This window comes from Schistocerca piceifrons, chromosome 2 (genome assembly GCF_021461385.2).
Source record: "Schistocerca piceifrons isolate TAMUIC-IGC-003096 chromosome 2, iqSchPice1.1, whole genome shotgun sequence".
Classification (NCBI taxonomy): Eukaryota; Metazoa; Arthropoda; class Insecta; order Orthoptera; family Acrididae; genus Schistocerca; species Schistocerca piceifrons.
Window position 1 is genome coordinate 922,515,643 of NC_060139.1, and position 72,089 is coordinate 922,587,731.

A 72,089-nucleotide genomic window follows, 5' to 3' on the forward strand; every position below is an offset into this window, starting at 1 on the left:
TACTGTACCTCAATTAATGTTAGGGATAAATCCAATGTGAAATCAAGATGTAATTAATGATTTCACGATAGGTATTGTTACTGTAACGTGATAACCAAATTTCCAAACAAAAGTCAAAAGAAAAATATTTAGAAATGTATTCGGAATGAATCATCATTTTTTGTCTTTAAAACTATTCAAACAAATCAGTAAATGTAATTGTTTTTGACAACAGGCTAAAGAACACACGTTGTTAGGATAAAGGTATATATTGAGTGGTGCATTTGAAGTCAGTTGCAGTTTAGCCAGTGTAATGACGCATAGTCTGTAATTGTTGCTGTTTTATCAGTTATATTGGTAGAAAACGGTTTATATGTGAACATCTTTCTAAATATTTTCGGAAGGTATATCTGATGTTAAAAATATCATCAGTGTGTTGGAAAATATGTCTTTAACATCCAAGTTTTCATCACGTCCGAAATCCAAGGTAATCTGGAATATACATTCCGTAATGGACGTTATTGATGGAGCAGAATCGATGGTTCAAAGCTAAGTATTCCATTGCAAAAATTATATCACTTCCATGCTACAATGGATCCCTCGTAAAGAGAGGTATTTTAAGTAGAACTGCAGTTGGAGTAAGATCAGAAGGTGCATTTGTTTACATCAATCTTTTTTGTGATGTTTGCACGTGTGATTTTATGCTTCCCTTGCACTTTCGATGTCTTTTTGAAGTTATACAGTATTCTGCCTCCTTCATTTCACAGAATGTCACACACATACAAACATAAGAGACGTTATTACCTACGCAAATACACTTGAAAATGAAATAAATTCTGAAAACCTGTTGTGCTAAGCGTGAAAAATAAATAACCGGCGCAATTTTAAGTTATTTAGATAATGAAAGACACAGTTGCCGGCTTTCTAAAAACATCGATTATAATGAACGAAATTAAATTATTTGTGATTTAGTATTTACTATCTCTGGAAGGTTTTTGGAATATCTTCCGTGTAATATTTGTATATTCTGGAATTTCTTACATTTGTGTATATACCAGTGTACTGTAAGATTAGATGTTTCTACAAGTAGCTGCACTCCCTCTCCAGGAGGTCAGTTCGGTTCTAGCTGTACACTCGTGTTCGTAAGGAACTTGATTTCAATGCGAAGTCTTCTATTTGAATGAGGACCCAACTTTCAGATTTGGGCATCAGTGTAGTTAGTATGTATGTGTATTTAATCATGCATTTAAGTAGTCCTTAAGTGCTCTTAGATTACATCATTGGTTATAAAACATTATAGTTCTTAATTAAACTAAAGCAACCCCTACTTATTGGAAGACTTCTCAGAAACAGAAACAATTTCATGCTAGACGTTTCTTTACCGAAGCAATTACCACACTATTGGTTTGAAAGTTGTTTCTATTTGTCATTTAAACGCTGTAAAAACGACAGGTTGTTGTCAACATACTTTCTGCATATAGAGAATACGGTAGAATTGCCAGTGCTGGTTGGGTGATTCATACAGCCTTATTCTTATTCTCATTTAACAGACAAAATAGTTCTAGTGACCTATATTTTCAAACGACAATTTATAGTCTTCTGTAACTGCTCTCTCGTTCATGGCATAAGATAAGAAATTCGAGATAAACAAAGAATCTGAATTATCACTAGTTGTAAACCACAGTTAATATTTAATTCATTTAGCTTTGCATGAAAATGGTTTTCAAAAACTGCCAATGCTATATTCTAGGAATGGGATTCCAGCTTACAATGTAGAGTTTGATAGTAAGAGCTAAGTTGTAAACAATATTTTACATTAGCATAATTCTCGCAAGCTGAGTGATAAATTGGGGGACTGTTACATTAGCATGCTCATAGAATCGCTCTCACAATGTAAAATTCATTAAAATGTTTGTATATGCCTGTGTTAAATCGAAATTATGAAACTCAGTATTTTCTCGATTTAGCACACAAAACGTTTTGTACTAGATTATCCAGCATTCATTAATGTGTTCTGTTTGTTCAAAAATAACCGTTCGTTAAGAAGTTACTTACATTTTGCCAAGAAAAAATAAACATAAAACTCAAAACAGCATTTTCTATCAAGGAATAAAACTATACAATAAATTACCGAAAGAGATAAAAGATATTGCAAAAATATACTTATTTAAAAAGGCAGCTAAAACGTAAATGTTATCAATACATTTTATACACTGAAGGTTTACTTAGATAAAACAGCGCAGGGCTTTGGTAAAAAAGAAATGTTATACAAATACATCCAACATTCCACATAACACCTTCACACTACGTTTTTTTTCCTTTTCTAGAAAAACCCCAAGCTATGCATTGCACAATACTAACACCTCTTCCTCTTTCTGAACTCAACGTCTCACTCATTATAGACGTATGCTGACTCAGTTTTTCAGGATAGCAAATGTGAAGCTGTGGTACAGAAAATGGCCCAGAGAGCACCAGTGTGTGTGTGTGTGTATGTGTATGTGTGTGTGTGTGTGTGTGTGTGTGTGTGTGTGTGTGTGTGTGTGTTTAGTGAGTGCAGTGTTATGAAACAATGTGTGTATAGGGTGTGCAGTGACTGATAGAGAGACATGAGTGAACAGTGTGGCATTACATTATTTAATAAGTTATTTGTAAAAAAAATTATTGCATACCAAAAGTAAATCTAATGATTGTTTCTAACTAGAAGTCTGTGAATGTATGTGTATACGAATTAGCTCAATTTAAATTGGACTGTACTTTTAAATACTTTGACATGTCCTATATCCTTGTAAAAAGAGCTCTATGGATGAATAAAGCTACTACTAAGGAAAACTTCCAGAATTTCAATATATATATGGTAACAAAAAGAACTTCACGAAGTTTTCACTGACATTTTCAGTGGCACCAATTATGCCAGAAATATTCAATAAGGAACTGAAGCTGGTCCTCTAAATCACGTCCTTTTAACCATTTTACAAGTCGTTATGAATAAAACCTATTATTTGAGTGTTTATAGAAATGTTATTGAGCAATGCTAAAAGTGATACTATGAAAGCTGCAAGGAGACTAAATGAATGCCAGTTGTGGCTTAATTAAATGACATTGATGATTTAAATGGCAAAGTAGTGTTTTATGGTGGATGAATTATACCGGTAATAATGGTGTTATGTTCAGAATAAGAGTAATTGATGTGACTGTAGGTCTGAAATAATGAAAACATTCTTCATGTGTAACTTTATTCGAACTACAAAATATACTGTCTATTTAAACAATGTTATAGAACAACTCTGAACTATTTTTTATGAAATCTAATGTTAACAGTTTTTAGTGGAGCAAAATGGAAAGTGGCTAGGCTCAAAGCACTAAACAAACGAATCCCATCTCAAAACACAATTGAATAAGGTAACAGTTAAACATCTTCTTGATATTATGGTGACTCAAGGTTTAGCACACATTAAGTTACATAAGGACAGGGAAGAAAGTCAGCTGTGACCTGTTTAAGTATATAAATTCAGCTTTTTTCAAATTTATTTACAGAATGTTCATGACTGACCAACTAGCTAAAGAAATGATGAGGCGGTTTTCATTAATGAATTGGAATTCTATAGATGTAAATGAAATACGTTTCGTCAAAGTTTTCAGTGTTATAATGTCATTTTAATTTTAGAAATTCAGCTCATAGACGTCAGAGTGGCCAACGCAAGACACTCTGCTGCCATGTTTATTTCCCGTCTTGCAGCGTGTGATTCATCCTGTCATCCCGTCTTGCAGTGAGCTCTGGTTGAGGTTGTTAGACTGGCTTACGATCGTCACAGAGTCAGCTACAAGTTGGACCAAACGTTCTGCATATCGCTGGGTGCTTTGTGAAGGATGTTCAGTTAGCATTTTGGTTGTGCCATTCTTCCTGCTCCACTTGGTCAACTGGAGACCTATGGCCATGTGACTCAGTTGCTGTCCAGTTGCCTCAGCAACGTGTAGTACGAGTAGGAGGCTTTCATCAGCTGCAACACAACAGCACAGGTCATACACCAAAGTAAGTTTTTTATTCCAGGTCCGTTTTCGTTTGTTGATCACATCACTATAGTACAACACAACGTTGACACAGCTCTATCTGTTTATACAGCTTGTAAAACTACTATCGCTGTACTAATAATAAAACTGTAAAACCGTTGTGTCTGTCTGTCTGTTTCAACAAGCTAATCTCCAAAATCACTAGACGAATTTTTATGAGTTTTTCACGGTTAACGTGAGCGTGGCTTGGGTCGACGTATTGGCTTTATTTAATCAAAATCTCAACACGGAAAAAAAGATATCTTAATTTAAAATTTTGTCTAACTCCATCTGCTCAGCTTAGTATTTCAGATGCTTAAGGATTACAAATCACGGCATAGTACATCAAAGAACTAATAGATGACGTTGTTGGTTTAGTATTGCACCGAAGAACCACTAGATTACGCTGTTAATTTTTTTTTTTTTTTTAACGTAGCGACAGGAGTATTTGCGGAAATTTACGCCAGTGACAGAATTAAATGCCGCAGTCTTATCTTAACGAATACACACTAACAGAAAATTTACTTGGCTAGGATATATGGATTTACTGATTTCTTTTTGTGTGTTGAAAACTTAACGAAATTGTTTTGTTTCTTTCCCTAGACTTTGTAAATATTATTTGCTAGAAAACCTAATTTATTAAGTTTGCTTCGTGATTTGGGTGCCTACTCATCATATTTTGATTTCGTTTTGTTTACAAATAAAAGCGTCTAGAAAATGGTCGAGTTTTTCTGAACACACCAGAATGGCTAAAAGACTGAGGACTATGCATTCTCAAGAATCCAATGAAAACTGTGAGCCGAGAGTTGGTGTAGCTCGAGAACATTAGGCTTTAAGGGGAGCCGGAGGTGGTCAAATCCAAAAAATTACGATTTTTTTTGCTACCAAAAATTAATTGGAACATTCCTCTTTAATGTAAACTTTAAATTATTGTTCTACTCGCCCTAGAAGTGGAGTTATTACCATTTTTCCCCACGCCTGCAGAGGAAATGGGCGGCCGCTGAATGCATCTAATACCCTCTCGTGACTTCCTGGCGAACTGCTTGGGATTTTTCTCGGCCTGTTACACATACAGCGCCTTATGTTACGCATACAGCTTGTGTGCAAGGGTTGGCTACATTGTTTTCTGTGACAAATGAAGCGCTAAGAGCGCGGAACATCGTCTCTTTGCTGTTTACCGTTTCGAATTAGTTCAGTGTTGCGCCTGTTGTTGGTAGTATACTTCTTGTGTAAAGTGTTGTTCTGGTTACGATGCCACGTTTTAGTAACCATGTATATAAGAAGAGGAAGAACGTAGGGAAAAGAAAATTAACACTAATACCAAGTTGCGATACTACAATTACGGAAACAGTGCGTTCTTCTGCTAAGCAACACATGGCCGGCCATAGCCCTGTGACATCTTCTAGCAAGAAGCTGACTGTTGGAAGTGACAGATTTCGTGAATATGTTAGTGACAGTGATGATATTAACGAAGTACTGAATATTGGATTATTATCTTCTGTGCTGAAAGAAAGTGTTCTGTGCAAAATGTGTTCAAGTGTAGGAGTGGGACTATAGATAACAAAGCACTTTGGTTTAGCTTGTGAGATGAAGATAATCTGTGCATGTTGCAAGTATCAAGTGACTTTCTACAATTCTCATGCCAGTCTCTTTGGTGAAAATGGACGATCTAGAGTGTTTGATGTGAATGTTCGACTTGTGTATGGTCTTCGATCCATTGGAAAAGGGTCTGCTGCTGGTAAACTGTTTTGTGGTATTATGAACTTGCCATCGCCTCCAAGCAAATTTGGGTACTACTGTGAACTGGTAGGATCCTCTGTTGAAGATGTGGTTTTGAAAACCATGAAGGAAGCAGTGGAGGAATCTGTAGAAATGAACAGTGGTTCTAGGGATTTGGTAGTGGCATTAGATGGTTCCTGGCAAAAGAGGGGTCATAAATCCCTGAATGTGGTTGTAACTGCTACTTGTGGTGATAGTGCAAAAGTGATAGATGTTGCAATATTATCAAAACATTGTAGGTGCAAAAATAAAATCAAAGGAGGGCACAGTGGAACCTGTGAGGCAAATTTTAGTGGATCAAGTGGAGCAATGGAAGTGGATGAAGTGAAACAAATTTTTGAACATTCAGTTCCCAGATACAAAGTTAGGTACAAATACTGCCTTGGGGATGGTGACTCCAAAGGTTTCAAGACTATAGAGGAACTGAAACCATATGGAAATGAATTTGTAGTTGAAAAGTTGGAATGCATTGGGCATGTGCAAAAGCGTATGGGCGCATGGCTTCGAAGGCTCAAACAAACTTTGGGTTGAAGTAAGCTCAGTGCTGGAAAGACAATAGGAGGGAGAGGCAGGCTTACTGATGAGGTGATTGAATGTCTACAGAGATACTATGGGTATGCTATAAGGCAAAATACTAGTAATGTTAGTGACATGTGAAAAGCAGTGTGGGCATTGTTCCTTCATACTGCCACTTCCAATGAGTACCCTCAACACAGCCTGAGCCCAAAAGATTCCTGGTGCAAATATAATGCAAAAAAGGCCTATGATCACAAACATGATTTGCCAGCAGCTGTGATAAATGCAATAAAACCAATTTTTCATGACTTAGCACAGCCAGAATTGTTACACAAATGTCTACACGGAAAGACGCAGAATTCTAATGAGAGCGTAAACAATTTGATTTGGAAAGTGATTCCTAAAAGGGTGTTTGTAAGCATAAAAACACTGCACTTTGGCATTTATGATGCAATAGCAACCTACAACCAAGAGAACAGTGTGAAGTGTGAGGTTCTGAAGGCATTAGGATTTACAGCTGGGGTGAACACTGTACTAAGAAATATTGACGGAGAAAGGATAAGAGGAGCAGAAAGAAGAGAAAGGCATATGAAGTATGATGGAACAACAGGCCAGAAAAGAAGACAGAAGAGGAAGCTTTTGGAAGATGAAGAAGAAGACCCTGATAATCCATCCTACAGCGCAGGAATGTATTGAGAAACTTTGATAGCCATTTCCCGTAAATTAGAATTTTTCGAATATAAGGAACATTTTCTCAAAATCCACTCAAGCTAGAGAGATGAAATTTTTATACAGCACTCCTAGTGGTCAAACTTACATTGTTGGCAATATGTTCAGTAGTTTCATTTCAGTTTAATTATAAAGCAATTATTTGTAAAAAAATTTGGGTCATTAATAAAAAAAATAATTGGAAGGAAACTAGAAAAGATACTCCAAAATCCCTCTGTCATAACTGCAGTACTAAACCACTCTATACGTAAAAAAAATTCAAATTTTTCTATTTGGTAGTTTATTCATAAATCTTCCTCAAACTTAGTGATTTTAACATGGGCAGCATAGGCACCTCCGGCTCCCCTTAACTCGATCTTTGGAAACTCCTTCGAAAGGTGAGGCACAACATTATTTCGCGCCTCAGAAGCCTTCATTCAGAGAAGTTTTAAGCTATTTGTGTGTGATGTAACATCATAGAAGCGAAATTTTGACAGGAAATGGCGCAAACGATCGTGTTTTTATACCCCGATTCCCACATATGCCCGGTGACTTGACGTTGTGCCATAACTATAAACAAAGCACAAGGCCAGACGCAGCATGTTGTGGGTATGGACTGAAGTGTCAGTTGCTCTTCGCATGGCTATCTCCTCATGCTGTCTCCCACGTCAGTGAAGCAAACAAACTCTTCATTCATTTCCCCAATTACACTACTCCAAAACTTAAGTTAAAAGTAAATTTCTCTCATATGAAGCCTCAGGCACAGTTATAAATAAATACCTGGGCAATTCCATGTTCCTCAGCTGGTATACAATATTACGGATTGTTTGGAGGAGGTAAAGAATAATGTCACAAGTGCAACGTTTCCCCTCTAGGAATCTATTGGGTTTTGACGCTAGTGGTGAGGTGGTTTTCAAACTGTTGCGTGATAAATATTGTTTTAGAGATGTTGCTAAAAATATTATCCATCACCATTAATGCACAAATGGCATCTGCAAGCTAATAATTGTATAACACTGCTGGATATTATGCACGACCACCTGAGTGGTCCATATCTTCTGCCTAATACGCTCAACAGAGTATATTACCATACTGTGAAGTACTACTAGAACTACAACTGGAAATACTGGAGAATTTACCACCAGTAGTTAGGCAATGATTATGGTTCCAACATGGGACTAGTCACACTAAGCTGCTGACGTAACAGAATATTTAGGCAATGTAATACGCAGTTGTCATATTGGGAGCAGTGGTTCAGTGCTGTGGCCACCATGTTCTCCTGACCTCACTTCTATAAATTTATTTTTTTGAGGTGTATCATTATTAGTGTTTTAGGGCGCACAACAACGAGGTTATCAGCGCCCGATTTTGAGGTGGAGGTGAAGAGTTTGGTGTACGAGACACCAAAAGACATCCCAAAATATTTGCTCGTTTTACTGAAGCCTCAGCCATTGTTTGTGATACACTATGTTGTTTTGATTGTGTTAGACAATCATTAGCACACAGATGCCAGTTGTCACTAAAGTAATGGGCGACATTCTCAGCAATATCTCTTAAACAATATTCATCATAAAGATGTTTCAACACTGTGTCTGAATATCAACACTACCACAAAATTCATAGATCAGTTGTGGAGAAACGCTACAGCTGTGGCATTTTGTCACACATAAGTTTCTATTTACATCTCCTCTAAATATTTGGAACACATAGTTTTTTTACATCTTGTTTAATCAATACGATCTGCAGTTATACAAAGAAACAATATTATACACAGAGCCATAAAGTCATTTTACGTTCCAAGAACCAGTATTCAGTCTTTCTATGAAACAACTTTTTGCATAGGCTTTAATTGTATTTGAAATAAACAATTACTTCACACGAGTGGCCATTTTCAACGCCGATCTAATTTTTCAGTCCACGTAGGTAACACATCAACAAAAATGAAAGCTAGGAGACATGGAACAAAAATATTATGTAATACCAAAGAGTTGATCACCTCATCATGTCTAATTTGGTCTTTCACCTGTAATTTTAATACACAATTTACGTAAAACGTTATGTGACACATGCACTAACATTCTAGGTGAAATATTGCATTACGTGATGATCCAGTTTTTGGAAGAAAGCTGCCTTAAGTAGAAGATGTGCCATGGTGGTGCTCAACAGTTTTCACTGCTTTGAGAGGGATAAACTGATGCTACAACGTTCATCTTCCGCACTCTAGCGTACCAAAACATGGGTGTGGCAGGATACATTGTGTATTGTAAAAAGTTTGTGAGAGCTGCGTGAAATGCCTTTGTACCATTTAGACAGCAACGTACTTCATTTCTGCTTTCCAGAAATTTTGGCGATAATATTCTCGTTCAAACAATCGGTCCCGCCAAATGTCAGTGAATATCTGATTGATGAAATGTATATTTTTGGAAACTTTCTGATGCTTACAAGAGCCATAAAGAACAAAATGGTTCAAATGGCTCTGAGCACTATGGGAATTAACTTCTGAGGTCATCAGTCCCCTAGAATTTAGAACTACTTAAACCTAACTAACCTAAGGACATCACACACATCCATGCCCGAGGCAGGATTCGAACCTGCGACCGTAGCGGTCGCGCGGTTCCAGACTGAAGCGCCTAGATCCGCTCGGCCACAGCGGCCGGCCATAAAGAACATATTCGTAGCAAACTGATTGCTGTGTGTTACAGTTTCGCACCATAGAAGTTTTAGTAGTAAATTTCTTTCTCCTTTGATTATAGTGTAAGTACTTCCGCGATTTGTGCATTGTTTCTATATTCTTCCGTTCATTGACCTTCTCCTTACATTCGCCAAACCTCAGGTACTGACTGCAGTAACTTTTGCTTACAAGGACCTGCTCGACTATTTACTCCATTCTTTCTATCTGCGCACAGTCATTCTGCTAGCTGGACTGTTGGTAGTACTTTGAAACTTACAAGTGATATCTTCCATCAGTTTCAAGCTATTTTCTACAACCATCGTCCACAGTGCCCGACGGTCCCTGCCCATCAGTATATAAGGTCTGCCTGGCCTCTATGTCCACAATAACATTACCAATAGTCGACTTGGGTAACTTTAGAAAGGCTGCATTGTCCCCGATGGATTTATTACTCCGGTAACATCCACTGCCCAGTCCACATTTTAAGTCACCGAGGTCTCTGGCCAACGTAATCTGCTGTTTCTACTTCTCCACTGGCAATACAATACCCCTCACATTCCTTCAGAGTGGCGCGTCCTTTGTCGTCGTGACATCTAGTGGTGAAATCGGCATTAAACAGGTTTGTCCGGATACTTTTGATCAGATAGTGTTATGAGCGGAGCATATACAGAAAGTGAATCATTTTGGCAACGACAAGGAACAAAAAAGGGAAAATCCATTGACATAAGCGACTCTGACAACAGGCAGATTGTTTTGGCCTGGCACCTGGGAACGAACATCTAAGAAGCGACGAAATTGGTCGGTTGTCCTCGTGCTACTGTCGTGGGCACTTATGGAAAGTAGTTGAAGGACAGTGAAACCACGTGTGGCAGACAATGTGATTGACATCAACATCCACCGAGATTGAACCGCGGCTCAATTAAAATGTGTCGCATGATCGTAAGAATCGCATTTCTTTTTACACTAGGCTGACGATCATTCCGGGACAGGCCGTCATCCAGATGAATAATTACTCGAAACACGCACCACTCCACGCAAGCGGGCTGGTGGTGGCTGTATTATGCTACGGGAGACATCCATCTGGTCTTGCACATGTGACAGAAGTCTGAAATATGTTCGAAGAGAAAATGGTGAGTTACAAACGCCACACAATTAAGATGCTGTAACGACGCAAAAAAGGTGTCTGAGTGACAAACAGAAGCACGCTAGAGAAGAGGAAAATACGAAGGAGAACTCAAGATCGCGACCTAATTTCCCACTGCTTTCACATCTGTCAACTTCTCATAGGCACTGGAGTCGGGAAGTTCTGGTGTTAACCCCAAGAATGTTTCATTTCCCTAAAAATATCAAATGTTTTCCGTGAATTTCGACAACACATATAAACCACGTTTAAAAAATTACCGAGACACCCCCACATCCATAGCCGACGCCTACGGTAAACAATTTCGAGTTTCAAACGCTAGTAGAGTTCTCACTTCAAACAATTCAGTGATGACAAGTCACCTATATTTATTTCTCAGCCCTCCGCTTTAAAAACAATTGTTGTTGTTGTTGTTGTGGTCTTCAGTCCTGAGACTGGTTTGATGCAGCTCTCCATGCTACTCTATACTGTGCAAGCTTCTTCATCTCCCAGTACCTACTGCAACCTACATCCTTCTGAATCTGCTTAGTGTATTCATCTCTTGGTCTCCCTCTACGATTTTTACCCTCCACGCTGCCCTCTAATACTAAATTGGTGATCCCTTGATGCCTCAGAACATGTCCTACCAACCGATCCCTTCTTCTGGTCAAGTTGTGCCACAAACTTCTCCCCAATCCAATACTTCCTCATTAGTTATGTTACCTACCCATCTAATCTTCAGCGTTCTCCTGTAGCACCGCATTTCGAAAGCTTCTATTATCTTCTTGTCCAAACTATTTATCGTCCATGTTTCACTTCCATACATGGCTACACTCCATACAAACACTTTCAGAAATGACTTCCTGACACTTAAATCTATACTCGATGTTAACAAATTTCTCTTCTTCAGAAACGCTTTCCTTGCCATTGCCAGTCTACATTTTATATCCTCTCTACTTCGACCATCATCAGTTATTTTGCTCCCCAAATAGCAAAACTCCTTTATTACTTTAAGTGTCTAATTTACTAATCTAATTCCCGCAGCATCACCCGACTTATTTCGACTACATTCCATTATCCTCGTTTTGCTTTTGTTGATGTTCATCTTATATCCTCCTTTCAAGACATTGTCCATTCCATTCAACTGCTCTTCCAAGTTCTTTGCTGCCTCTGACAGAATTACAATGTCATCGGCGAACCTCAAAGTTTTTATTTCTTCTCCATTGATTTTAATACCTACTCCTAATTTTTCTTTTGTTTCCTTTACTGCTTGCTCAATATACATCGGGGAGAGGCTACAACCCTGTCTTACTCCCTTCTCAACCACAGCTTCCCTTCATGTCCCTCGACTTTTATAACTGCCATCTGGTTTCTGTACAAATTGTAAATAGCCTTTCACTCCCTGTATTTTACCCCTGCCACCTTTAGAATTTGAAAGAGAGTATTTCAGTCAACATTGTCAAAAGCTTTCTCTAAGTCTACAAATGCTAGAAACGTAGGTTTGCCATTCCTTAATCTTTCTTCTAAGATAAGTCGTAAGGTTAGTATTGCCTCACGTGTTGCAGTGTTTCTATGGAATCCAAACTGATCTTCCCCGAGGTCGGCTTCTACTAGTTTTTCCATTCGTCTGTAAACAATTCGTTTTAGTATTTTGCAGCTGTGGCTTATTAAACTGATTGTTCAGTAATTTTCACATCTGTCAACACCTGCTTTCTTTGGGATTGGAATTATTATATTCTTCTTGAAGTCTGAGGGAATTTCGCCAGTCTCATACATCTTGCTCATCAGATGGTAGAGTTTTGTCAGGACTGGCTCTCCCAAGGCCGTCAGTAGTTCCAATGGAATGTTGTCTACTCCGGGGCCTTGTTTCGACTCAGGTCTTTCAGTGCTCCGTCAAACTCTTCACACAATATCGTATCTCCCATTTCATCTTCATCTACATCCTCTTCCATTTCCATAATATTGTCCTCAAGTACATTGCCCTTGTATAGACCCTCTATATACTCCTTCCACCTTTCTGCTTTCCCTTCTTTGCTTTGAACTGGGTTTCCATCTGAGCTCATGGTGTTCATACAAGTGGTTCCCCTATCTCCAAAGGTCTCTTTAATTTTCCTGTAGGCAGTATCTATCTTACCCCTAGTGAGATAAGCCTCTACATCCTTACATTTGTCCTCTAGCCATCCCTGCTTAGCCATTTTGCACTTCCTGTCGATCTCATTTTTGAGACGTTTGTATTCTTTTTTGCCTGCTTCATTTGCTGCATTTTTATATTTTCTCCTTTCACCAATTAAATTCAATATTTCTTCTGTTTCCCAAGGATTTCTACTAGCCCTCGTCTTTTTACCTACTTGATACTCTGCTGCCTTCACTACTGCATCTCTCAAAGCTACCCATTCTTCTTCTACTGTATTTCTTTCCCCCATTCCTGTCAATTGTTCCATAACGCTCTCCCTGAAACTCTGTAAAGCCTCTGGTTCTTTCAGTTTAACCAGGTCCCATCTCCTTAAATTCCCACATTTTTGCAGTTTCTTCAGTTTTAATCTACAGGTCATAACCAACAGATTGTCGTCAGAGTCCACATCTGCCCCTGGAAATGTCTTACAATTTAAAACCTGGTTCCTAAATCTCTGTCTTACCATTATATAATCTATTTGAAACCATTACAACGTAATGCTTAATAAATTGTAATGCCATCCTGTAGAGAGATAAGAGGTGTTTACTATAGAAAGTTTCGGTGATGAGTATTTTTTGCTGCTTAGTGAATTTTGTATTGTCTTATATTTATGTTATTGTGGTATGCTTATGCAATAATATTTTTTTTATCAGATCGTTTGTTAATTTAGTTTGACAGTGCATGATACAGAATTTCTTGAGGTGTTACTTATTTCATTTCCTTGTTTATATGATGCGCACAATTTCTAAACTAAAGTGAGGGTTCTCAGAGTCCCAGATCCTCACATTGTTTCCTTCGTCGACACACGAAAGCGAGCTTCGTTCGCGAACATCGCCTTTCTAAGATAGTCTGGGTCATCGTCGGTGCGAGTCAGAATCTCAATTGAAAATGCTTTGAGCTTTGGCCTGGCATCAGATGTGGTCTCTGACAACCATTCTACACACTGTACCATTTGCTGGGGAGAGCCATTTTCGTCACTAGTTAAGCAGCAAAATCAAGCAAAGCTTCAAGTCTGTGAGAACAATGCCGCAAACCACGCTTTTCTACCCATGCCCGTTCCTGAAATATACGTGATCATAGACGTAAAGTTCATATGGAACACTCTGTGCTTTGACGGTGTGCAGTCTGAGCACATTCATAGCATGAATTTGTTATTCATTCAGAGATATGTTGGTTACGAGTAAATATTTTCCTCGTTCGCATCATAAAGTTGGAGGTAAAGAACTTCACTGAAACTTGGGTGGAAAGGAGTAGTATCTTCCTGGGGGGGGATCTGTCCTTTGTACTTTGGTGAGGAGAGTAGGCTACGATACTTGGCACAGAACCTTTTAGTATCTCCAGGGTTCTTCCATGTCTACAACCTTCTTTCATGATTCTTAAACCAAGTGTTAGCTATGATTATGTTGTGCTCTGTGCAAAATTCTACCAGGCGGCTTCCTCTTTCATTTCTTAGCCCCAATCCATATTCACCTACTACGTTTTCTTCTCTCCCTTTTCCTACACTCGAATTCCAGTCACCCATGACTATTAAATTTTCGTCTCCCTTCAATATCTGAATAATTTCTTTAATTTCATCATACATCAATTTCTTCGTCATCTGCAGAGCTAGTTGGCATATAAACTTGTACTACTGTAGGAGGTGTGGGGTTCGTATCTATCTTGGCCACAATAATGCGTTCACTATGCTGTTTGTAGCAGCTTACCCGCATTCCTATTTTCCTATTCATTATTAAACCTACTCCTGCATTACCCCTATTTGATTTTGTGTTTATAACCCTGTAGTCACCTGACCAGAAGTCTTGTTCCTCCTGCCACCGAACTTCACTAATTCCCACTATATCTAACTTTAACCTATCCATTTCCCTTTTTTAAATTTTCTAACCTACCTGCCCGACTAAGGGATCTGACATTCCACGCTCCGATCCGTAGAACGCCAGTTTTCTTTCTCCTGATAACGACATCCTCTTGAGTAGTCCCCGCCCGGAGATCCGAATGGGGGACTATTTTACCTCCGGAATATTTTACCAAGAGGACGCCATCATCATTTAACCATACAGTAAAGCTGCATGCCCTCGGGAAAAATTACGGCTGTAGTTTCCCCTTGCTTTCAGCCGTTCGCAGTACCAATACAGCAAGGCCGTTTTGGTTATTGTTACAAGGCCAGATCAATCAATCATCCAGACTGTTGCCCTTGCAACTACTGAAAAGGCTGCTGCCCCTCTTCAGGAACCACACGTTTGTCTGGCCTCTCAACAGATACCCCTCCGTTGTGGTTGCACCTACGGTACGGCTATCTGTATCGCTGAGGCACGCAAGCCTCCCCACCAACGGCAAGGTCCATGGTTCATGGGGGGGTTAAAACAATTGACACAGCATAGTCGATAGTGGATGGCTAATTGTGTATGGTAACCCATCATTTAACAAGTACACTTTAAACGGCAGAAAGCACGGTTCGCGCTGTAGCAATTGCCATACAGGCTTGGAAATTACCCAGATTATCCTCCAGTCACCACAATGATTTAAAGAATTCCACAATTCTATTGAAACATTGCACATAGGTATAGACAATTGAAATTGTATTGTAATAGTGCAACTTTCCTATTGCAATAATGCTGAGAATTAGGTTAGCAGTTGTTTCACTTCATTTAAACAATTCATTCGTTTTTCCGCATATATACCTCAACCAATTTACAAAGCGAAATTGGACTAGCAACAGTGTGACGTCATGTTTATTTTGTACTTTATTTAAACTAAGCATTGTGCATAGTCATGTCACAGGCATATACTTCACGACACAACAGTTCTAGAATTGAAGCAATTGGAGTGGCAGTGCATGATGGTTAACAGTGAAGCACATGCAGGTGCTACAGACGCACCACATGCACACGGTAAGTGTAGCACCGACCAAGGTAACAAGAGTAAATATAATACATTGCAGCCTCAGAGCCACTATTGCAGCCAATAAGCTTTCACGTGCATCTTCTATGCATGTACTTCCTGACATGACAGTTCTAGAATTTAAAAGAATTGTGGCAGATCTAGTCTTACACAACATGCATCGAAGTAATTAGGAAGCCTGTCACCAAAAAGTATTGACGTACAAAATTTTACACACTTACTGCATCCACACTAATATACAAAATTAGTAACATTTAATAAGAAATTTTTTAAATCACACAGTTACTGGCATTTACCAACAGCTGTGACACTGCGTTTCAAGAATTATTTAAGCTAGTCATTTGGTGTGTACCATCAACGACAAGACCTGCCAGTGCAATGGACTCATGAGTCAGTTGAAGCCACTACATTAACAGGAATAGACTTAATGACTGTTACCATTGTGGTACTCACGTGCGTACTCTTTCACATGAACATAAATATATGACTTTGAAAAGAGACAGTACTGAACGTATTAAAGCAAAATTAATTTAGGGTCGTTTTCATGGGTGAGGTCATTATTAATTTTGTAAATCGTTCACAAACACCATTCTCTGTACCATAGTAAAGAACCTTACATGGGTTGAGAACTTCAGTACTGTTTTTTTTACTATAAAGGTAAATCATTTTATGCTTGCCAGGCAGGCAGTACGTGAGAATTTCTAATGTCTGAGTGGCAATTACTACACAGTTCCACTAACATTTGTAAATAAGTACAGCGATGCGAAAATTAAATTTTTTAGATTTAACAGGGGCAAATGAGATATTCGGAATACGCATGTGTCACGCTCGCTGGTTATAACATAGCAGAAGCTCTTAGGGATGAATACTACACCTTTCAGAATCGAATTAAAGCATACTGGAAAGCAATAATCCACAGCAGATTCATACATGTAAGATCACACTTCAGTAATCTCGTGTTAAAAAAAAGAAGACTCAAGGGAACACAATTTAATATGATTTTTGCCAGGAAAATACACAATTCTGTTACCAGATTGCCTGTATGTGGGTAGTGGACACTAGTTTTCGTATCGTAACAATCAGAATTCGTTACCTCTTGAAGAATGACGCATCATATGTGAGACTTCTGTTGTGTACACCCAAATGTCATAATCCATCACAGTTGTCACTTTATTAATCATGCCCTGATTTATATGTATAGTAAATATACTTAGGATAAATAATATACCAAAATTAATCAAAATTTTGCAATGGCAGCTATGGGGATTTTTCATAGCTATCACTTTACTGCACAAGAGTCCAGTCACAACAAAGAAATGAGTTCTGTGTATAATAAGACTAAGTTCTATGCAGACTTTTATCATTAAGGATGGAGTAACACTGATCAGCCAGAACACTGCGCCAACCGACCTACTATCTATAGAAACCCTTCCAGGCGATAGCAGCGTCATCTGGCGAGGAATGCTGCTGGTCAGAAACACACATGGTGGAGGAAGTAACAGTGAGCATGCTGACCACGTGTAGAATTGGGAAGGCGCGCGATCTATCTGTGTTTGACCGAGGGAAGATTGTGTTGGCCTGGATTCTCGGCACGAGCATTTTGGAAACTGCACGATTTGTTGGGTGTTCGAGGACTGCTGTGTTGAGTGTCTTCAATACTTGGCGAAACCAAGGTGAAACCACATCCAGACGTTATGGGGTTGGGCATTGTAATGGTTCTTTATTTACGTGACCATTACGGTACTCCAACCCCATTTCTCGATACCACTAATATCGTACTACTTTTCTGCGAAGTAACAGACATAATTTTGTGACAATATTCACATTTGGTTTTATTAATGTATAGGTACTCCGATGTATCGATGTATTACAGTGATATCGTTCTTGTGTATATTCATTTCTGTGAGACTGTCATAATCTTTGACTTACTTGTAACCGTTTTGGCGCGAATGCGCACAGAGCAGTCTTTGTTTCACTTTGCAGAGGTTAAGTGGTTATTTCGATTTGTAAAAAAACAGTCAAGTCTTGTGTTTGGTTAAAGTGAAAATTAAATATATGAAGATTGATACAAAACTGTTTTCTTGATGATGTGACAATTAAGAAGGAGTATATGTGAATGTACAAGAAGTTTAATAAAAATGTGGATCGTGAACACAAAGCCAAAAATTATTTCTACCATTCCATTGTTCTGATCTGGGTTTGTTTGATCATTGAGGATTTCTTGAAAAACGCATTTGTTAGGTCTTCAAATATTGGTAAAATACAGATCTGGACTTCCTAGCAGTCAAAGTGGAATCACTCTAGAATCAACAAGATGAGCCATAACAACTTCGACGAAATCTACGTGGGAATCCATTCAAGATAAGTGCCAAAATTAATGACTTTTTTACAGTGACTTCATTATTTCCATTCTGACGATACCATCCACAGTCAATAACTTTGTTGTTGCCCGATAAAGCGAACATATGCTGCGTGAGCAACATTATTAATCTGATTTCTAACCTACTTTGCAAGTGGTGGTATTGTTAGAGCATCCACCCCTCATTACAGATGTCGGACATCGTGGGCTGGGGGGCAGAGAGGTAAAACAGGACAGGTGGCGAACTGTGGCAGAGCTAACGTCAGACTTTAATGCTGGGTGGAGTACAAGTGCGTCTGAACACACAGTGCATCGAACACTCCTAACAATGGGCCTCTGCAGCAGACAACCCATGCAGGTGCCAATGTTAGCACCATGACATCAGCAATTATGACGGAAGTGGATACGTAACCATCGACACTAACCTTTGGTTCAGTTGCAGAACATTACATAGTCCGATGAATCCTGTTACCATCTTCATCATGCCCATGGGATTGTGTGAATCTGTTGTCTTTCAGGGTAACAGCTCATTGACACCTGTACTGTGGGATAGGGACAAGCTGGCGGCGGCTCCATCATGCTCTAGGTAACATTCACATCGGCATTCATGGGTCCAGTGGAGCTCATGCAAGGCACCGAGACAGCCAGGGAGTATTGTACACTGGGTACATATCACGAACAGCCCTTCAAGACAATTATGTTACAAGGGCTGGCGTGTGATGGAGTAGTTCGAGGAACACAGAGGCGAGTTCCAGTTGATGTGTTGGCCCCCCAACTCGCCAGATCTGAACACAGTCGAACACATATGCGATGTGGTTGAATGTGGCGTCAGACCTCAACACCCCCTCCCCAGAATTAGTGGGAATTTTGTGACTTGTGTGTACAGATGTGGTGCCAGCTCCCTCCAGCTACTTGTCTAGGCCCCACTGCTTCCATGCCATGATGTGTCGCCGCTGTTATCCATGCCAAAGGTGGACGTAACGATTATTCGGTAGGTGCTGACAGTGCTTTGGTTGATCAGTGTTCATAAATTCACGATTATCAGAGAAGCTTGTGTAGACCTGAGAGGAATAAAACTCATGCATAAAGACAACATTATACCCCATAACATAACACATCAGTACCACTTATTGCAGAATGCTAGGCAATGGCTACCACATTCACAATGTGAAAAAGTGACCAATACTCTTGAACAAACGCACAAGGTGTGCTATAGCTTCCAATCTCAGACAGTATCCAAATTACGAAGTTCATGGGTTGAATAAATGATATAAACACTAGCTGTAAAGCTACAATAATGTGGTATATGATGTCACATATCTGAACCATAAGTAATAAACAACACCAAATTTCACCCATAAGCAGACGTTCTGGAGGAGAGAGTAATAGTATACGCGAGAACCTGGTAGTGACGAACTATTAGGTCACCTGAATCATGCGTTATAAGTGTGTATTATCAGGTCATATTCCTAAGCATAGAAACTGGTGTTGTGTAACATCAGTTGCTAACATCAGTGTACAGAATGTAACTTGAACTATTGTTTTTTTTTTATTGTTGAGCGAATCACCGGTGCCGGCCGCAGTGGCCGAGCGGTTCTAGGCGCCTCAGTCTGGAACCGCGTGACCGCTACGGTCGCAGGTTCGAATCCTGCCTCGGGCATGGATGTGTGTGATGTCCTTAGGTTAGTTAGGTTTAAGTAGTTCTAAGTTCTAGGGGACTGATGACCTAAGATGTTAAGTCCCATAGTGCTCAGAGCTATCTGAACCATTTTGAATCACCGGTTTGTGGGCTATTTACCTCGTTGTATAGACATGTGTGTCCTTTCTGTCACCCACTACACATGCTCACATGACATGTCTGAACGCGCAGAGCACAGTCCAGAGACGTACCTCACACTCACACATAAGATTTTAAGTAAGTGATCTGCTTCATCCATACTTCATTGAATCAATGAACAGTGGATGAAGCCCGACCAACAGGCATTATATGCATTGATCAAAAATGATAGTGCACTGAAATGGCTAGTTTCTAGCTGAAATCTAGATCTGCCAATAAAATTTCAAAAAGACGACTGATAGCTGAAATCTATTAGTTACAATTCCGGTGAATGGTCTGTCTACCCGTTTGCTCGACTTAAATCCCGTAAAACACGTGTGGGAGGCGTTGGAGGTGCATTGCAACACGTCCATACGAACCAGCAACCTAGCTGTTGTCAACCGCGGTGCAACGCCTTACCATAAGAACTGCTTACCAACATTGCGACCAGCATGGTAGCACGTAACAGAGCATGCACTCCCGTCCGCTCGCTGTGATCACATACACTCTTAAGAACCAAGTCCCACATTTTGTAATATCCCTGGGACCTTCATGAATCGCAATGACTTCATTGAGATGATTGCCTTTCAACAAAAGTGTCATTTCTGTTCGTCTATAATAATTTCCACAACGAAACCTTGTCTTGAAACCTGGCAGAAAATTCAAAGAGATTCCGGTCATATATAAAGTATGGTAGCTGCAAGATACAATCAATGCCTTCTCTTCACGACAGCAATGGAAATACAATCGACGATAGTGCTGCTAAAGCAGAATTACTAAACACAGCCTTCCGAAATTCCTTCACCAAAGACGACGAATGAAGAACAGCTGCCAAAGTAATTTAGAAGAAGATAGTCGAGGAGCAGGACATCAACTCTAAATCACTTAATAAAAGCAAGTCTCCCGGTGTTGACGGTATACCAATTAGGTTCCTTCCAGAGTATGCTGACGCAATAGCTTCATACTTAACAAACACATACAACAGCTCGCTTGACGAAAAATCCATACCCAAATACTTGAAAGTTGTCCAGGTCACGTCAATATTCAAGAAAGACCATAGCAGTAATCCACTAAATTACAGGCCCATATTATTAACGTCGATATGCAGCAGGATTCAGGTACATGTATTGTGTTCGAAGATTATGAATTACATCGAAGAGGAAGGTGTACTGACACATAGTCATTACGAAATTAGAAAATATCTTTCTTGTGAAACACAACTAGCTCTTTACTCACACGAAGGGTTGAGTGCTGTTGACAAGGAATTTCAAAACTGATTCAGTATTTCTAGATTTCCAGAAGGCTTTCGACCCCCTGCCCCACAAGCGCCTTGTAATAAAATTGCATGCTTATGGAATATCGTCTCAATTATGTGAATGGATTCGTGATTTCCTGTCAGAGTGGTCACAGTCAGTAATAACTGACGGGAAGTCATCGAGTTAAACAAAAGTGATTTCTGGCGTTCCACAAGGAAGTGTTATAGGCCTTCTGCTGTTCCTCATCTACATGAACGGTTTAGGAGGCAGTCTGAGCAGCAGTTTTAGACTGTTTGCAGATGACGCTGTCGTTTACCGCCTCGTAAAGTCATCAGAACATCAAAACAAATTGAAAAACGAATTAGAAAAGATATCTATGAGGTGCGAAAATTAGCTGTTGACCCTAAATGATGAAAAGTGTGAAGTCATCCCCATGAGTGCTGGAAGAAGTCCGTTAAACTTCGGTTACACGAATAATAAATCAAATCTAAAGGCCGTAAATTCAACAAAATACCTAGGAATTACAATTATGAACAATTTATATTGGAAAGGACACACAGAAAATAATGTGGGGAAGACAAACCAAATACTGCGTTTTATTGGTGTAACACTTAGATGATGCAATATATCTACTAAAGAGAATGTCTACACTGCGCTTCTCTGTCCTCTTTCGGAGTACTGCTACGCAGCGTCGGATCCTTACGAGATAGAGCTAACGGAGCAGATCGAGAAAGTTCAAAGAAGGGCAGCACGTTTTGTACTATCGAGAAATAGGGGAGAGAGTGCCATGGACATGATACACGATTTGAGGTGGACATCATTAAAGTAGAGGTGGTTCTCGTTGCGGTGGGATCTCCTCACGAAATTTCTATCACCAACTTTCTTCTCCGAATGCGAAAATAGGTTGTTGACGCCGATCGTCATAATAAAATAAGGGAATTGTAAAGATGATTCGATGAACTCTCTGCTAAGTGAGCTGTAGATGTATTTCTTTTAGTTACCTTCTGTACTGTAGCATTCTTTCTATGTGTGATTCAAGTTTCATCGAGCTATGCTACTTGCCAATGACGCATCATTTGAAAGTTATTTTCCTCCTTAGGTTTCCCATACCATTGTACATGCCTATCACACGAGCATACACAATGAATTGTTCTAGTAAAGTGAAAAATAAACATAATGCCATGCTGTTGCTAGTCCAGTTGTTTGACGTATATGTGTGTAACGATCTATGAAGTGTTTAAATAAAATGAAACAATTGCTAACCACATTCTATTCCTACCTACAACATTATTGCAGTGGTCAGATTGTGCTGTTACAATAAACTGCAATTGTTTACATCAATGATCTGTGTTTAAATAAAATGGTGCAACTGTTTAAATGACTGTGGTCGCTGAGTGGTAATCTGTAATACCAAAGCTTGTGTGGCAAGAGCTATGGAGTATGTTGTGTGTACAACCGTGTAAGTAAAGTGTAATTGTTTAAATGAGGTGTAGCTATTCACTATTGTGTATGCTGCGTTAATTGTTTAAATAAAATTATGGGTTGTGAAGTGAATATATGGTTTTTCGGCAACCAGTTGCTTAAATTAAGAACTCTACCAGAGAATGCAGCACAAAATTGTTCAAAGTAGGCACGGTGTTAGTGGTGTTTGTGGTGGTTTGGCGATTGTTTGAAATGTAGTAGACATGCTGCATATTAAGTGTGTCGTCTTTGTGAAAAACAGATGAATTTTATGAAATTAAAAATGCTGGGGTTAAAAAACAGAACCTTTCGATTCCAATACCTATGACAAGTGGCCAGAGGGAAAGCATGGTGAAAGGAGGTCAAGGCTCTCTCTGAGGGCTCCTCGTAAGCTACTGAGAAGTAGCGACACTAAAGTAGGTCTGGATCCAGTTTCTATGCGAGAAACTAGTCGAAATAACAAAAAAATTGGCAAAATCGGTGAAATGGTTTTTTAAAATGATTTGTCTAAAACTGAGAAATAAAACAAATTAGAGAAACATTATGCGCACCTAATTTGCTGTACGTAACTTCGACCATCATTCAAAAACGCTCGTCAAACGTTTCTACAATCTGTTTCATTTACCACTTTCGGACAAATCACTACACAAAACGTTTGACAGATTTTTCCAGTATTTCATTTTCAAGTTTTTATGAGAAATCATGATCGTATTGAGGTATCTGTGTTCCCAGAATCTTCTATTTTTGAAATGTCCTGAATTTAGTATTTGATTCGAGGATAACTATTTTAAACATAAAATATTACACCAATGGAACGTCTTTTACGCAAAATAACTACGTCTTGAAGAGACGAATTTATTGACACCTCGTTTGCACATCTCGTTATGCCTTCCTACTGTATTCTGCTCTCTAAATGTCATAAATTCAGAAACTGATTCGGGGGGGGGGGGGAAATCTTTTTGCCACTTAAATAGGACACCAATGTAACTTTTTATGCAGAAAATAGCCAGGGGTTGAATGGATGCTCTTCTTGACACTCCTTTCACGTACATAGCAGCAATTCTTCTTAAAACATGCCAATTTTCCATCAAATCATTAATTAAATTTTTCCTAATTAGCCTAATTACTTTTTTCATCAAACCTAGACCTCACGCTAGTCAGTTGGATACACTATTTGTCCATTACCCACTCCTCATTTGGCTATGAAAATCCGGAAAAAACCCATTGGGTGATTTACAGGCAGTCTTGTTTCCGCTCCGCTCAAATATATGACACGTGCGAGAATTGGTAGTTTACTGAAAAATGCTTATTACAGTGCGTGAGTAGATACAGAAAGATTTTATGCGATTTTTGTCATCGCCCCACGATATGAAACCAAAGTTTTTGAAAGTAGGCCGAAGTGTTTTGGATAAAAGAGTGAAAATTGTAATGTGTAAGTAGTAAATGAGTTTTACTATTTGGGGAGCAAAATAACTGATGATGGTCGAAGTAGAGAGGTTATAAAATGTAGACTGGCAATGGGAAGGAAAGAAATTTGTTAACATCGAGTATAGATTTAAGTGTCAGGAAGTCGTTTCTGAAAGTATTTGTATGGAGTGTAGCCATGTATGGAAGTGAAACGTAGACGATAAATAGTTTAGACAAGAAAAGAGTAGAAGTTTTCGAAATGTGGTGCTACAGAAGACTGCTGAAGATTAGATGGGTAGATCACATAACTAATGAGGAGGTATTGAATAGAAATGGAGAGAAGAGAAATTTGTGGCACAAGTTGACTAGAAGAAGGGATCGGTTGGTAGGGTATATTCTGAGGCATCAAGGGATCACCAATTTGGTATTGGAAGGCAGCGTGGAGGGTAAAAATCGTAGAGGGGGACCAAGAGATGAATACACTAAACAGATTCAGAAGGATGTAGGTTGCAGTAGGTATTGGGAGATGAAGAAGCTTGCACAGGATAGAGTAGCATGGAGAGCTGCATCAAACCAGTCTCTGGACTGAAGACCACAACAACAACAACAAGGTTTTTAAATAAAGTGGGCACTTAAGAAGAATTTTGTAAAAAATTTCCGTAATGTTTGACTTGTTTAGTTCGTAGAGCTGCTGATTATGGATGATAGAATTTTTTTCCTTATTATTGTAAACCGAAAAATTATAATTCTGTTCGCGATTTTGTGTAATTAATTCGACTTACTGAAAAATTTAAGAATCATAACGGGTTGCTAGTCACACAGTATACGAGTACTTTGCCAGTAGTGAATTTAATACAATCTTTCTTGCCGCACGCAATGACCCGTTGCCCTACAGAGGACTTTCGCATGCTGAGAGTGATGTAACTTACTCATGAATAAGACGGTTTCTCAAGCGAAGCTGGACAGGCGTACTTTACAGATCGAATGTTGTATGCGTCGCTATGAATTATTTAAACATTTCTGGTCACCCAGCTATTATAAAACTTTGTGTAGGCGTTTCATAATGATATTAGTTAATGATTGTTTGAATTTCAATATAATATTGAAGGTAAGATTTGAAATAAACAAAATTTCTTAAAATCAATGCCACAAATTTCCAGCCAACCGGTTGCAAATAGAATTTAAAATTCTTTAACTAGTTTTCAACGCCACTAAGGGCACCTTCTTCAGAAGAAACTGTTACCTTACATGTGGTTAAAAGGAAATTTGAGCGACATCGCTCTAGTCAAAACATTAAAACCACAATTAAAACGTCTTTCACCTGAATATATAACAGATATAGTCAAAAATTTTAAACAATATGTAAATATGCCACTAAGGGCATAACAGTGGTTTAGGACACGAGTGAGTGACAGCGTTTTGACTTTCCACTTTCACGCATATGCAGGGAAGTTAGCCATCTAGATTTGCTATGAGGTGAATTGGATTGTATGGTTAAACAGTAGGGGGCCCAGGTCTCAGGACGCAGCGTGGTTGGCTCAGCCCAAAATGCCGTTGCTGACCCAGTCGCAGTGACTACCGCTGGCGAGCCTATGTGTGGGTACAAAGACTAATGTGTAATTTGACGGTGGCTGGTCACTTAGAGGACGAGAAATTCTGGAATAAAACACAGTTACATAATAAAGCAAATCTGAATACATCTACGATCTCAGAAAAACGAGGCGCATCCAGTGACACAACGATATTTTAAATATCTGTAAACTTACAAAAGTTAATATTTTATGATAACTAAATATTTTCACAATGAGCCTCAGAATCAACAATATTTAAACGCTTCATGCGATTTCAACAAGCGATGTGTCAGGTGATGGCGTTGGACTATAGCTATCATCCGTGAAAGCTGCCTATGTATCTATTTTATTTTTTATTTTTTTTTACATTTTTTTGTTATGCAAGTGTTCGTTAGAACATCGTAATCTCCACACTAACACAGCAAATTTATGCACCGTGAATGCCCCATATCTTGTCATGCTTGAGTTTTTCATTAACGATTATGTTGCCATTTTTGCCATATTCTTACTTAAGTAATGATTATAATTGCTAATACATAACAAGGCAATTTAAGAAGTGCTCAATCACACGTGTTAGCTGACACCACTGCTAAAGAAAGTGCAAAAGACGATTATCTTTAGCATGCTTAAGTAATTGTTTAAACAACATTTTACAATAATCTGTTGTTATTTAATGTGGGCGCACTTGTGCGAGACTGCCAGCTTATTTAATTTTGAACAAAGCTTTATTTGTAATCACTGTGAACGGTCTCAGTGTGACTGAAGGTTTATAATATTAATCTACTTGAATAATGTCATAACATGTTAGTTTAATGTCAGAAATGTTCAAGTTGAGTCAAATCATGTCTGTAAAACAAAAGAACAACGAATTTTTGGTGGGAGTGATGACCATTATGCAATGGAAATGTAGGCAGTGGCGGAACACCATTGGAGTCAAGTGGAGACAGACACTTTTTCGAGCGGTGTACTCACGGGAGCGATTTGGGGCTTGTACGCGAGTTAGTAAAGATTATAGACATACATGTGTAACAAGAGTGAATCCGTCAAGTAGATTAGTGATTCTGCCCAGTAAACGGCCACTAAAATACTCTTTCTTCTGACTGCATTAACAGAATCGAGAACACACATAATAAGAGTTTTCTGATTGTATTAACAGAATTGAGAACACACATAATAAGAGTTACTACTTTTTTTATTTCGTATGTTTTGTAAATGGTAATGCTGAACTGTGAATTACTTGAGCTGCCAAGTATTTCGTGTTTTGTGATCAAGAAATCGGCTTAGTTTGCGCGCGTCTTGGATGACTATTTAGCTTGGGGAGTCTGCTACCATTCTCATAACACTCTCACTGCAACTTTATTGCAATTGACAAGATTATTGTCTGTCTGTATTTTAACTGGAAATCGTAGGACCACTTCCCATTTATTTGAGACGTACTCTCTCGAAAAAAAATTATTCAACGTAATTCTCCATCATCTACATCAATTAGAGATGTTGGAATAGGACCCTTTTTATTAAATTACTTATTTATCTTTTATTTTATATGTTTGTGTATTTTATGCATTCGCAAGCCTAACTAATGCATAGACAATGTGACGACACGATCACAGCTACAGTGAGTTAGCTGCTGGGCAAGAAAGCAGACATGTGTGGCTCGACCCTATGACTACATCAAGCTACACTTTTTTAACAGAGCCGTGCATAGCCAAATTATCTAAGGTGCGAGCAACATCAGTCAAAATAACAACTGGTTTCGCATGAGGAATGTTGTTTAGAGAGCTACCACTCAGCAAGAAAACCGTTAGTTTACGTCACACTGAAATGCTGATATATTTTGTGGTAAAGTGAGTGTGGCGATTTGTTTCGTGGTTCTAGGGAATGTGGTGATACCAGGATACGAGCTGTTAGCTGTGGTGTATGTCTGCAACCATGGTTAGAGGAAATGGTTCTCGCTGTGTTCAGATCAGCCTTTCTAGCACAGACAGATGACTTTCGCTTTGTCAGTGTGAACTGTCGAAGAGGTCATATTGGATTTGTGGAAAGGCTGCTGTAGCGCCTAATGTGCTAAATCCTGAGAATTAGCTTTTATTGTCTATTGTATTCAGATAAATTTGATCTGTCTTTACGGCTGGAGTTGATTGAGTTAATTTTCTCATTTATTATGGGCTGTGGTCTGCATTAGGTAAGCTGGGTTGGTATGTTCTATTATTTATGTTTTGTTCTCTTGTTAACTGAGTGTAAAATATTAGTTTAGGAGGTCGGCATTTCACGGTGTACATGTTGGGATATTGTGTTCTGGGCTAAGATTTGAACTGTGTGTCTTTACTGTCACATTATTGTCATAATTTGACAGTTTTGTTGTTATTAATAGTATATTATTTTGTGACCACTTACTTAGTGCTGAAGATGTTCAAAGGAGCAGATGATTTTACCATGTGATCTATTGTGTTAGCTCTCAAGTTGTGCTTTGAGGAAATGTGAGCGCTGGATTCTTATGTTCTCCTTGCGCATGTGCTCGGGTTTGATGGGGCTCATTAACACATGTAGAAACTGTTAAAAACTTATGCCAACACAACCCCCAGACACTTTCCACTCCATTGTTTCCTGCATCACAGGAAATTGTTGCTACTTCACTAAGTCATGATCTTCTATATATACACAAATTTTCTTCATGCGTCCACAGATTCAGCGTATTATCTCTGAAGTACAGCGTTCAGAGAATCGGATGTACGAATTTTCGTTAACACTGAGAACACACACAAACAGACACACACACACACACACACACACACACACACAGACAGACATACATGCACATATATACGTATACATGGTAAAAACCTGTAAAGAAGACTGACATGAGCACAGGCTCAGTCGTCTTCTTTTCAAAGGGATCATCCCAGCATTCATCAAACAAGAGGCCCGTTGGGGGCTGTAAATTAGAATCGCTCGACTGGGATTTAAGCCCCAGAATTTTCATATTGGAGTCAAATGTATTAGTCGTAGGGTCATCTTTACGGTTTCCCATGATGTGCCTTCGTCATCAAGGTTGAAAGAGCTGCCACGCAGCTAGGTAACTACCTCAAATTAAATTGCTCAGCAGTGCGACGCGAAGTGCTCAGTTCACTATCTGACAAAACTCTCAAGAGTTTTGGCAACATTCTTTAGATGAAGAAAGCGTTAAACACAACCAAGAAAATACAGATCGTGAGAATTTGGACTGACCGCTACGAAGGCAGCTGTATTGATGGGGTAGAGGCGGCCTGCCGTGATCACCAGTGGCTTGTGGGCGCGTGCCATCAGAATGGAGAGGGCCTTCTGGAAGCTGGTGCCAGCGCCCACCCAGCAGCTGCTATATGCCGCCAGAGACAGCCCCGCACCCTGCAAAGAACAACAACACAACATGATGCAAAGCACTGTCTCACAGTTTATGCCAATGTTCTTCACCCAGCGCAGCTGCTGTACGCCACCAAAGACAGCACTTCGTGTTACAGTCTACAAGAAATATGTTGGAGAAGAGTCTCTGGAAGATGTTGCTAATGCTCACACATCTGGTACTGTACGGCACTAGAGACAGAGCCCCCCACCCCTGCGAACTATAACAAACACCACTATCGAGGGCACTCTATGGAATCTGACCGAGATGCTGCTGACCGTCGCCATAGATACCACCTACAGGCAACAACAACACTACGAAAAACACTCTCGAGAATGAATCCAGTGCTCGCCCAGCAGCTGCTGTACGCCTCACTCCACAAATAACAACACAAAGGAGGGCACTCTCGGGAACCTGACAGCACTCAGTGACTGTTGTATGCATGGAGTGTAAAAACGGGAGTTGTCATGAAGTCACAAAATTGAAGCCGACCTCCATCATGGAAGTGTTTCGATAAAAAAAAAAAATGTTAGCTTGCATCATTAGCAGGTGTACTAGTCGTTCTGATTATTGTCTAAACTGTAAAGCAGTCACATTTCCTTCGTAAGTGTACTCGTTCAAGCGATATTTTCTTTTATACGCATGAATTTTAGCTGTGCTGATTACTTTACTGTTGTGGTTTTATTTCTGGTATTTAGATTTCCTATCAGTACAGTTCGAAAAATCTCTGTTGCGAACGCTCTTTGAAGAAAAGACTGGAAACCAATGAAACGTGTCAAAATACATTCTCAGCATTTTAGGGAAGACGCTATAAAGGTAACATGTCTTTCATCAGTTCGTATTAAGAAAAATGCTGGATAATGAAAGCAGCCTTTTCATATTACATTCTTTGTTATTCGAAACGTATAACAAAAAGAAAGTTACATTAACGAGGCGAAATGCGTCGTATTATGGGATGAAATAGGCACTTAAGACACGAAAATCGTCTGATAATGCCTTCCTGATGCTGCATGACCCACACAAACACTGAAACATTTACTGTTTATAATGTTTTGGAAAAACTAATATAGCAGTGCCGGCTTCGAAGCAACGCACGACGTAAGGCTTTAGCGTCATCACCCTCATGATACCTCCATGGTTATGTGTCAGCAAACGCAGCAGCTCACCCTACAAACGACAATGACACGGTGATGAGCTCTTTCTGGTAGCTGTTTCTTTCGATGACCCAGTGGAAGCTATACGCGGCCAGGGAAAGCATCTCGACTTACAAACAACGACAACAACACAATGGCGAACACTCTATTTAAGCCAATGCCACGGCATACCCAGTGACTGCTGCATGCCGTCAGATGGCGTCAGAGACAGCGGCTTACCCTACAAATAGAAACGACAACACGATGCAAACTTCCCTCTGATGCCAGTGTTCAACAAGCGACTGTTGTTTGCCATCAGAGACAGCGTTCCACCCTAAAAATAGCAACAACAAAACCCAGTAGCTGCTGTATGCTGCCAAAGGCAGTCAACAATAACAAAACTGTAGAGAACTCCCTGAGGAAGTCGGTGCTAGCGCTCACCCCAGTGGCTGCTGTACGCTGTCACAGACACTGCGCACCAACACATCCAGCACCACCCACAACACCATCAATAACACCAACACGACACAGAATACCGCTGTTTCCTAGCCAGTACCTGGTAAATGCTGCCTCTGATACTGCACCCTCCCCCCTGCAAACAGCAACAATAACTACAACACTGTACAGGTCTACTTTTAGTAGGGCTGCCATATTCCTTCCCTATGTTTCCACTGAGAAGGCAGCTGTTACATACTTGTCTCCCACTGCATCTTTCTTGTTTCTGAATAATTCATCAGCCCTTAGATGCAGGGACAGTCACCGTTTCTGGAAAACTTTTAAGAAATTAGATATTATACATGGTAGTTACAATTAAACTTTCATTACTTGAGCCAGTACTCACCGTGCGGTAAGCCAGCTCTATACCAATGATGTTCGGACTGTGCACTGCAGGACTTGCGTTGTTATTGTCAGTGTCATGACTCGCTCCTAGGCATTGGTACTGGTATAGCGACGCAGGGCCGCGCGGAGTGGACGTGCGGTTTGGGGCATGCCACAGACTGCGCGGCCGCTAGGATCGAGTCGTCCCTCGGGCATGAGTGTGTGTGTTGTCCTTAGCGTGAGTTAGTTTAAGTAGTGTGCAAGTCTAGGGACCGATGACCTTAGCAGTTTGGTCCCTTAGGAATTAACATACATTCGAACATTTAGTGACGTGGGAGGATCTCGGAGCACAAGGACCAAGGACATGAAGCATGAATGGAACACGTCACTGTGATCAGCTTCGCCAACATGTGAACCCTGCTCTACAGGAGAGAAATGCTTTGGACGCAACTGTTTTGATGCACGATGGAGCTCCACCTCACACGGCTCTTGAGACCACTCGGTTACTCTGTAATACATTCGGAGAAAACCATATCACTGGCTGCTTTTTTCAAACTGCGTGGCCTCCAAGATCATCTGATTTCAAGCCGTGTGATTTCTGTCCGTAGGGTTACCTGCAGGACAGGGTTTATCAACGGAGCACTAACACACATCCCATATGAGATGTTCCGGATACCAGAAGACCAATCTCGAGTGCGGTTCCAGGCTGCCGTTCATGCAGATGGTCATCACATTGAGCAGCGTTTGTAGGCTGGAACTAAACATGTTACGCAGTTAACAAGTGTTATCGTCTAGTGTGGCAATTAAAATGACATTGTTTCAATGGTTTATTCGTTATTTCTCTGCCACATGTCCTCACAAATGTTTAGACAAAGTTTTATTGTCCTACGATCACTCGTTTTGGCATGGCGGCCGTCTCAAATAGCGAAAATTTAAAAGAAACAGCCCTATAAAATGGCTCAAATGGCTCTGAGCACTATGGGACTCAACTGCTTAGGTCATTAGTCCCCTAGAACTTAGAACTAGTTAAACCTATCTAACCTAAGGACATCACACACATCCATGCCCGAGGCAGGATTCGAACCTGCGACCGTAGCGGTCTCGCGGTTCCGGACTGCAGCGCCCAGAACCGCACGGCCACTTCGGCCGGCATCAGCCCCATATTTCCACTTTGATTTCTGATGTCAATTTGGTCTTAGCGAATGTCAAGACGAAATTCACTGGGACCTGTACTGTACACAGGCGGTTAGTATTCAGTATCACCATTACTCACTTGCAAAGCAGAATGGATTCACAGAAGAAAGCGATAGGAATTCGCAAGTAGTGTGTTGTGTCGAAAAACCAGCCGGTACTGCGCATGGCTACATCACGGGGTAATGGATGAAAGGGCTGAAGCGGAGACTACTGTGGTTCTTTGACGTTGGGTTCATCTTTTCATCTCGGCACACGCTTCAGGAAAGAAACGAACAGTAGAAACGACTTGGAGCGCTTTTGGTAAACTCCACACAGTTTCAAAACAAATTTTTTTACATTTTCCAAACACAGCTTTTCAGTCGATGTTTATTACCTGCTTTCTTTTACAGCAAAGAGAGGAAAATATTTGAAAAACTGTGTGTTATTAACTGATCAATAAGAAGATGCAGTGTAACACATCATTTCAAGCCTCATTGCTAGAGGCGGCAGCGGTGGTCGAGCGGTTCCAGGCGCTTCAGTCCGAAACCGCGTGACTGCTACGGTCGCAGGTTGGAATCCTGCCTCGGGCATGGATGTGTGTGATGTCCTTAAGTTAGTTAGGTTTAAGTAGATCTAAGTTCTAGGGGACTGATGACCTCAGATGTTAAGTCCCATAGGGCTCAGAGCCATTTTGAGCCGCATCTCTAGAGACAGCATCTGACTTCCATCTGCATCCCGCCTAGAGCTGACGCGTCCAGTAGCATATTTCTGTAATCCGTCTGAAGTGGTTTGCGACCGGAGGCTCATGTGCTAGCTTAAGAACTAGAGAGCCTTATCGTCGTAGCAGATTATTTCCGCTACCTGTTAGGTATAAACTTGTGGAAGCCCTGGTGGGAAACAGCACTCTCCAGAGAAGTGCTATTAGCTGGAGCAGGAGTTAACGAATGAGAGTGCTCGCATTCTGCTCCTGAGGATGAGCACCATGAAGGCCCAAACGTGAAAACAATTTCTTGGAACTGACCGTAGACAGCGAAATCAGAGAGTCTGCAAGGAGCCTTCCTGAATGTAGGTGTCAGGCCGCGGAGGAAGTGGTTTGACATTGTGAGAGTCAAAGCCTGCAAGAATTTGAAAGTAAGTTTATATGCACCGGTGTGAAATCTGGTCGGTTTTCCAAGTTTTCTAGCCAGGTGTTAATGTTAATTGTGTGTACATATGAGGCCTCTTATCATATCGTGAAGCTTTCGGCTACTTGGAAGTGATACAAAGAGACTGAGATGACAGTGTAGTGGACGGAAGCTATATGACAAGACGTCGCAGCATTTCATTTACAAATTAGTATATGTGCCTGACAGAAATGTTAAACACAAAATAGCAAGAACAGGATAGTTGTCATGTTACTGACATGTTAGAAGCTCCTCTTGACGTTTTCTTTTTTCGTTTTTGCGATTTAGGTTTGGATTTGAAATTCCATCTTATGCAAATCACAATGTATTTCTTTTTGTATTCTTCATTCAAAAACATATATATGACGGTAGTATCTGTTCCCGAAAGAACAGTTACCGTGGATGACCACTGCAGCTTTGCTAGAAATGAAATGATAATTAAATGGACACCCTAGCTGCAAGCAGGCGTTGATGTACTTCATTGGGGACATGTTGAAAATGTGTGCCCCGACCGGGACTCGAACCCGGGATCTCCTGCTTACATGGCAGACGCTCTATCCATCTGAGCCACAGCGGGCACAGAGGGTAGTGTGTCTGCAGGGACTTATCCCTTGCACGCTCCCCGTGAGATCCACATTCCCAACATGTCCACACAACTACATTCGCAGTGCGCTTAATAGATGTTTGCCCATCATACTCATTACTCGTGGCAGATTAATCTACCAAGTCCCGTACGAGTTCGGGCATAGCGTGTGCGTTCGCACAAGAAGGTCAATGGCCGGGAAGCCATATTGTAACTATATATGACGGTAGTATCTGTTCCCGAAAGGACAGTTACCGTGGATGACCATGCAGCTTTGCTAGAAATGAAATGATAATTAAATGGACACCCTAGTTGCAAACAGGCGTTGATGTACTTCATTGGGGACATGTTGAAAATGTGTGCCCCGATTGGGACTCGAACCCGGGATCTCCTGCTTACATAGCAGACGCTCTATCCATCTGAGCCACCGCGGGACTTGGTACATTAACCTGCCACGAGTAATGAGTATGATGGGCAAACACCTATTAAGCGCACTACGAATGTAGTGGTGTGGACACGTTGGGAATGTGGATCTCACGGGGAGCGTGCAAGGGATAAGTCCCTGTAGACGCACTATCCTCTGTGCCCGCGGTGGCTCAGATGAATAGAGCGTCTGCCATGTAAGCAGGAAATCCCGGGTTCGAGTCCCGGTCGGGGCACACATGTTCAACATGTCCCCAATGAAGTACATCAACGCCTGTTTGCTGCTAGGGTGTCCATTTAATTATCATTTCATTCAAAAACATATTTTGACGCCTATACATCATCCTCACTGGGTTCATTTTATTTCTGTAAAATATTACACAAAACTTTTTTGAAACTTAAAAAAAAATTCCAAATATTTTAAATGTATTGATCGCTGAAGTATATCATATTACTTTTATTACTAGTATCAGTCGTTAAACAACTATTTTCAGGTCTGAGAGAAATACTAGAAGCAGAAAATTGCTCCAAGTTAAACTGACTTCAACAAACTTCAAGAACATACGTATTTTAAGGAAATGAACGTCAAATAGTGATTACCTACCACTCACGCAAAGACTTTGTGTTTATGCACACTGTAGGCTAGAACGCCATTCTCTGATACTATTTATTGATACTACACGAAAACCGACAAAGTTCGGGAGAACAGTGTGCTGACCGCACGCTGCTTCATACCACATCCAGTGACGCCATTGGTAGATGATGAAAAGGCGGTCGACCGGTCAGGGTCCGTGAACGGAGTCCCAGAGTTGAGGATTAGATCCATGACATACGTTCACATATTTCATTGTGTGATAACAGATTTTCCGATATTAAAATCAAATACGCTAGCAATGGATAGCGCCAGGAACGGCCACTCGTTAAAGCTGAAATTGCAGTTGAAAACATTATCCATAGAACGTTGCTGAATAAATTAATGATGAGTGGCACAATATTCTGAGTGACTAAGTTCTATATTCTTGTAATTATAGCGGTAAGGAAAAGCGCTACAGTTTGTCCTGGTTGATATATTGGCAACCAGTGCTGTACAATCACAATAAAGTCATGAGATGTTAAATTGACTCTTTTATTAGAACATGTTAGGCGTTCCGGGATTACACTCATCTTCAGACGTCTGTTACAAAAAAGTACAAAACGTAAGTGAACACCACACTCATCACGTCTCAACGTTACAGAAAATGAGATCGGGACATATGAGCTACATACCACAAACTTCAACTCCTTCCTAACTAACCAGGCGTACAGCCTTGACAACTCAAAGAAAGTGTCCAATAACGTATGGCTATAACTGCGACACAAGCAGTCTTGAAGCGGAGCGTATACTGACGCTAAACAAGTCAACTAGCAGCGAAGTGCCCTCGATATGGGGCCCTGCATGGTCATGTGCTCCATGCGTTCACATGTAACTTAATAATAATATACGCAGCATATAACATCTAACAGGGTGTAATTACGACTAGGAACCGGAATAGTACTTCCGTACACGTTAACACTAAAGGACATTTTTAAAAAAAATTTCTAAAAAACTCCAACATTTTTTACATTGCCATACTATACCTATAGCCAGTAGTGGCACTAAGCACAACTCAAAACTATATGTCAATATAAAATAAATAATAGGGGGGAGTTCTTTCATGAATAAACCTTTCAACCTCTCAAATCTCTAAAAGAATACCACCAAATTAAATATAACCAACATTGTCCATCATAAACTAAAACCCTGTGATCAGCTCCTGTACACAAACGTCTTAGGCGCCATCTGTTAAAGCCAATGGCAGCCACGTCGGCGGCAGCCATCCGCCTATCGAATTACAGGCAAGTGATATTCATGGGCCATGATTGCCCAAATAAAAGTCTTCAAACAACAACTTACACCCCTCTACCACGTGGACAAAATTTAATGGTGAGAGGAAGAACATTTTCATAAAATCCCAAAACACACACGTGGGTTATACCTCACACATTCGTTATATAAACTAGTGGTACGACAATTGCCCGAGTCCTACCTATGCTATCCGGATAGCGGAGAGCTCTAGATTAAAAAAAAAAAAAAATAAAAATAAAAATAAAACATTAAAAGTGTTAAAAGTTTAAAGTCTAAAATCAATAAAATAAACCATTGTGTCACCAAGGACCACCCAAAGGGTACGGTGGTGAACAAATACGTATATGCCAACGTATCTACCCATCTAACTTTCCCCTTATGACGTTAAACTGGCCAACCAATCAGCATAAAACCTAGCCTATCACAACGGTACGCACACAGAACAGCGCCAGCTCCTATGAAATACACTATCATAATTTCTTATGAGGGGCTAACAGACACCAAATTCAAATTACTATCCGTTCAAACAAGACAAAAAACCAGTTGTACCCATAGGAAGCCTGTTCGTTAAAGACTGGGAAGGCAGCGTGCTGTATATGCGCATAGATCTCCATATCTTCAAGGTTATCTAAAATCTTCCATTTTGGTTCTAAATGCAGAATCCTTAGACTATCTTCTTTCGGGGCCAGTCTCCGTCATATGGCACTCCAGCCCACTACCCCCTACCCTCTGGCCAATGTATGTCCCAGTTGCTCGTGTAGACCAGTTGTGAAGTTGGTGTACAGCGTCGTTATATTAAATTTCCGCTACATAAGAGGTCCCCCATTGAAAACGAGTGACTGAGTGATCGTAGAAGAACGAAACTTTCTTGAAACATTTGTAAGGATATGTGTAAGAGAAACAACAAATAAACCACTGAAAGAAACAAATTTTGATTTCCACATAAAAAGGGTAAATTTGTTAATTGCGTAGCATATTTACGTCCTAGGTTACAAACGTTGCTCAGTTTGACGACGATGTGATTTCACCACAACCAGCATCCGCACTGGAGATTACTCTACCCTTGGGCGAAAAATTTCAGGCGGACCATGGGATGTTTAGTTGTCGTGACACAGCTCATGCAGTGCTTGGAGGTCACACTGTGCGGCCAGCATTCTCAACCTTGACAACAGTAACTTCTTAAACAATCTGTGGCGCAGTTGTCAGTCTGCCTATCCCAGGAACAATTTTCAAATCGCCAGTTAATTTGAATTTCCGGCTCATGTTCTTCAAGCTCGGTGCGGAAGTCGACGTCTTCGTGTTCGTCTAATGCTTTGACACTCACGAAGAGCAGCAGCGCTATTAATATTGTTTAGATAAAACAGCTTTACGAGTATCTGGTGTCAAGACCGATTTCGACTGTCTACAGCTGTAATGCTCACTAATGCTTGTGTTTTAACCCTACGTCGCCGCCCCAGTACCGACACCATACAGCAGTTCATGACACCAACACTACCAACAATGCAAAGGCTGCAGCACACAGTCTGAACATCATTCCTATAAAGCTTGGTACCTATTTGATAAATAATTTTCCGGCTCAACTAGCGAAAGTTTAATTACAACCACTCTGTATTCTATGTTTCTATGTTAATCAGCCAGGTATGGTATATGTGGCTTTTCATTTAATTAATTTTCTGGTCAGAGAGACCAGAAAGCGCTATTCTGCTGCCGGAAATTTTTTTCCCAGCACAGGCTTTTATAACGAGAGTCACTCCAAAAGAAATACACACTATTTTTGGAAAGATACAGTTTTCATTCTGCATGTGTGGAAGTTTTACAGTGTGTAGATACATCCTTCCTGCTTGTTTTCAAACTTAGTTCAACCTGTTCCCGCGAGTGGCGCCGTCACAGTATGTCTTCAAGATGGCTGCTACGCCGGCCGCGGTGGTCTCGCGGTTAAGGCGCTCAGTCCGGAACCGCGCGACTGCTACGGTCGCAGGTTCGAATCCTGCCTTGGGCATGGATGTGTGTGATGTCCTTAGGTTAGTTAGGTTTAAGTAGTTCTAAGTTCTAGGGGACTGATGACCACAGAAGTTAAGTCCCATAGTGCTCAGAACCATTTGAGCCATTTTTTTTTATGGCTGCTACACTTGGCGTTCGTCAGAAGCAACGTGCTGTAATAGAATTCCTGTGCTGTGAAAACGAGACAGTGGGAAATATCCACAAGAGGTTGAAAAAGGTGTATGGAGCTGCTGCTGTCGATCGCAGTACAGTTAGTCGGTGGGCAAGCAGGTTACTTGATGAAAGAGGGCACGGCAATATTGAGTATTTTCCTCGCAGCGGCAGGCCTCGTGCTGCACACACTCCAGACAATGTGCAGAGAGTTAACGAATTGGTGACTGCTGACAGACGCATCACAGTGAACGAATTGTCCCGCTACGTTGGGGTAGAGGAAGGAAGTGTTTGCAGAATACTGAAAGTGTTGGCGTTAAAAACGGTTTGTGCCTAGTGGGTTCCCAGGATGTTGACAGCGGCTCATAAAGTAACAAGAAAAACGGTATGCAGCGAACTTTTGGAACAGTACGAGAATGGTGGAGATGAATTTCTTGTAAGAATTGTGACCTGATGAAACATGGCTCCATCATTTTACGCCACAGACGAGAGGCAATCAGTGGAGTGGCATAATGCAAATTCACCCAAGAACAAGAAATTCAAAATCACACCTTCTGCTGGAAAAAGTTATGGCTATGGTGTTTTTCGATTCCGAAGGACTCTTGCTTGTGGACATCATGCCAAGTGGAACCACTATGAATTGTGATGCATATGTGACGACACTGAAGAAACTTCAAGCTCGACTGAGTCATGTTCGACCACATCGGCAAAAGCAGGATGTTTTGCTGTTGCACGACAATGCACGATCACATGACAGTCAAAAAACCATGGAAGCCATCACAAAACTCGGATGGACAACACTGAAACACCCGCCTTACAGTCCTGACCTGGCTCCACGTGAAACTGAAAGACTCTCTTCATGGAACAAGGTTTGAAGATGATGACTCCCTTGTGCACGCTGCCAAACAGTGGCTCCAACAGGTTGGTCCAAAATTTTACCGTACGGGGTTCCAAGACGGCGTAAGGCAGTTTAGAGGGATGGAAATTATGTGCAGAAATTAAAATATTGTTCCTAAAGCAAGTATCTACACACTGTAAAACTTTCAAAATGTAGAATAAAAGAAGGATTAAAAAAAGTGTGCATTTCTTTTGGCGTGACCCTCGTAATATTTGCGCATTAGTGGGAGCATTGTTAGTGACGATGTTAACAAGTTATTTTTTGCAAAAGTAAGCAACAATTTCTTGATTACTTACGTCATAAAACCACATTTTGTATCGAGATTACTCGTTGAAAATTACTACATGTTTGTGCCCAACTCCTAACTGCATCATAATTCCAGAAATAAAATTGTGCGCTATTTTGCGACTGCTGTCAGTTTTTGCTTTGACTTAGTGGCTGAGTACAAGCCTTTCAGTTTAACGCGTCTTCGGCGATTTACGTGTTCCTAATCTACTCGAGATATCCAGTCGGGAAAACAGGTACTATGGTTTAACGTGAAATACAGACCACGTGTTTTTCTAGCATCGTTAAGAAGTGATGATTAGATTGAAGGCACACTGAAAACTTCTGTTGTTCGAGCGGGCTTCCATTCCGCGAGACCTCGGGTTCCAGGCACGCGTTTTACTGCAGACTAGCAAGTCTGACATTTTTGCAGCTGGCTTCGGAGTACTTTGTCCCTTAGTACGAGTACACGATAACACTGGGTGATCTAGTTAACGAAACAGGGGACGTCAGCACAACTTAAGTCTATACACACAGATGGCGTTTGCTCAGTCTGGATCTAATCCTTATGCTGGACTATTGAGCACAGTTCCGATACAGCATGCCGTCTGGACGTTTCCTTGCACCTGCTCTCAGAAACTGAATAGCAGGACGCATAATAAAGCTTACGCTAATCGCAAACAACTGGCATACTCACGCACTCGTCGCACCGACAACGATGGCACTGCAGAGCCAGTGTGCGCATTTAGCCACGTAAACAGGACCAAGATTTGCTCGTAACGTAGTTAAGGCCCACCTGCTGTGTGATGGCATCAGCCGTCCAACAGTAGAAATAGATCTGGCTGCTGTAGAAGGGCAGGATCATGGCGTACTGCATGGCCGTGAGGACGTCCCTTATCTGTACACACGCAACAAACACATATACTTCCTATACTTCTTGCCAGAAGGAAGCAAACGTTGAGGAGTTCCTTGAAACATTAAGCTGATTCTTATGTTATATTGTTGATTGCGTATACTTAAACTTATGGCTTGACTTTTTTTGAGTTCACAAACATTTTATTTTTATCTGTTATTACTTTTATGTTGTAATTTCATGTACTGACACGTTCAATGACCTTGGAGATTTGCTCTTCAATTTGTTCCTACGGAAGTGGACGTGTACATAAGTAAACACATTTAGATAAACGACGCGACGGAAACCACTCGCATGACCACAACTTACATTTTATGGATGCATGCTGTAATATTTTGATATTACTGAAATTTAACACATCAGTGTTTTTCTCACACTTACACCCAAAACGGTACACTAAATTTTGGCGCACCAGACAAACGTGGCATCATTCACAATACTATCGGTTATGAAAGACCAATCAAGTAACCGAAGAAATTTAACTTCCTCAGCGGAGTATAACTTGTTTTACAAAAGTAGAAAAAGTCGAGAGTGAGCCAGAATAGCTTTCGCAAAAGAGATACTGGACAAAGATAAGCGTCCCACAAATATACAAAGCGAATGTCTTTGACACTCTCGGTCCTAAAATTCTGAAAGGAGCAGGGATCATTAGGAATACTAGCAACTGCAAATGACTGGTTCAGTCTATGTCAGTAATACAGAGTATAGAGTGCAGAGAGAGCATAGGACGCAAATGAAGTACAATTTTTCGAGTAACACATAAAATACATTAATAAAGAGGTTCCACACCGTAGCGTCTTTGAACGTATTGTTCTTGATGTTCAAGAATAACTTTCCAGGCAATGTTGGTCACAGGGATAACGCTAAAAATTTTGTTGATAGAATAAACAGGATAAGGTTGGTGCTTCTTAAATAGTACCAAAAGTTCGGCTTTCCTTTGGTTGGGATCGCTATATGGTGAGTTATGGTCAGCCGCATAATTCAAGCTTCTATCCTCTTGCATGTTCTGATATGGAGCGTTATCGAAGATGGATCTAGGAATAAGCTGGGTCTACACTTGTTTTGGTTGCGTGTGTGCTTCAGTTTTATTAGGTCTGCCCACATTCGTTCACTTTAATGTGTGTAAGGGCGCTGATGACCTCGACGTTGAGCGCCCATAAGTCCCAAGACACACACACACACACACACACACACACACACACACAAACTTGTTTTGGTAATTTTTGCTGTTCATAACTGTATGTTATTATGAGGTTTTGCTTTTATAGTCATACATCTGAAGTGAACCCAAAACGAAGCTCTTATCAGTTGCCTGCATACATAACAAAGTGTACTGGCACTTTTGTCTGACAGTACTCCTCACACACTGTTAATTTTCCAACATTTATTTATAGTGTAATGTGTACAAACAATCTCAATAAAGCACCGGCCACTCTGATTCTATGGCTTCAGTATGTCGTAGAACTCTAATGTGGTTTGGAAAATCATTTTTGCAACTAATGTCCTCTCATTTACCAATACCGATTGACACCTTTTAATACGGAATCCCAAAGACAGAACAAAGTTTGGTTTTTTGTCCCTCCTGAAGTCAAAAAAGCTATGAGGTTTTGCCAAAGATGGTATTTCCATATATTGTTCATAATACTGCAGTATTGGAGCCGATTACTACATTTAGCCTATTGTATAGTAAGAAGGTATCAATCTCATGCTCTTTTAGTGTTCTGGATAAACAATCACTGTTTGCACTACTTATGCGTTCTATGTTCGGTTGGCAAATTGGCACTGAAAACTCAATCTTACAAAGTTGCGGATCCTGAGAAGGATCTTTCTGGGTATATTTCCTCCTTAGATTCTGACCGAGAGTCATTTAAGACAGTTCGGTCTCATCTTAACAGTAGTTGCTCCTTATCACCACCCAGAGAACACGGAACACGTCAGGATAATGGAGAGGTAATATCTGCAGATGTGAGCAGCAGTGGTCCATCTGGCTAAATAGTGCTCACGCTAAAGTAATTCATTCACAGCTCAATCAAGTGATACGCCTCATCATAGATTGTCTTCATCCAACAAACACGCAATTGCTAAACGAGTGGACAAGAATAAAAAAACCCAGAAATTTCACTATCAGAAACCCAGGAACTGAGGTCGAGAAAACCTTCATGGCGCACAGCAATCAGTCTGCAGGACACTGACTTCAACATGTAAGAAGCCTGGAACGATGAAAGGCAGGAGTAGACGTCCTTAAAGCATCGCCAATTAATCAAAACTCCCTGGGAGTGACAGGCAGGTTTTCATTTACCACGACGACTCTGGTGCATACTGAATCGTATCAGAACTGATCGGAACGGATGTGGAGCATTGCTGCAGTAATGGAGACGGAAGTATTACCCTGAATGTGACTGCAGTGAAGAGCACCAAACAGTACATTACATAACATTGAATGTTCCCCCAGCGCATTCAAAGAGACAATGGAATACCTTCACAATTTGTCTGCTGAAGCTTCTGACAGGATTTTAAACCTGAGTTTAGCCCATTATGAACTTGAGATGGCGTGTAACTGTGTAGAAATGTGTATGTTTGTTGTAAATAACAATTTAGTATTTCTACTGTCATTATACAATAAATAATAATCTTGTTGTAAATTAAACATTTATTGTGGTCTCTTTGCTCCTTGTTTTCTTTATTGCAGGCACTTGAATCCAAATCTGCACTGCGTCGTACGCGCCCTTCCTTGAACGCTACTACTTCCTCAACTTTAACATTTGCATATTTCATCGCTTTCTCCGTCAGCACTGTCAATATTTACTCCTCCTCGTTGTCAACAAATTTAATACCTGCGAAGGTGCAGGAACACTGAAAACAGCGTACCTAGACGGGAGCATAGGATGGAAATGAAATTTGTTAGACATAATGACAGAGATGAGAGAGTCACTTCATTCCAAAATCAAGACAAATAAATAAACACAATGTGTACAAGTAGACAAACATAGCGCAACGTCAATAACAGGTTTGACCACCGTTTGGTGCAATACATACCGCAGAGCGGTCCGGAATCGAATTGATTAGATGTCTGACTTTGTCTTGAAGCAGACTGGTACGCAAATTTTGAAGAGTCACTTCCATATAATGTACAGAGTGACACAGAGGCAAATGGCGTTTCAGTTGGTCCCACACACGCTCAGTAGGAGACAAGTGGGCGGAGCAGGCCGGCCATGGAGGAGTTGGAACGTAACATATAAATACATTAAGTGTATTCGCAATTGCGAATATGGACAACTATCAGCTCTAGAATGGAATGACGACAATGAAAATTTGGGTTGGATATGGACCTAATATGAATTTCTCACTTATAGCGAGCGATGGCCTTACCATTTGTCTTCCCGCGCATGATTCACGACCAGACCCAAACTTCTATATGTTGTGAACCATGCGTCTACAATCTGCACTTGTACATCCATTAAGTATATTCCCGTATAGGTGAGACATCTTACTTGAAAGTCGCTTGCTCGGTAACGACGAATAAATACGATATTGCAGTGCCTGTGTGATTCTGAATTACGATGTAAAGTTCCTCTGGACATGCATGCATATCCAAAGGAACTTTGCATAGTAATACAGAATAACAAAGGCAATATCGTATAATGTAGAAAGTCTTGGGCAACTCGAGTCGCATGCGGATGAGCATTACCTTATTGGGAAAGTTCTGTGGTAGACAGTGTAGGACATGTCCCACATGTCGTTGAAAAATGCCATCAGCATAACGCTGACCCGTTAAGTTTCCATGTTCGCAATTAGAGGGGACGGGCCATTGTAGGCAATGGCCTTCCAGACCGTTACACCGGCTGTGCGGGCGGTGTGGCCCGCGAATGCGTGTGTGGAAGAGTACTGTTCACTACGCTGCCTCCACATCCGTATCGGGATGCATGGCTAAACGCCACGTAACGTCACTCTGTGGCAGTCCACGTCGTTATGGTTTGGCGCCAGTGTAGACAGAGTCCTTGACGTCTCGATGTTGACGGTAGTACATGACAAGGGCGCCAAGATTGTAAATTCGCATCCGCAAGACGTCTGGGAAGGGTTTGTGGATCAGCAGGCACCCGTACATCTGCTTGTATCATGGAGCTAGTCACTGCAGGATCCCTGGTTACTTTCTGCACGATCCTTCCATCATCTCGCCTCGTCGTCTTCCTGGCGCTCCAGACTGGTACGTTGTACCTGGATGCCATCTCGTATCCACTGCTCCCAACATCGTATGGTTGAACACTCCGAGCGATCGACCTGGCGAGCCACACGGTGTGTTGACCAGCTGCTGTTTTCACGCCGAGCATTAGGTCCCTCTCAGACTGGTTTAACTGTGACACCTGCCATTCTGCGTCTATTTCTCCTCGATTCAGGATATGGTCGTCACCAGTATCACTCGTCGACTATGCGCCGTTTAAATGAGGCTTCCTGCCCAATTGCAATGCCACTGCAGGGCCTATGGGCATGGGCATTGACACCAAACTTCTATCATGTACATAAGGACCTCAGTAAACTTATTTGCAAAGTTTCGCGTCTGTACCTTCCTTCCTTCTTGGTGCGCTGTTTCCAGTGTTCCTGAGTCTAATAATGTTCACTGCTCTCAATTGGAAAGTGGCTATTTCTGGTCACGTAACTTGGATAGTTTGTTTAGAAAAGTGAGAATTGCGTTTGCTTAAAATGGAAACCGTATTTGCTTAAGTAGCGGGCCCTGTGGACACTTGTGCTCACCTTGGTCTGGTGGTAGAGTCCCATGCAGAGGTTGAGCATGGTGGAGGACAGCTGCACCAGCACCATGGCGCTCATGGCGGACTCCAGGTCTCGCAGGAACCTGCAGCACCAGCCATATCACATCACACTATTGTCCCTGGAAGGTTACATCACCACTTCACAGGCATATGCAGTCAGAGAATGACTTTATTGAACTCTGAGTCTGAACACTGGGTGCAGAAAAATCTTACGTTAAGATTAAAACGTAAAGTAGAGGAGAGTGTAGTACCTAGAGGACAGTGTACATGCGAACTCACGATGTTTCTTGGTCGTTATTTTAATCTGGTGATTTGATAATCACATGAAGGAATACGCACTAGATATCACCATAAGTACGACGGCCGAAGTGGCCGAGCGGTTCTAGGCGTTACAGTCTGCAGCCGCGCGACCACTACGGTCGCAGGTTCGAATCCTGCCTCGGGCATGGATGTGTGTGATGTCCTTAGGTTAGTTAGGTTTAAGTAGTTCTAAGTTCTAGGGGACTGATGACCTCAGCAGTTAAGTCCCATAGTGCTCAGAACCATTTGAACCATTTGAACCTTTAGTACTTTCCGCCATTTTGCATAGTGTTTGTTGTTGTTACTAATGAGATCGTGTTTTTACAGAGTTTGTAAATATTTCAAGTGCAGTATAATACACAGTATTAAAGCTATTACTAAAGCTATTTGGAATACACTGTTAGTTCTTGAGTTACAGAATATTAGGCCACGAAAGTTCTACGTATTTTTGAAACTGCTTTTATTTCATGTGGACATTTAAGCCATACTTCGTCCGTCGACTACCATCTAGTATCTTGAAACAGCAGAACGTCTTTTTGCGGTATATAGTATACCAAGCTGTGCTACGAGTTACGAGTTTTCTGTTGACCAGAGATCCCGTTATCTGTGCTGTAGTGATCTTTTAAGGGCTACAGGTCAGCAATTTCTGTTAATCAGTACAACGGAAAATCAGCCAAAAGTTGCAAATTTCACTCTATTTATTTATTGTATGACTAGTTTCGTGCCGGGATCCATTTACAAATCATCATGCCAGACAGTCAAAACAGTATTTCCAAAAATACAAAAACCATTCCAAAAATAAATGCTTATTATGAAGTGCAAATGAAGTTACAACGCATACAGTTATGTATACGCTGTATCTGTTCATTTGCACTTCATAATACATATATATTTTTGACATGGTATTTTTGGAAATACCATTTTGAATATCTGGCACTATGATCTGAAAATGGATCCCGGCCGAAACTAGTCACAGAGGAAATAAAAAAGTTAAATTTGTAACTTTTTGTGGTTTTTCGTTGTGGTGATTTTTCTCGTAAAATGCTTGTTATTCTGTCTGCTGCCTGTCTTTTGACTCGTTATCTGTTAACTTACGAATGAATGTAATATTAGGGACTCTGTATGGATTCATGATAGCAGTTAGATGCGAGTAAACTTGGGAAAACACATTGTCACCTAGAGCATAAATGTCTATACTGCCTTATGATGAGACTTATCCCTGTATTGCAGTGTGCACTAGTTACTCTTAGATTGCAAGATTACCTGTCTTTTACTTTCAGGATTAAAATTTAATGGCTTGGTTCTTATTGCCAGCTAAGGGTGCGGCGCTATTGAGAGCCCGCAGTCGATGGGGAGTTAATTGTCTTGTCCCTACTTATTATTTCGAAATTTCATCCACGCCAACCATTACCTGCATATGTGAGACCTGAGTTTCTCCTGGCGTATAAAACTTTCAAATAACTTCCGGGAATTCAGCCAGGTAACACTTTCAGCGACTGCTGATATTTCGGCTGGAGAACACCCCGCCATTTTAGTTTGCCTTGAAAATAGCGGGGTGTTCTCCCGCCGAAATATCGGCGGTCGCTGAAAGTGTTACCTGCCTGAATTCCCGAATGTTATTTGAAAATTACTTGTATAGTCAAGCGAGCCTTGCACTACGCTTCGCTATCTACCACCCACTCACATAATAATTCATTTAACTTAAAGAATAAAGAAATATCCTTTACATAGAACGTGTGATATTTGCAAATAAACTGAGTTTCGTTAATATCTCACCAGTTTTATGTGTCTCTGCAATGCAAATTGGTGCTAGATTCCATCAGCTTTAGTTATAAAATGCATTTAAGTAGTAAGTAGTTTTTGATAATACTCCTGTTTATGTTGGTTTCCTCACTGAATGTTGGTGTGTAGTAGATGAACAACGTAACAGACAAACGACTAAATTCAGTACTAACAAAATTTTCTCGATTGTAACACATTTAATTGTAATACAATATTTTCTCTATGCTACATGACCATTTTGTACCTTGAAACAGTTTTTTCCAAATTTGGAAAAACTTTAGTTTTCGGAAGTAAATTTTGTAAATTAAGAAAAAATTGCAGCACATAAAAATGAATGCTATCACCATTGAAAAAATGAAATAAAAAAGAACATTAAACTTCTGTTGCATGCTCAGCTAGAGGCGAAAGTCTGGAAAGTGTTCCAAGCTACAAACTCTCCCATACTGTAAAGCGAAAATGGTAACTAATTTCTTTATATTAACCTAAACGAGAAGGAAATTATTTATGGTGATGATAATTTGCATCAATTAATTTAGTATTCATAGAAAGTTATACTATTGGTCGCAAAAGGCACGTGATGTAATAACTTAAAAATAATATTTGGTGGAAGAATTTACAAAAACAAATTATCCCAGATGGACAATTCACCACAACAAACTGGACAAGCAGACAGTAGGTTCAAAATGGTTCAAATGGCTCTGAGCACTATGGGACTTAACTGCTGAGGTCACCAGTCCCCCTAGGACTTAGAACTACTTAAACCTAACTAACCTAAGGACATCACACACATCCATGACCGATACAGTATTCGAACCTGCGACCGTAGCGGTCGCGTGGTTCCAGTTGTAGTGCCTAGAACCCCTCGGCCACTCCGGCCGGCCAGACAGTCGGATTCTGGGTGTCTGCAGCATATACAGATATGAGTCGGAGCGTATTGAAAACTCAAGATAGATGAAGTATGGAAAACCAAGCTACATAGCTATCTTCATCGTAAATTCTCTTCTGCAAACTGGAAAATCAAAACATCTTACAGAGATTCTCAAGAACCACAAAATTCTCATAATGGCCGTACAAGAAATCTGATTCATGGATGGATACTGTTTTGATTTGGAGACTTCAGGATATAAAAAAGAAAGATAGCCAAAAATCTTGTGAAAAACACACAGCACCTTGTGACGGGCTTCAGAATAAGCAAAAATATTTTGTACTCCACCATCGACTTTGAACCACAATATGAAAGAATCTCCACACTTATCTCCAGATCTGCTAACATAGTGTTCACTGTTATGAATGCACATGCCTCCGGAAATGAAGACAATAGAAAGGACAAGGAAAAGGTGAAACATTTTTGGGACCAAGTTGATGCAGTTGTTCAAAAAATTCAGGAATAACACAATGTTCTGTTTTAGGGGCGACATCAAAGCCCAGATAGGGAAGGAGAAGAAATACAAAAAATTGTTGGAAACTACGCTGCGCTTAACATAACTAACCAAACTGGCATCAGACTAATAGAATTACGCCAAGCATACAACATGATTCTGAAATCCACAGCCTTTAAAAATCTACTTCGAAAACAGAAAACATGGGTATCACCAAACCCATACCTACCCAAATTCCAACTTCATCACGTTGCAATGAAGTTACATACAAAACGTCAAAAGCCCTCAGAGAAACCAACCTAAACTCTGATTAATACCTTTTAAAATAAAAATTGAACTCATATCCACAAGGAAAAATGGAACCAAGGACTCCAAAAGATCAAAACACCATCAAGAAAAGATAATAAACACCAAGGAGTTTTTCCTCGAAAAGACATGCAAAACCAAAACTGGTATGAATTAAAATAAGTCTAGTAAGTAAAGCTGAACAGTTAGCTTACATGACCAAAGCCAAAAAATATACCTGGTGGACAGAAAAATGTGACAGATTCTATGAATTAAAAAGAAAATCATGGCAAAAATGGCAGTCAACAGAAAAATGAAAATAACAGACAAAACTTCTTAAACAACAGAAAATTGGTGATCAAAAATATCAAAAGAATAAAAAAAGCCCAAAAAGACCAATTCCTCTTAAATAATAACTAAGACTAGATCAAAAATAACACAAGAGCCATTTGTAAGACTTTTAAACAAAAAATAACCGACTACAGCTCGCCGACCCTATAGTTCCATGCCAAAAGCAGAAAGATAGCCAGCAGCCATAGGCAGAACTGCAAAATGTTGGCAAAATGTTTCAGAAACCTTCTCAACTGTGAAGAAACCATAGAAAATTGACTTTATGACCTCAACATTAACCAACCCCAACTCTGAACCATCTTCCACTGTGTAACCAGAGACAGTCATTTCAAATCTCAAAAAATATAAACCCTCAGGATAAAACTAAACCACAGCTTAACTATGGAAAAAAGTCAACAAAAATGCTATACTCTCCATAACGTCTTTGAAGAAATTTGGTTAAATGGAAGAGTCCCAGATGAGAGGAAGAAGGCTCTCATAACAAATGGTCTAAAACTGACCCCAAGAACTCCAGAAGGATTTCACTCCTAGATGTAATAAGTAAGATTTCCTCTAAATTTATGCTAAACAGGGCAGAATCCCATCAGACCATCAACATGGAGAATACTAAGTGGGTTTCAGGAAGCGAAGCTCCTGTCCAGAACAAACCTCTAGAACCTCATGGCCTATCAAAAACCAAGAGCAACATCATGTGTTATCACTTTCATTGACGCAGAAAGCGTACGACACAATAGACGAAGACTCCCTCCCCTGTTTGCTAAAAGAATTAAACGTAGACAACAAAACCACAAACCAAATCAGAGAAACCCTTTACGAATACAAACACCAGACCAACTGATGGGAGAGACTCTGGTCCTTTTGCGATAAAGGCAACTGTACGGCAAGGAGACGTTCTCGCCTTCTCTCCCCCCTCTTAGTTAATTGTGTCTTACTAAAAGTAGTCAGACAGTGAAACACTAAGACCCATAGTGTACTCGAACTGGGAACAAAAAACAAAGGCATCAAAGTCAATTTTCTAGGCTTTGCCAATGATATGGTCCTACTAGCCGAACCTGGGAAGAAGCCAAAGAACAGATGCTCAACCTATAAAAACAAGATGAAAAATAGGTCTCAAAGTGTCCTCTGAAAAGAGCAAGATAATGGTAAACACTAAAAAACCACCAAAACATGTTAAAGTGGGAGAACAAAAAATAGACACTGTCAAATATCTTGGAGGATGAATCAACTGGAATAACCTCGAGAAAAAGGAAGGGTACCTCGAACAGGTAAAGCTGAAGTGGCCTTCAAATTCATCAAAAACACATACCAAAAAGTTCTCTCATGGACTGCAAAAATAAGACATTACTATACAGTAATCAAATCGGAAGCCCTGTATGAAGACGAAACCTTGTATATTACCAACCATGGCCCAGTTGGAACGCTGGAGCTAAAAAAAACGAAGATATTAAGAAAAATCTTTGTTCCCAGATTCCGCAACACAGACTAATTCAGATAGAAAATGAAATCCTTAACCAAACTACCGAAAAACTCACAGGCACAACGTGGAAAAGAATTGATTTTTATGGACACATCCTCAGAAGGAACCCAAATAGATTAACAAACAAATTTTGACTACTTTGGCAACAAACCAAACTGACTTAAGGAAACGGAGAAGGACTTAGGAAAACTCCAGATCACAGAGAATATGCTCATAGATAAAACTGAAAAAGATATAAACCCACAGACAAGAAAAAGAGATTACAAGTCAAAATGAAAACCAAACGAACAATCCAAATCTCTGAAGAAGAAAGGATACCAAGAACAGAAAGAATGAAACAATACCAGGATAACAGAAAGGCGGAGAGCACTAAAAATTTATTGATATAACGCAGCCCAAAGTAGAGTGAAACGGAAGAAGTATAAGAATTTGAACTTAAATCTTAGGAAGTCTTTTCTGAAGGTACTAGTCTGGAGTGCAGCCTTTCACAATAGGGTGAAGAGACGATAAGCAGTTCAGACAAGAAGAGAGTATGATTTAGAAATGTAGTGCTAAAAAAGAATGCTTAAGATTAGATGGGTAGAGCTAGTAACTAAGGAGAAGATACTGAATCACAAAATGGTTCAAATGGCTCTGAGCACTATGGGACTTAACATCTGAGGTCACCAGTGCCCTAGAAGTTAGAACTACTTAAACCTAACTAACCTAAGGACATCACACACATCCATGCCCGAAGCAGGATTCGAACCTGCGATCGTAGCGGATGCGCGGTTCAAGACTGAAGCTCGTAGAACCGCTCGACCACAACGGCCGGCAGATACTCAATGAAACTGGAGAAAAAAGAAATGTATAAGCAGCGTGACAAAGAAGGGATTGGTTGATAGGTCATCTATAGAGGCATCAAGGAATGGTTAATTTGGTTATGGAGGGAAGCATAGGGACAAAAATTATGGAGGGAGACCAAGACCTTAAACAGGCTCAAATGGATGTAGGGTGCAGTAATTGTTCAGATTTGGAAAGAATTTTACATAATGCCCTAGCATCGAGAGCTGCTGAAATCCATCTGCGAAATGAAGTTCACAAGAACAACAAATTTAATCAGTTAATTAACTAATCAAAGAATGTTATGTTAATGGGCGCCAAGGACATGAGAATTGACGAGTTAAAAAAGAAAATAATATTCAGTGAATATTTAAAAAATTATTAAACGATTTGTAAATAACTTTGAAATTAAAGGAAGAGATGGGACCTGTATGACAAAATCCCTCGTTTTAATTTCGAAGAAGCTGAACATTAAACTTCGTGTAGTTTGTACTATGTCCCATCCTAAACACTATTACAGAATCCAGCAACATAGGGACGTCTGGAAGACCAGATTACATTTCTTCGCATCTAATACTTTATCCTTATAGAAAACGGATCTACTCTATGCACTGAGAACATGGGGCTGATTATGAATTGTATGTGTCGAAATTTATTAGGAAGTTCTTCTTTGCTTTGAATATTTTCAGTACCATTGCTGCTTTATGCAACATGATTCATTTGCGAGTTTGTCCGCATTATCACTGTATGGATGGTTTCTATCTTTTTGTATTTACATACACCCACATTTTATAGCTGTTTTTTTTTAAAATAGTTATCACTGATATGACTATCAGATTCGTCGTATGCATCAGACGTAGCCCTTCTAATGGAAGCACTATTACGATTTCATTAGCAAATTTTGTACAGTATCCTTGGTTGCGGAACTGTAACTCTCGTTATTTTCACACGATTGTGTGAATGGTATTGTTTAACTAAGCTAAACTTACTTTGCTTTTGACATCTTCTGTTTCCTTATCTGAAACATGTTTACCAAGAGTGAAATTTATCATGTGTGTACCCGCCGTTCACAAAAAGAATGGAAAGATACATGTACAATCAAAAGAATCTTGACAATGCGCCTGAATTGGAAATGTAGGTTAATGGCGTGATCACACGATGAAACGTCGACACAACGTTACCACACATTACCTCGCAACGAACGGTTAAAGTGCCGAAATCAGAATCGAAAAACCAGGAATTACATAGTGTATTAAAGGCCTAAACAAAACTCAAAAAATACGTCCTTGACAAGGTTTACATAGTAAACTGCTGAGAAGCTAAACAATAGGAAAAAATGTGTCGAAACGATTTAAAGCATCGGCAAATGATTGCTAGAAAACATGTATACATACTCAATCAATACACATACTGAGACAATAGTTAGAAGGCAATATAAAGAAACTTTTTACTTTATCCATTTTGTTTTCTCTTTCCAAATCCGAAATACTAAATAAATCTAAAACAATTTCATTTTCTTCCTTGAAAATAACTGACTGTTTCCACTTTAAGGAAAAGTTATTTCATGAAAATAATTTCGTGGCTTAATATTTTTACTAGGCGAGTACCCTGCGTTGCCCGGCTGTGTGTTTATTCCAGTCTTCTATTTGTCCATCTTCTTCTACCCCTTCTCTCTATCCACTTTCTTCTAACGCTCTGTATCCCTCTCCTCGTCCCCCCTCCCACTGTCCATCTTCCCTTCCTCCTCCGTCCATATGCTCCTTCCCCTTCTATCCATCTTCTCCTCCCTCCCTCCTTCTCCCCTCTATCTGCTCCGCACCCCATCTGAGTCCGTCTCATCCCCTTTTGTCTGAGTCCATATCCTCCTGCCCACTCTCCGTTTGTCCATATCTTCCTACCCCCTTCTCTCCCCACGATATCAACCCTATCCCAACAGGATCTTGCTGGTTCTAAGCTCCACAGTACTTCTTTCCAGATGGTAAGTAGTATGTGTAGCAAGTTTGATTTAAATCGACCAAGAGTTTTCGGAGGAGCTTTCACCCATGGCTTCGCCCGCGTGCGCACACGTCACATATATTTAGCATGTTTCACACATATTTGTAAACATAGTTCACCTACGTCCCTAGCGAATTTCGCCCTGCGGTTTCGTTGTAACCCAGCTTCATATTTATGACAACATATCTCCTGAACCAGTTGTCGTTCAGTTCTAGCATTTTATAAGTACTTTCAGCAGCATATGTGGATACTGTGTGCGAAGTGTTTTGAGAATGCCGTTAGCATCAACGAAGTTATAAATGTAAACTTTCAATGTTTTTGACGTCATATCTCCCGAAATATGTGTCGTACAATGGTGTTATTTTGCAGGTACGTTCAGTGGCATATGTGAAAAATGTGTGCGAAATGTCCTGCGAATGAATTTAGTAGAAGAGAAGTAACAGATGAAAACGTCAAGCCTGGTGCGACATTTTTACTGCACAAATAGCGAAAATGCAATAAGCAATTTATGTTTCTCTTTTGATAATTTCGTGGGGGCTGTTATCGTGAAAAACTTTCACACGTGTTCTCAGTAATCTATAAAGTTTGTTACAAGCCACTAAGTGCTCTATCGTCAAATTCCGTATGAGTGAAATCTTGATATTCATGCGTCCCCTCTCCCATTTGGAAGATAGGTGGTTCTTAACCCCACAGCGATCCTTTCCAGACTCTAAGTGATATGTGTACCAAGTTTGGTTCAAACTGGTTTAGAAGGAGATGCGGGACATACATACAAACGTACTCTTTTTATTACATATATGAATTTATGCCCAGTGAAGGTTTTCCCTCTACCCATGTATTGTAAAACCTCTCATTTTCTGCTTTCAGCCTCCTCTGCGAAATAACGCTCAAGGAAATACTGTCTAAGTAGCCCAAAAACATTTGCAGTGCGAGCCGGCCGGTGTGGCCGAGCGGTTCTAGGCGCTACAGTCTCGAACCGCGCGACCGCTACTGGATGTGTGTGATGTCCTTAGGTTAGTTAGGTTTAAGTAGTTCTAAGTTCTAGGGGACTGATGACCTCAGCAGTTAAGTCCCATAGTGCTCAGAGCCATTTGAGCCATTTGAACCACTTGTAGTGCGGAACGAAAATAAAGGAAATAACGAAGTAATAATTAAGAAGGAAATGTTTCAAATGGCTCTGATCACTATGGGACTTAACATCTGAGGTCATCAGTCCCCTAGAACTTAGAACTACTTAAACCTAACTAACCTAAGGACATCACACACATCCATGCCCGAGGCAGGATTCGAACCTGCGACCGTAGCGGTCGCGCGGTTCCAGACTGAAGCGCCTAGAACCGCTCGTCCACCACGGGCGGCCAATCAAGAAGACATCAGCCCAGAATGCACTACTATGACGTGAGTGAGGTCACCGAGAATAAACTCCCGATTTTATCAGACGACTCCAAAGTGCTGCCTCCCCTCACCATTAGCACCAATACTTTCGACCCTGGAAATCTCGATAGGATTCCTCTCCTTACAGTCATTTGAAATGTACTATTGAATGTATTGCAGTTTCTTTCTATTCCTTTCTATCTCCCATTATGTCCCAGGAGACGTTATCGACCTTTATACAAACTTACTTTGTGATTTTCTGGTGGCTGTTGATGCAGGCACTGAGCTCCGCATACAACATTTGTCGCATCTTGAGACCCGCGTCACCAGACAGGTCTGCTGCACCGTCACCGGCGAGCCGCAGACCTGAGACGCGTTGACCCAGCAGCTGCAGCAGGGCTCCCACGTACAGCATGGCCGCCACGAAGAAGCCGTCCAGTCCGATGACGATGGGGACCTGTGTCAGGGGCACAGCACACTGGAGGGCGTAGAGCGCAGCATACGCCTGCGGCCACTGCGACCAGTCCACACCGTGAATCTGTACCATCGGCAGCATCTTCTGGTCGCCGCCGGCCAGCAGCGGCGTCGGCAGCCACAGCAAGATGACGACGAATATATAGGCACTCAGTGACACGGTCATCCGGCGGGCCCAGCGCCGTGCGGACTCCAGCTCGGGGCGGTCCAAGTAGTCGGACGCCATCAGGTCCAGATCTCGCACCAACCGGTAAAATGAGAGCCTCTTGCTGAAGAAGAGCCCCGCCTTGACCATCCCGGAGAAGACCTCGAGCGTGTGCAGCAGCGTGTATGAAATGCTGTTGACATCCCCTCGGGCGGTGTGAATGCTGACGAGACCGACGGCCACGTAGGAGACGGCGCACAGCTGCACCAGCGCCACATACAGTAGGTACGGGGTTCCCCGTCCGCGAGGCCACATCCCGGCCACCGTCAGGTACAGCACCTGGCCCGCCAGCGTGCGCCCACTGCCATGTTGCACCTCCTCTTCGGACCACGGCTTCTGCAACCGATGGAACTGAGCAAGTGAGCGACAGCTGCTCCGCATAGCGAAGTGGCGCTGGCATTCATTTTGTAAGTGGGCTGCTTCTGTGTTGGCAGAACTGTGTAGCGCTTTGCATTGGATCTTTGACTGCGCTTTCTTAGTAAGAGACTCTGTGGCTGGGTGGACTCCTTGTTGGAAGTTAATCGCCATAGTGTTGGGCAGTTGGAAATTAGTCGTCAGCAGTGATGGATGTTAATTGAGAGAAGTTAGCATTGATGGAAGGTAGAGGTCTGAAGTGTTAGCGTAGGCTAACGATCTGTACATGTTAGACTTGGAGATTGAATATTATTCATGATTATAAATCTTTGTACTGGATGTCAATGACGATTTAGATTCGTGTCTGAACTGGATGTCACATTATTAAGGTAAAAAATACAATATTTGGTTTGCAACCGAATCTTTCCTTTGCTAACCACATGCCTATTAGTAGTTAGTGGCTTTAGTAGTTAGGATCTTTTATTTAGCTGGCAGTATTGACGCTCGCTGTATTGCAGTAGTTCGCGCAATGAAGATTTTTGTGAGGTAAGTGCTTAATGAAATGTATAGGTTAATGTTCAGATTTCCTTTTAGTCAGGGCCATTCTTTTGAATTAATTATTTGAAGTCAGGTTGTAATTTTTTTGAGCAGTCAGACTGCGTTGCGGTAGAATATTGTGGGTCAGTGGTGACATGATAAGAATAAGTAAAGAGAAAGTAGGTTCACTTGCATTCAATTTCACTCAGCAGCTTAAGTAAAATATTTTAATAAAGAAGTTTCAATATGTTCTAGAAAACTACTAGGGCGTGCTGGAAAGTAACGCCTTCCGAACGTTTTATGTGAAAACTCTTAAAGCTTTTTAAATAAAACTTGATTAACATTATACATCTTCAGCCTCCATATCTAAATACATTCGAAGACAAAAAGTAGTATTGACGCTCACTGTATTTCAGTAGTTCGCGTAATGAAGATTTTTGTAAGTGCTTAATGAAATGTATAGGTTATTGTTAAGATTTCTTTTTAGTCAGGGCCATTCTTTTGAATTAATTATTTGAAGTCAGGTTGTAATTTTTTTGAGCAGTCAGACTGCGTTGCGGTAGAATATTGTGGGTCAGTGTTGACATGATAAGAATAAGTAAAGAGAAAGTAGGTTCACTTGCATTCAATTTCACTCAGCAGCTTAAGTAAAATATTTTAATAAAAAAGTTTCAATATGTTCTAGAAAAATACTAGGGCGTGCTGGAAAGTAACCCTTTCCGAACGTTTTTTGTGAAAACTCTTAAAGCTTTTTAAATAAAACTTGATTAACATTCTACATTTTCAGTCTCCTTATCTGCATACATTCAAAGACAAAAAAATGACGCACCAAGAAGGAATTATCCGGATGGGAAGGAAATCAGTGGGTGTAATGTATATGTACAGACAAACAAATGACTAAAATTTCAGAAACATTGGATGATTTAGTCAAGAGACAAAGTTTCAGGAACTGCGCAAGTCAGTAACCTGTCGTCCACCTCTGCCTCTTATGCAAGCAGTTATTGGCCTTGGTACTGATTGATAGAGTTTAAAAAGAATTTCTGTATATGTGATTATTGCCTGTCTTTTTCAGGCGGTGGCTGTGTTTTTCATTTACGAATGCATTTTCCATGTGCATAATTTACTGTCTGTAAGTCAATTTTGTCACTGTTCAGTTTGTCGTGATTCTAGTGCTCGAGATACTTAACATAGAAAGCATTTTACTGTAATTGCATTACTACAATCCCATGAGATTTGCATTAACGTAAGTTGCCTTCTGTCGTTTGATTGTAACTATTGATCTCTATGATTCTACTGGTAATCGTGGTACAATAATTCCATGAAAGTTGCATTAGCGTAAATCGGCTGCTGCCGTCTGATTTTTAACTAGTATTCACTATAACGACAAGCTGGTCAGGGAATTGTTATTTAATCCTAGTTTGTTGCTTTTACTGATTGCATCTGTATCAGAATTATTGTCTCAAGGGCAAACTTTGCCTGTTTAGACATCTGGTAACCACCCATTTGGGAAAATGTTTCGTTATGATTGTTATTTGAATTAGTAGTTTTCAGAGTTCAACTTTGTGTGCAGTAAAGAGTGAATGAAGTTCTTCCTCCGTCAAGGTCCAGTCCTTCCACTTAGCCCTTCAGGAGCCTTCTATGAGGCGCCGATGAATCTCCTTACTAAAAGTCTACCTTGACTTATTTAACCTTGTTTGAAATGTTATGTAATTGTTCTTTTAAATGACTTTGTGCAATGTTTCTTGTTAGCCCCTAAGAATGTTAACTTGCAATGTTTATGAGGGGGTCGCTGCTATACTGAAGTTTTAATAGTTCGTTTCCTTCAGAATAATATTTAATTGCCTGTTTAAGTATTGCTGTGTATGTTGATTTCTATCAAACCTGTATGCTGCTTGTTGTTTGTTATATGTGGACAGCCTTGTATCGGTAATGGTTGACGCGTTGTTGCTGTTCTGCTGGTCCAGGGCATGGACACGTTTTCCCTCCGCTTCGTCGGTTTTCACGTCATCGCACGAGGTCTAGGCGTTGGCGGTTCAGACGCGCATCTGCGGATCCCCCATTGAGTGGTTTATTTCCATTCTTTTGGTGTCGTGCAGCGGCGGGAGCGTCGCCGGATTTGGACTTGACTTTAGTGATTTTGGGGAAGTAATTTACTCAGTGTTTCTATTATTGTAAGATCCTTGTGTGATGAAAGCCTTTGGGCAAACTGAAGACTGAGTTCCTTGATGTATATTTTTTTAAAAAAAATAAGGATTTAATTGTTATTATCGTTTTAATAGTGTTTTAGAAGCCCGCTAGTTTATTTAATTATTTGGTTGGTTGGTTTTTGGGGAAGGAGACCAGACAGCGAGGTCATCGGTCTCATCGGATTGGGGAAGGACGGGGAAGGAAGTTGGCCGTGCCCTTTGAAAGGAACCATTCCGGCATTTGCCTGGAGCGATTTAGGGAAATCACGGAAAACCTAAAGCAGGATGGCCGGACGCGGGATTGAACCATCGTCCTCCCGAATGCGAGTCCAGTGTCTAACCACTGCGCTGCCTCGCTCGGTTTTAATTATTTGATTTATGTATAACAGCCTTGTGGCCGACCAGCAAAATATTACTGTTTGCTCCGGTTTTTACACGAGGGTAGCGTTTGGCCAGTTTGTCCGTATCTTGTCTATACGGGAGCGAATGATATTGTCTTATGACACTAAAGTATCGTCACCTGCCTTACGCTCCCTAGTGTCGCGGGTAAAATGAAAATTTAACATGGTTCTGTACTTCCTAGTGGTGACGTGGCTAATGGACTTTGGATACCAACAGTATGTGTTCTTGTGTCTAATTTCTTGTCTCGTAGTAGGCCTGGAGCTTACTGTTGCACGGGAGATATTTTTTATTTAACGTTTGTTGAACTTGTATTCAAGTCCTGCTGTGGGATTAGCCCACAGTTGTGATGCTAGTCCCGTAGACAGAGTGCCGCCGCATGTTTACTGAATCAGTTAACTGTTTGTTATCGGGCCACCATTGTATTGTACAGTTGACATGTTCTTCGAGTACCGTTTGTAATTTTATGCATAATGGATATGTCCTTATGCATTATGATATTAATTTAAAAACCTTAACTATCTGTATGAATTTGGCAAGAATCCTGTTAACTGTTAGTCGGCTTATGATAGAATTGTTGTTAAATAAAAATATTTGTTTGGAAATGATGAATGATGCATCAAGTTGGGCCATCCTCCCACGTGCTTTCCTTATATTAATCTCGGTCCTTGTTCTGGGTATCAATGACATCTGTGGTGTCTAAACGACAACTCACCGGGCCGGGGCGCTTGTAGATAACGCCCGCGTAGCAGTTAAAAGATAATAAGTCAGCGATTGCTGTAGAACATGCTTCTGCCGTGTCATCTGTAAAAGCACTGCTGCTTAAGCACCATTCGATGGTGCACTCATTAACATAAGTCACACCACACCATAGGAACACTTGTATTATGAGATATTAGCCACCGATCCACTCAGCTACTGCTATGCCCCATGCTGCCAAACATGTTTTGCGCGGGAGCTCCCTTCTCGGATGACATCTCCTTCACTGCCAACCACTGACGAACAGGCTATTCAAACAAGCTACTCAAAGCGTGGCCATGATGTACAGCTATGTCGCCAGAACTTGTAACTATCATGCTTCACTTAAAAGATGAGGAAAATTTTTCTGAATTTTATGTGAATGACGAATGTTTGCACCGTACGGTGGCACAAAGGCCAATCCTTGTCAAGGTATCAGTGTGAGGCTCAAAAGGGGAAACACTTTGAGGGAGCTCACTGATTTGTGAAAGTGTTACGGACGACAGTGCAAAGTTTAAAAGTAAAGCTTAAATAAATTATAAGAATGGGTTAAAAGTATTAGACGTCAACCAAGCTAGCAAGCGTTTTAGCTGCTATTATGATCTGTACTGGTTGTGCCGACCGAGAGACAGATCTATCCCCATGAACTAAGATATGGAAAGGAATACGTCGGGAAAGGGATTGAGCAATATTCCGAGTATTGGTTCTCACAAAAACATTAAAGGTTTAATTAAATAGAAGATGGTTCATCGAACTACTGACTTAAAAGTTTTGCCCCAATTTAACTCCAATCGATTTCAATTATTCCTCATAAGCACATATATAAAAAATAAGAAATAATTACACATTAATGTGAGAAATAAATTACAAAGTAAGACGAACTAACAGTTACAAACATTTAAATGAACTTAAATAAGATTCTGGTTTGGCAAGTCCCACGATGAAAAAGTGGGATGGGAGTGGCCGTCTTCTCAGCATATTATCCTCGAAGAAGTATATCCACGGATGGGTATGCAATGATTGGGCCGATTCTGCCAGTGAGACATATGGAATCTGCATGCAAATTGCAAAGTCTGCTCAGTCATTGATGGACACTCGAATCTCTGAAAACGTGTTGAATCATGGAACATAGTCAATTTTAGAAACATCAGACCAAAAAACGTGGAGCTGGTTTCTTTAACGGTTAGTTTCTTTAACTGTTAGCCTCCGCTGCAAAATAATATCACCAAGTTGATGAGTCGGGGAGCCAAATCCTGCATATGGTGGAGTCTGCTGACACCTGCTAGTCATTAAGCCTTGCGTGATTGGCTGATCCTCAGAAATTCAAGTCAAGCTTCTGCCACATGACCGGAGTCTGAATGTTCACTTTTCCATGTCTGCGAGTGCTGAGCAGCCACCTTCGTGTCTCCTGCCACAGTGGGGAAAAAGTCTCTGTTTTCTCTCTGCTCTACAGTAAACCGGTGAAAAAGAATACTCCACTAATGAGAAGGCTTCGCTAAACATTGGACAATGAGATATTTTTTCAAACAGTGGTCCAGTACCCAGCAAAGTAATTGTGTTATAAGTTCTCCAGTGAGTTTTCTAAACTCCACTTCTCAGGTGTGTTTTTAATTCCCCAAATGGGCTGTTTTCCCATCCGAAATTTCTAGAACACGGCACCCTGAACTCCCACTAGCTGATTTATTTTTAGATCACCCAATGAGCTGCTTTCCCACCCTGTGAGAGACAGAATATCTTATTCCACTTGGAGTTCACACATCCCTCCCCAATAAGTGAGAAGAAAAAAATGGAACAACAAACAGCCACCAAGCTTCACATCAGAAAACAGAGATGAATATCCCCCTGCCAGACTTTCACTCTCCAGTTTTCCAGGACAACGTTCCACCAGTCTGTTCTTTAGGCAAAGAGATCGAGTTCTAAAAATTATTTATTCTAAACTGGCCGGACATTTGACACAGTTAATTACACTGCTTGATTTTGGGCAGACTCTGGGACCACACAGACCATGGTCACCATGGTCAGTACTTTCTTCACCGCTAGTGTCCTGTTGTAGGTGAGCCAGAAAATACACGGCTTGAACGCCAGTGTCCAGGCCTCCGTACCCCTACTCAAAGCAGCCCAGTCCTTAGAAGCCGCCTATTCCCCCTAGCAAGGTCTGGGGACCAGCGACCTTCAGCCACTCCTTCCCTGAAGTTTCATCCGAGACTCCATAAGATTCATGCAGCACAACAAATACACGACATGCGATTAACTACAGAGATAGAGGGAACTTAAGGCACTTGTTAGTGGCTCGGTCTTCGCAGTCACCAATTTAACCCACCACCAGATATTCATGAAGTGGTAGAAACTTCATACGGGTTAGGCTAAAATGTTTCAAAACTAATTGTATATGAGATATGTTAGTCCACCACCTGGCTGCCATGTTTCAGCACCTCCAGGACAGGGGAAAAACTGGGCAGGGGGTGTCGCATGATCAGACAGTGACATCACCATGCAAATAACATACAGTTACGGAAATTGTAAATCTGAATTACTGTTACTAAAGACAGTGTAGAGCATCTGAATGAACTGTAGGCTTTTAGGGGTAAATTATCGTGGAGTTCTTTTTTGCGGGGTGATGACTAACGGAGCGTAAATCGAAGCAGGGCAAATGTAACTCCAGAGCAATAAGAGATGAACTGGGCATGCATGATTCATCTAATTTTTTATATACATTTATTGCTGTCACAGTCTAGCAGAAAAGAAAAACAGAGCACAGATCTAACATTTCTTCGCCCTAGCACAGCTCCGCTAAGTCTTAGCACACAGTCGTAGTTCACAAACACAGACTCATGTACAGTCATGCTCAAAAGTATCCGAACGACCTGAATTGCATTTCGCCTGATTCGAATGCAACCCACATAACGCAGGTCCTCTAAATGCTCCTTGGTAGAGTCGTTTGACTATTGAAAATGGTTCCAACAAGTCACCACTAGAAAACACTGCTCTGTATCGCAATAACTCAAGATGTAAAGTAATACCAAGGTACTAAAAATATCAGGGAACACATCACAGATAAGACTGTCCTTAAGGCTTCTAAGCTAGCATTTATTACAATAAATGACATACCTGAGATGTTACCACTCTCATTATTACGTCAGATAGGTAATTCACGTAGTAAGTTCGTCGTATTCATGATTTCCTCTTCAAAGTAGCATACTGTACTTATTATTTAACACAAAATGACATTAAAAATTTAAGTTATTCACGAGCAGCTAGTTGAGAATATGTATGAACTTCAAATGACACGACGAACCGTCTCGTTCTGCATATGGATTCAAACCCAGGTCATGCAGACTAAGCAAAGATTTCGTGACTGACAGAAACTAACAGTCATTCCTGACTAGGCATACAGAGAGTAATATACTCGACTTTAGACAGTTAGCAAATATCAACTTTAAATTACGTAACGTAAATATTTTTAACGGACGCGAATTCCTACCCAGCATCTATTGTCCTTTCAACGAACTACGAGAAATGTTAAATATTGCTTCTTCACAAGTAACTTACTTGGAATGCCTCGGGGTAAAGCTTTATGTTGGACAGGGATTGGAACCCAGAACCTAATCGGATTGTTATCGAAGCAGAATCAACTGTGACATATCTGATTTTCTCGGCAGTAGCCAGATGTTTTAACTGAAATGACGAGACGAAACATTACTTTTTTCCTTCCCAGGACTCCAACCCGGCACCTATCGCTGTTATATTCTAGAGAAAACGAACGTTAAATATAGGTATGTGACACCAGCAGCGACATGTGAGTATGTTTGAACTAGAAATAATATGACGAAGAGTTCAGTGCTGACTGGGAATCGAACCCTACACATATCGTTGTTGACTGCACACAAAGAGACATCAGCTACCGAATTTTTCTCCACCAGCAGCTCGGAATAACATCCTTGAACTTACAGTGATCTCGCAAACAGTTCTGTGTCTCACTGGGAGTCGAAAACGTCAGATGTCGTTAGTGTTGACAACGAATTAAAATACATTAAAAATCAAAATTATTATCCACCAGCAGATAGGTGTTGTCATGCTAGAGGTTGATACTACATAATGAAAACTTTAGTGCCTGGCCAGGATTCGAACACATTCACGCGCGGTATGTGGAGATGTTGAGGAATCTGCAGTTTTGAACAAACAACAATTTGTAGTCGAGCTGTATTGTCACGAAGGGATCAAATTCGGCGTTAAGAGCGGTCTGAGTTGCATTCCCCATTCAGAACCAATTTTATCGACATACAGAAGCTCAAATAAAAGATGGAATAAGCGTCCTGTGACCCTACATAGCGTTTGTTTCGTCACTAGAAATAAATAACTAGTATAAGAAGGGTTACTGCTGATAGAGTTTCTACGTGTCGCGACTCCTCACTTTACTGTGGTTCAACCTAAAGGTGCGTTTACACTGCCATTTGTATCGGCACATGTATGAGATACATGTATATGCGACTTTGCGACATGTATCGCGACTTGTATGAGTTGACAAGTATCAACCTCATACATGTATGAGCGTGCGTTTACACTGGTTGATATGTATCACTGTGCGATAGCTTTCGACGACGATTTGGAAGATTTCACATTTTTATGTGCTGGTACACTTGCTCTTTTGGAAGATGATAGGAAGAAAAGGCGGAGGAAGCGCAGATGGTGGCAGAGAGAGTTTCTCGCGAATTAACGCTAAAGGATGGCGCATATTTTAGAAATTATGTTGGGATGAGTATGGAGGATTTCCGCGGTTTTTTATCACTTGTGGCTCCTCTTGTGTCCAAAACCAACACAAACTTTCGGGAAGCGATTCCACCAGAGGATCAGTTGGCAGTAACACTCCGTTTTTTGGCCACTGGGGATTCCTCTTGAAACGAAGATTTCATTACAAAACATTTGCATTGTCGCGCGATTGCTAATGCCAACGTCTCACACACGATTGTCGGCATCCGTTGTCAACATTATCACACGAGGCCGCCGGAATAATAGCAAAAAATTGATATACGTGCCAGATGCATGAAAAAATTATAGAATGTATTACATACTCTGATATATATAAAACTTTTACCTTCACTTCTTGGCATAAAACTTGCACAATAGCCTCGCAAACACGAAGAATAATGTTGCATATGGCACTTTTTGATGTTCAATGCAGATACATTAACGTCGAAAAGATAGTCGGCACCTCCAAAACTCAAACAGCCGCCAAAGAGCCTGGTACTACGCATGCGCTAATCGTCAAAATAAGCGGTAGGCGACAAGACGACAGGAAATGATAGTACTGCGCATGCGCGAGTTCTTCAAATGTCGCTCATACATGTCACGTATATGGCCAAAAAGCGATATACAAAATGTATACGCGACATGTATGAGCTCGAGGGTCCGCATACAATTTCCGTGAATTTTTGTATGAGGTGATATATCGCGACATGTCAAATTGACATGTCGCTCATACATGTCGCGATACATGTATCCCAGTGTAAACGTACCTTAACAACTACTTGGTAGAGAAGGAAAATCATGTGTAACGTGAATTTCAGACCGCAATGCCATTATACCTTCTTCACTTGGCGTAGCCAGAAAAGAACAGAATCTGTCTCTCCTTATCAAAAATCATCAACAGAAGTTGGAAATGTATAAAACTTCTTCTCCTTCCTGACGTTTCATTGCCGGCTGCGGGCAACATCTTCTGAGGTGAGTTGGCGACTGGCTGCTAGGCGCTGGTGGTCCCACTTATATAGAGCGCTTAGATGACGCCACCACTCGTCACGTGCTTTCGACTTTAAAACTATCTCTGGCTAGTGCCATCTCTCTCGATTACAGGTAATCGATTGTCACTTCGTTGGTACAAGGTCGAACGCCGTATATTGTCTAGTTTTAATCCTTCTTCTTTTCTATTAAAATTATTTCCGTGCTTGTAGATCTCTATAGCTTCTCTACACATGCGAGTATAATAATGTGAGGTCCTAGCTATCACGTTTGTCTCACTAAATTTTATTTCGTCATCACCGTCTTTGTAAACGTGTTCCACTACAGCTGATTTTTCAATCTGTCCCAATCTGCAGTTCCTTTTGTGTTCCGTTAGGCGGGTATTAACACACCTTTTAGTTCTTCCAATATAAACCATACCACAGCTACACGGAATTTTATTTCGTAATCACCGTCTTTGAAAACGTGTTCCGCTACAGCTGATTTCTCAATCTGTCTCAATCTACAGTTCCTTTTGTGTTCCGTTAGGCGGGTATTATCACACCTTTTAGTTGTTCCAATATAAACCATGCCACAGCTACACGGAATTTTATACACACCTGGGGTAGCTAAGGGGTGTCGTGCGTCTTTCACTTGCAAGATGAATTAAGCCATTTGCGAACAGCTTTCAAGAGAAATGGGTACACTGACAAGGAAATAGATCGAGCACTCCACCCTAGAAGAAAAGTGTCCGAAAATATACGACAACAACAATCGTCGGCTGGAAAAGTTTTTCTTCCATTTATTCATAACGTCACGGACCGTACTGGTAAAGTTTTGGCCAAGTTTCAAGTGGAGACAATCTTTCGACCTACCAAGAATATTAGTGAAAGTTTAAGATCGGTGAAAGACGCACGGCACTCCTTAGCTACCCCAGGTGTGTATAAAATTCCGTGTAGCTGTGGCATGGTTTATATTGGAACAAGTAAAAGGAGTGTTAATTACCCGCCTAACGGGACACAGAAGTGGAACACGTTTTCAAAGACGGTGATCACGAAATAAAATTTAGTGAGACAAACGTGATAGCTAGGACCTCACATTATTATACTCGCATGTATAGAGAAGCTATAGAGATCTACAAGCGCGGAAATAATTTTAATAGAAAAGAAGAAGGATTAAAACTAGACAAGATATGGCGTTCAACCTTGTACCAACGAAGTGACAATCGATTACCTGTAATCGAGAGAAATGGCACTAGCCAGAGATAGTTTTAAAGTCGAAAGCACGTGACGAGTGGTGGCGCCATCTAAGTGCTCTATATAAGTGGGACCACCAGCGCCTAGCACCCAGTCGCCGACTCACCTCAGAAGATGTTGCCCGCAGCCGGCAATGAAATGTCAGGAAGGAGAAGAAGGAGTTTTATACATGACCACGGCAATTCAGACCGGAAGTTTTAATTAATGATCCAAATGGTTTAGTTCACGTCGTCGCCAGCAGAGGGACCTACCCCCCGGCCCCACCGGTCAGCGGTAGCCCACGTGCGCCACCGGTCCAGCGAGCAAACCGCCGCTGACGTCACAGGACCACTCAGCCGGCGTAAACATTGGTCAGTCGGTTCGCGATCCACCACGCGGTTTTGTGGGACAAGCAATGCCCCGCCACACGTTTGTCTCCAAAGTTGTTTGTTCGAAAGTGGAATCTGCCCTGAGGTCACACCCCTCTATAGGCCAGTCGCAACCTGCTTTGCGGGACAGTCGAATCTAGCCACGTATTTCTAAATCAGCACCCGGACATACATTATTAAAGATCTCGTCACTTGTACTATGCAAAGTCACAAGTTGGGGAAAAGGACTCTTTATTTCAGGCATTGCGGTCATGCAGGTGTGTCCCAACTGACTTCGCGATTCTCACACAACGAACTGCAGAGCGCGGCTGACGTACGCGCGGCCTACCCTGTTCGGCTGACGCGCGGATCTCTCTCCGAAGGCCCCGGGCGGCAAGTAGGTGCCGACCGGCGTCCTAGCCCGCGCTACCCACTGCTCCAGAGGCCACTACGTAAACGTCCTGTCGCGCCCGCGAGCACTTAACGCTGGACAGGATGGAACCTGTCGACCATGTGCCGGACGAAGTACATGTTCCACGCCAAATTTATTTTTCTGAACAGGTTTGAATCTGCCGACACCTACCTCACACAACCGCCCGAGGTGTTTGGAAAGTTCTATCACTTGACACGCTAAAACCTATATCATGTTTTGTCTATACAAATAAGCCCTGTTCGAGTTCTCATGGTCAGTTCTTGTTTTGCTACCAAAACAAGAAAATTGTGACAAACGAAGCCACTAACCTAAGTCACCTCTTATGACTCAAAATCGTCCGCTTTGCCTCTCTCACGCACCACGAGCGCGGGTACACCCATGTCACAGCCTGGACCTTTATACTCGCATCGGACATACTCCTCTGTCAGTATTCTAACTAAACAATGAACCGAATACTGTTGTTCAATCCACACGATCCAGCACATGGCCAGAGCACACCCGCAGTGCCTAAGCCGAGAACAACGCTCACATCACCTGTAGTTAGCCGCTGAGAGACTGAGATATGCTGCAATCACATCCCTGGCGTGCTCGTAGCTACTTGCCTCCGCAATTCGATCTAACAAAACCTCCAAATGGCAAAAATAAGAACCAAATCGATCTCTCTCATATCATATATCATCCCACAAATACTTAACGTACATTTTATTTAGGCATCGAGTATATCTATCACTCTCATACAAAAAACACTCGTCCTCATGTAGCTGGGGTCATGTTGCACAGTCAGCACACACAGCTCATAATTTCAGTGCACAATATCAACTGCTCCTAAATAATGCATTAGATATAACTGTAAACACCCTCAGTACTCCTAATATGTTCAAATAACGCAAAGCAAAATAACTCAACAGATGCACGCAATCAACCTGTCCCACGCCAAGTCACACGTCTGACAGCTCTCAATTCACTCAAAGGTCTCTGTTCAACCCCTCAAACATGACTTGATGACAACCACATTCACACCTAACACCGGAGAAATTCATATCACCAAGACGCCGAACATGGCTTTCCAAGTCAGGCCGCGCGCACCGTCTGTCGCCCTCCTAACACAGTGTGGTCCAACACATGGGTTAAGGCCCCATTTCATTGCTTGCCGGCCTATTTGCGACACATCTCCACCTTCACGTCTGTTGTCAGAACAGCCGAGAGCGAGTTCACACACACACCGTCCGCACACATCCCAGCGCTGCCCTCCCCTCACAATCTAAAACGATCATCATACTATGTAAAAAAAAAATAAGAGCCCAGTCAACCTCTCCAAAGGCAATGGCCTTGCCGCAGTGGATGCACCCGTTCCCGTGAGATCACCGAAGTTAAGCGCTGTCGGGCGTGATTGGCGCTTGGATGGGTGACCATCCAGCCGCCATGCGCTGTTGCCATTTTTCGGCGTGCACTCAGCCACGTGATGCCAATTGAGGAGCTGCTCGACCGAATAGTAGCGGCTCCGGTCACAGAAAACCATCATAACGACCGGGAGAGCGGTGTGCTGACCACACGCCCGTCCTATCGGCATCCTCAACTGAGGATGATACGGCGGTCGGATGGTCCCGATGGGCCACTTTTGGCCTGAAGACGGAGTGCAACCTCTCCAAAATTGTATAGTGCCCCCCAGAAATAGTTAACGCTCGCTTTCGTGTTTTCTCAGCTTATTTGTAAATCCAAATTCTTACCCTACCAGAACTTGTTCACGAAAATAATACTGAATGCGCTCCTAAGCTCCTACCCTTCCAGCTCTCAGCATACGCAAATGTTCTCAACCCTCCTATATCTCAGCACAACCGATTAATCATTCTTAATCCTTCTTATCGAATTTACAGGCCTAATTTCCTAAGGACCCGTTATTGAAGTACCATCCTGCTTTTCTTTCTGATGCTCTCTGTGCTGACTTTTACAGAGATCACTAAATTACCTCCACGGCCCCCTCAATCTACACATACACGTACACACACACACACACACACACACACACAGTCATCCTCTCTACTCATCCCATAACATAAGCAATACTAACTTTACAATCCATTATATACAAACCCTACACAATGTAAGCCACAGTAACTACTATACTACTATATGGAAATGAAGTCCCATGCTTCTTTACAGAGCGTAGGGGAACGATGCGGGAGACCCGCACCACCTTACTAGACAAGGTCCTAATGGAGGTGGTTTGCCGTTGCCTTCCTCCGACCGTAATGGGGATGAATGATGATGATAAAGACGACACAACAACACCCAGTCATCTCGAGGCAGGAAAAATCCCTGACCCCGCCGGGAATCGAACCCGGGACCCCGTGCTCGGGAAGCGAGAACGCTACCGCGAGACCACGAGGGGCGGACATACTACTATATACCCTAATGCTATCCATTCCTATGGAAGCGCTGTGAAACTGCTCTTTATTTCTACACACGTGACACTCAGCGGTAATCAGCCCTTCTACGTCAATGGACAGAAGTCCCTCTCAGAATTGTTCCACAAATTCGGCGATCGCTTCCCCTCAACGCAAATGCGTTACTTTCTCTTCTTCCTTGCCTTCTCGCTTTTTTCTACAAACATCTCCATACTCATAGACTACAACAACACACCAAAATTTTTCGAATTACAGCAATCTGTAAACCACTGAGTAACTAGAACCGAACAGACCAAAAAATGATATTCGCACTCTCGAATACTGAAGTCATTGATGTCATTATTCTTACAGTTAAATGTTACGTTCGCGGTCTCAGTTGATTGGCATTCGACAATGAGCTAAGTATCGGAAATACACTCTCTTGACCCCTGTTACTCTGTAAATATCTGTACCGTCCTTACGACTTCCTCTCTACTCATTACGTAACATAAACAATGTTAACTTTACAATGCAGCATATACAAACGGTACACAATGTAAACCACATTAACTTTACAACACAGTATATACACATTTGACACAAAACAGTGCACTTATCCAGTATATATCTACAGCATGCGAATTTTTTTTATTCCTACAGCGTCTATATGCCCCAATGCTCTCCAATCCTAGGAAAGCACCGTCAACCTGCTCTTTCTCTCTACAGGCCTGACACTCAGAGTTAATCTTCCCTCTTACATCAGCGGACCTAAGTCACCCTCAGAACTCTTTTTACAAATTCAGTGTCGTCCCCCCTAAGCAGAAACGCCTTACTGTCTCTCCTTCCTTGTCTGTTCGCTTTTCTACAAACAACCTCAGACTCATAGACTGCAAGAATACATCTACTTTCTCCATAATATTACACGATTTTAGCTGTACTCAATATCATGCACTAGGCTACTCCCTACCGATCACTAGTTCATCATAATTCCAAAGATATAGACTTCAAATTAATTCTCTACTAACGCTGAACTTTATCTATGTGAAGCATGCTGTAAACCACTGACTAACTAGAAACAAACATACGCAGAATGATATTTCCACTCTTGAATACCGGTCTCAGTCATGTAACATAATCGAGATCTTAGCTATAATTTACATGTCAACTAAGGTCTGTCCCAGGTCTATAGAACAGACAAGCGTGTATCCAACACACCACAATCGATCTTCACTAAACCAAATAAAGGAAGCAAATGCGCAGAAGCAGTCAACCGAACAATCTACATCCCATCGAATAACACTCTAACCCAAATCAATCATATTCTCAAAATCTGACTTCATCACCAAAGCCACCCCACACTTACTATTACTTCGCTATTCGGTCTTCTAGAGGACATCAAAGTTAACTCTTACAGATCGATACACTCCAACAGGTCTCTGCATTCGGACAGCTGCTCCAGTTATTTATTATTATTTATTATCATTTATTAATATTTATTATAATTTATTATTTATTATTACTTATATCAAGCGCGTACGATCGCCACGTGGTCCGGAGTCCAAATGAGTTAGTACACATCGCCACCGGCAGAGGGCCTCATTTAAGATGTCCGATTTTGGTAGGGAGTTTGAATTTTGGCGGAAGATCATACAATTCGTTTACCTAACAAAAATGGCTCCAAGTTCAACTGTGTTTAGCTCCTATCACAACCACCAGAGCGCTCTGTCATCACGTCAGTTGATTACACAATTACCATTATTCAAGATGGTTGCACCCAGTGTGAAACGTGTCACCTTTCCCGAACCTGCATGCTACAGTAAAATTCCAACTTGGCTTTAGTCACACCCTACACATCGTTCAGCTGATCCCATTTCCAGATTTTTGTGCATCTGATATCTGCAATTTAAGTACGAGAAAGACATATCCATTACCTTCTGCAGCCTGTCTAGAAACAGGACGATCTCATTTACTGCAACAAGACCTTGTCTTGA

General features: G+C 41.1%; 1 protein-coding gene across 1 annotated transcript; it reads right to left on the reverse strand.

Moving 5' to 3' along the window:
* Positions 1 to 3,920: 3,920 nt before the first annotated feature.
* On the reverse strand, positions 3,921 to 56,133 carry LOC124775982 (odorant receptor Or2-like). The gene is made up of 5 exons (XM_047250823.1): positions 55,322 to 56,133; positions 45,292 to 45,391; positions 40,426 to 40,527; positions 28,987 to 29,142; positions 3,921 to 3,977 (listed from the first exon to the last, which is right to left on the reverse strand). Exons 1-5 carry the CDS (start codon positions 56,131 to 56,133, stop codon positions 3,921 to 3,923), a joined length of 1,227 nt encoding a protein of 408 aa, XP_047106779.1.
* Between the last annotated feature and the right edge of the window lie 15,956 nt (positions 56,134 to 72,089).

Excerpts from the sequence above, each read along its gene's own strand:
- LOC124775982 (XM_047250823.1), bottom strand. The coding sequence starts at position 56,133 with ATGCGGAGCAGCTGTCGCTCACTTGCTCAGTTCCATCGGTTGCAGAAG. Across the intron at positions 45,392-55,321 it reads AGCCACCAGAAAATCACAAA|GTTCCTGCGAGACCTGGAGT; the intron begins GTAAGTTTGTAT and ends CTGGTGCTGCAG. Across the intron at positions 3,978-28,986 it reads ATACAGCTGCCTTCGTAGCG|CTGATGAAAGCCTCCTACTC; the intron begins GTCAGTCCAAAT and ends GTTGTGTTGCAG.